The sequence below is a fragment of the Oncorhynchus keta genome, chromosome 13 (assembly GCF_023373465.1).
Source record: "Oncorhynchus keta strain PuntledgeMale-10-30-2019 chromosome 13, Oket_V2, whole genome shotgun sequence".
Classification (NCBI taxonomy): domain Eukaryota; kingdom Metazoa; phylum Chordata; class Actinopteri; order Salmoniformes; family Salmonidae; genus Oncorhynchus; species Oncorhynchus keta.
The window spans coordinates 24,413,564-24,485,383 of record NC_068433.1 but is presented as its reverse complement, the minus strand read 5'-3'; the positions used below and the strand labels follow the sequence as shown (position 1 = coordinate 24,485,383).

The window sequence follows — 71,820 nt, the reverse complement described above, 5'->3', positions numbered from 1 at the left end:
AAACGTCATCGCCGTAGACCACTGTGGAGCCTTGACAGGGAGCTCTGGGGCAGAGGAAGGAAGGGAGGAAGGAAAGTAGGAAGAACGGTAGGAATGGGTTCTTCTATCGTGTTCTTATTTTTTCTTATGTTTTTACATGTGTTTTTGTTCTACCTTGTTATTTTTAGTAATTCATTGTTCTTGATTACTGCATTGTTTGGGTTAGATCTTTCAAGAAAGGCATTTCACTGTACTTGTGCATGTGACATTAAACATTGAAACAAGGGGGGATAAGGGACAGGCGGATAGATAGAGAGGTCAACAAAACTCACATGTCCTTCTACGTAAACGCCTGGGGTGCCAAGACCCTACCCCTGTGGGGAAAGAGATAGAGACAGGGGAAATGGGGAGGGAAGAATGCATGAGACCTCCCTGGGTTTAAATCGTAATTATTTTCTTTCAAATTACTTTTGTGAGTGTTTAATTGAGCTTGTTCTGGAGTGTCAGATAGACAGGATTGATTTGCACTTTAAGGGGACTAATCGATTGGTTACATTATGCCAGGCAAGCTCAATCAAGAGCCGCTAAAGTATTTGAAGGTGTTTCATATACTGTTTGTACTGTACACAGGTCAAAGCCAGGCAGGCAAGCATTGCGATTCACAGTTCAGATCATTGCTTCTGTCAATGTCAGGCTGGATCAACAAACAAACACATTGGCATCTACAGTGGGAAGAACAAGTATTTGATACACTGCCGATTTTGAAGGTTGTCCTGCTTACAAAGCATGTAGAGGTCTGTCTTTTTTATCATAGGTACACTTCAACTGTGAGAGACGGAATCTAAAACAAAAATCCAGAAAATCACATTGTATGATTTTTAAGTAATTAATTTGCATTTTATTGCATGACATAAGTATTTGATCACCTACCAACCAGTAAGAATTCCGGCTCTCACAGACCTTCTTAGTTTTTCTTTAAGAATCCCTCCTGTTCTCCACTCATTACCTGTATTAACTGCACCTGTTTGAACTCGTTACCTGTATAAAAGACACCTGTCCACACTCAATCAAACAGACTCCAACCTCTCCACAATGGCCAAGACCAGAGAGTTGTGTAAGGACATCAGGGATAAAATTGTAGACCTGCACAAGGCTGGGATGGCCTACAGGACAATAGGCAAGCAGCTTGGTGAGAAGGCAACAACTGTTGTCGCAATTATTAGAAAATGGAAGAAGTTCAAGATGACGGTCAAGCACCCTTGGTTTGTGGCTCCATGCAAAATCTCACCTCGTGGGGCATCAATGATCATGAGGAAGGTGAGGGATCAGCCCAGAACTACACGGCAGGACCTGGTCAATGACCTGAAGAGAGCTGGAACCACAGTCTCAAAGAAAACCATTAGTAACACACTACGCCGTCATGGATTAAAATCCTGCAGCGCACGCAAGGTCCCCCTGCTCAAGCCAGCGCATGTCCAGGCCCTTCTGAAGTTTGCCAATGACCATATGGATGATCCAGGGGAGGAATGGGAGAAGGTCATGTGGTCTGATGAGACAAAAATAGAGCTTTTTGGTCTAAACTCCACTCACCGTGTTTGGAGGAAGAAGAAGGATGAGTACAACCCCAAGAACACCATCCCAACCGTAAAGCATGGAGGTGGAAACATCATTCTTTGGGGATGCTTTTCTGCAAAGGGGACAGGACGACTGCACCGTATTGAGGGGAGGATGGATGGGGCGATGTATCGCGAGATCTTGGCCAACAATCTCCTTCCCTCAGTAAGAGCATTGAAGTTGGGTCGTGGCTGGGTCTTCCAGCATGACAACGACCCGAAAAACACACAGCCAGGGCAACTAAGGAGTGGCTCCGTAAGAAGTGGCCTAGCCAGTCTCCAGACCTGAACCCAATAGAAAATCTTTGGAGGGAGCTGAAAGTCCGTATTGTCCAGCGACAGCCCCGAAACCTGAAGGATCTGGAGAAGGTCTGTATGGAGGAGTGGGCCAAAATTTCTGCTGCAGTGTGTGCAAACCTGGTCAAGAACTACAGGAAACGTATGATCTCTGTAATTGCAAACAAAGGTTTCTGTACCAAATATTAGGTTCTGCTTTTCTGATGTATCAAATACTTATGTCATGCAATAAAATGCAAATGAAATACTTAATCATACAATGTGATTTTCTGGATTTGTGTTTTAGATTCCGTCTCTCACAGTTGAAGTGTACCTATGATAAAAATTACAGACCTCTACATGCTTTGTAAGTAGGAAAACCTGCAAAATCGGCAGTGTATCAAATACTTGTTCTCCCCACTGTATAACCGTTCTCATTCCAGATGTCTGTATACAACTCTCTCTCTCATCCCTCTCTATCTCATGCCCTCTATTTCTATTTCTCTCTTCACGTTTTTAAATTATTTGTGCATAATTTATTTCCCCATTAATGTTTGTCCCTTTTAGCTGTGCATGGTTGAATGCATTAGCGCATCTTTGGTTTTAGAAGTGGGGGGGGGACATAACCTGGGCATCTTAAGCTGATTTTTTTTTTTACCAAATCCAATATGCTGTATATATTTAGAACAAAAAGTAAGCAAACATGTCCACAGTCATCAAGCTAGGTAAGAGAGTATTATTACATATGTTTAAGTAATTAATAACAACTAGATCAAATGTAATTCAAAAATTAATATTCATATATTGTGTTGCACCTTTAACCAATAGCTTAACAAATGTACAAGTCTTGAAAAAATATAAAGACTTTCGATTGTCTTTATTCTCTATATCAAATTTCAGCCAGACTGACCAGCCAGCCCGAACCGCCTGCACGCCATACCCCTACCAGCCTAGTCAATAACGAAACTCTCTCCCAACACAAGTTCCTTCCCAGTTCCCACCTTTAATTTTTTTTCACTTCCCAAGTGAAAGGTTTAAAAACAAAAAAAACACAACAACAAAAAAACCCACACAGAAACAGCAAATCCTCCATATAATTAATCTCATAGGTCTAATAGTACTATAGAGCACTTTTTACTTGCACACAATATAGCTGGGTCTCCCCGACCTGTCCCTAGGGGTCCACCACCCTGCAGCGCCCGAACCCATCACACCCCACTCTGCTTTAGGATCTTAGTAAAACATTCATTATTGGTTTTGGGTGTGTTAGGCCAGTAACAACTCACAGGATGGTAAACCCCCAAGGCCAGGACTGAGCAGCCCAGCAGCTAGGGATGGCCTAAATCTCCCATGACATGGGCATGTTTTCAATAGACTCCTTTAGTCATACTGTATTCCATTTAAGACAGACCATTTCCATTTAAGACAGACCATTTAAGACAGACCTCCAGACCTTATGAAAGTTGCCCAGTTATACCCTTAATCTGGTAATGAATCAAAGCTAGTGATACATAACTTGACATTGTGGGAAGATAACCCAACATTCCAATTCATGGCAATGCATTTCTTAGTCACTATAAATGCTTGGCCACACGGTGTCTTCAGACAACAGTCTCCAGTATTAACATTTCCAAGCAAACAAAAACAGGGAGAAGAAGGGAGAATCTGTAGACATGCTGAGATAAAAGAACATACTTGTTGACAGATTTCAGCCAGCCTTCACAAGACCATAACATATTCAAATGTGTCCCCTTTTGTATTTTATACCTCCAGCAGAGGAATGACATTTCTGAGTGCATGATGTTCAGTTTCACTGGCATATAGTAGGTTCTATGGATGGCCTTAAACTGTAGTAATGTATGTCTGAGATGATATGAACCTGACTGGGCATTCAAACACATCCGTATCCATTCATCATCATCAATAGCTTCCAGCTGGTCTTCCTCACACTTTTGTTTTACATGTTATGTGTCATCAGGAAAAGCCTCTATCAACCTTTGATGCAGTTTGGAAATCAACTTTGGAGGTTTGTCAGACTGGCTTAAAATAGCATCTGGCGTGTCCAGTGTTTGCTGCGCAGAGAGAATAAGGTGTTGTATCTGCAAAAATTCACCTCAGCTCCATCACAGACCGGTCTTCTCTGGCTGCCTCACCCTGTTGAGACCCTTGTCACCATCTGATCCTTCTAAGGTGAGGCATGACAAAGAATTACCTTGTTGTACATTTATACATTATTGCCAGATCCCAGACTGTAGCTTTAAGCTTAAGCTGCTGTCGTGTAGCTACTGTAGGTCAAGCCATCAATTTCGAGACAAAACTTTATATAATTCAATGATATTGTTAACGTACTGCAAAATTCCCCTCAGCTCCGTAGACTGGTCTTCCCTGGCTGTCTGACCCTGCTGGGACCCATGTCACAATCTGATCCTTCTAAGACATGATGAGCATAGTGTTGTGTACTGATTGTGCACTAGAGGGCTGCATTCCCGCGAGATGCCTGTGGGACCTGAAGGTTCCGACAGAGATCATTGCAGAGATCGTTGCAGCAGGTTCTGGAGGAAGACAGACGACTTTGGGATGAAAATATTGTATTTTTGTTGTCCCACAGATGATGTGGAAACGGTACTCTTTCTGCTTTGTACGCGTTAGCCTACCTACTGTATTAAAAGCGCATCTTTTTTTCGCATTATTCACACACTCAGAATTCACTGCTTCAACTTCAGTAGCCTACCTCTCCTAGGTGGATGTGAGAGTTCAAGTGTTAACTTAAATATATGATTGCACTATTGTTTACTAGTGTCTGTAAATAAATACATAGGTTAGTCTACTATGGTGAGCGAGCGCTGCACCTTTTCAGACAGTTTCTGCTCTGCTTGCTTTCTTTTACAACTCGGTGAAAAAGCGCAACACATACACACTGAACTCTCCCGTGCTGGTCCAGCCAGCCTCCCAGAAGCTTTGCCTTCACACAGCCTATCAGCCTGCTCAGTGGTGTCCGCACTCTCCTAAATCCAGCCTCCTGAACACTCCAAACAGTCTACGCTCGGAGGCGTCTACATGGTCCACAAGCATACCGTTGCCTTTTTCTGTATCACATTGTACTGATAAAACCCCCTTCCCCAATGAAAGTTGCACCCCTGGCTGAATGCATCGCAATTTGATATAGTCAGTGTTGGTGTGTGCGATTGCATTTGCCTAAAAAAGGCTTAGCTGACAGATGTCACCCGAGGCCCTAACGCTGGGGTCAAAGGTTCACCACGGTCCGGGGCCCTCTGCTGGACACATCTAAAAACAGCCTCCAACGCAACTGGATAATCTATCCGCACAGACACACACTCAGACGTGTGTATAGGTAGATAGAAAGTAAACACACGCACGCATGCAGACACAACACATTGCTGCCTTGGGCACAATTTATATTGGTGTATTTGTCTCAATCTCCTCATCTTTTCTCTCGTTCTTTCGCTGATCCCATCCTCATCTGGCCCTCTCACCCCATCTGAGACCTCCTTACATAAAGAGTTATGCAGCTTTGCATTATTTGCAAAGCAAATCCCGATGACGGACTGACAGAGAATTAGATAGATAGACACACACACATGCATGGAGGCACACACACACACACACACCCTCACACACACGCATGGACGCACACGCACGCAGCACACACACGTATGGACGCACAAGTACACACACACAGAACACACACACATACTCATAGAGAGACCACACAGTTTTACCTCAAAGCTATAAAAGATTTACTTTGCATGTAATTCTACATGTAACTGTAAAAGGGTTCTTCCAAACATTAACAAAATATGTATTGAAAATGTTACTTTTATCTGCAGGTAATGTAGGATATAGATGTAGGATATAGATGTAGGATATAGGATGTTGATTGAGGAGAATCCAAGTCAGAATCTTAGAGCTTTCGAATATTCTAGAAGGGTGACAAGAGTGTATTGCCGTAGTGTATTGCAGAGTGCTGCTTATGAATGTGTTATGTATGGGTTATGAATGTGTTATGTATGGGTTATGAATGTGTTATGTATGGGTTATGAATGTGTTATGTATGGGTTATGAATGTGTTATGTATGGGTTATGAATGTGTTATGTATGGGTTATGAATGTGTTATGTATGGGTTATGAATATGTTATGTAGGTACTCTTCAAATATCACCAGGTGTTACCGGGAAAAAAATCCTAATTCTGAAAGAGCCATCTGGCATTGTCTGATACCATATGAATGTTTTCTCTCTTTTTTTGCAGGTTATGGAAGGGAAAGTTATTCAATTTGGTTTTATCTCGATTACCGGGATGAAAATATCATGGTTGTGCAGAGAGTGCGAAGAGCAACGCCAGTTTCAGGAGAGGAGATTAAACATTGATTATGTATGCATAATGAAGTCACTCTTGTCTGGCCTGGCCAGGCCTGGGCTGGAACAACTGTTTTCCTTTACTTAGGTACTGAGTAGAGTAGAGTAGAAATAGATGGAGAGCGGGGATGCAGTGAGAGAGAGAGAGAGAGAGAGAGAGAGAGAGAGAGAGAGAGAGAGAGAGAGAGAGAAAACACAGGGAGCGAGCAGAGATTAGTTAAAAGGACCAGAGGCAAATACAAGAGGCGAGCGGAGAGGGAGGGAGAGGAATCTCATTGGCTCGGTGGCTTGGCCGTGACGGGCGGATTAGAGTGTGTCTGCTCTGGTTGTGTTTGTTTGATGTATCGGTGGCAGCAGGCCTGAGTTTGTAGCCTACTGCCTAGCCTATAGACTGGTGCAGAGTAAGACTGGGCAGAAATGGCTTTTGGCAGTGAGTGCCCCCTTAGCTCAATCCTCCACAACAGTGGATTTTCATGAGTGATTTCACAACACATGGTCCCAGTGAAAATAGACTAATTAGGCCCTATATACACAGTGTGCCGAACAGGAATGTAATGCGGAGAAGAGCAGAGCTATCGCCTAGTCAAGTCCATTAGAGATTCTACCGGGAGCTTGCTGACACAATGGTCTTTAGGTTATTTTCTCTGTAGCTTAAACACATAGGCCTATTCTATAGCTGAAGTAGTAGTAGTATTGCTATTATCCCACCATGCTTGGAAAGAGATATTGTGGAAAATGTACACAGTGACATGGTGTGCTGGGAGAATAATATAGTCCATATCCTGCTCATAAAACCATATCCATTACTGGGGATTTTTAACAGCGAGGTCAAGAGTTCACGTGGCATCAAACTGCAAGAGAGAGTGAGAGAGCCCTAGAAATATGCTGCCGATGCCATGGCAACTGCCGCCCGTGGTCTGGTCTTGAGTTTATCTGAAACTGAATCTGAGAGAGAGAACGCCGGCAACCACGGCTACATGAGGCTTTATATATCAAGCTGGTGCAGATGATGCGCTCTGACGGAAAACATGCATGGGCACGCACTGACGGTGCCTGTTCACTCGCTCTCCCTGCGCACCGCTCTTAGCGCAATCCTCTCGCGCAACATTTCGAAATAGGTTTTATTCATACGTCTGCTGGCGGAATGGGAGAGGGTGAATGTATTTCCGGTGTGCATGCTCAACAGTCTGTGCTGTTGTTGAGTTAATTATCCCTTCCCTTTTGGAATGAAATGATAAGGATGAATTCCAGTAGAAGTGGAAGGCAAAACGCCTTTGTCTGCATGATTTGATAAAAGGCTAAAATATTTTTTTTTGTCATATTATAAGTAAGAACATTTAATTGAGGATCTTTCTTGTGATTAAAAACATGTGGAGGGTAGCAACCCTTTCCACCGAGTGTGTGTGTGCTGTACAATGTGGCCTGTGTGCTGTTGCCCTCGTTATTCCATCACATAAAACCGAGGTCTGATAAAAATAGGAAATACTGACGCACGAATAGTGACTACGCCTGTCGCCATGAATGTTAATTTAGTGAACCTAACATCAAAATGTGTTTTCATCTCACCGATGTGCAAACTCACCCTCCCCTGGCCTAAATGTTTTAGAAATGTAGGCTATAAAAAAGCACTTATGAAATGTATCATTCTCCATGAACTTAGTATGACCTAATTGTGCTGTGGTGTAACAACACGTGCTAGCCTCTGTTTAACCTTTTTAGGTCAACTGCCATCGGCTGTTTAAAGGGGAAACGTGCCATGGAATTTTAGTGCCAAACATCATATATGTCTCTTGCATTCTGTCTCTCGTCTCTGTCCTCGACGCATGCCATTCTCCTCGCGTGAACCGCATGTCCAGTAGGCCTATAATATAATGGTCTAGTGTACTTGTGCGAGGAAGCTCTGTAAAGAAAAATGTAATTATAGACTATACCATCATTAAAATATATTAAATATGCCCACATTCACTCCAGATCTCAATTGGAAAATATCTCCATATTTAATCTCAATCAGAAAAAACTGGTAAAAACTGGTTAAAACAAATATTATGTGTTGCTTCAAATTTTGGGATTGCATTGTGCTTTTGCAATTATAAAAAATATCACCCTACTAAATAAACTGTTTTGTTTTCCTGTAACAGAGTAAATTGATCTAAGATGTATGCCTGTAAATATAATGTATACCAGGTGATTAATATATATTTCATTATAATAGTCTAAATAATAGTACAACGCTTGAACAACAATATATTTCTGAAAATGTTTGCGCAAATCCATGGTGGAAAGAGATAACCCATAGGTTACCGACAGATATTCTCCCTATACACAATTTGAAATAGGTAGGCCTAATATTAAAACTGTAATATAATTGTATAATTAATTTAGCTATTGTAATACTGTACAATTCAATTTCATATGCAATTAAATTCCGTTTTCATAGCCTATGAAATTAACGCAATACATGTTTATTTACCAGGTAGGCCTATTTTGCATGCTCCCTTGAAGTGAATAAAAATTCCATTATTTTTGTCATTTGAACACAGGGTTATATTTTAATAATTCATGAAAACAGAGTAAAATAGGAGAATGAAATTATCAGAACTGCGCACTCCTCAATGGTTTGCCACGAGACTCTAGCCGAAATTCTTCCTAGAATGCGCACAACCGCACGCGAGCAGGCAGGCACACTACATGCTGACCCAAACATGTTGACGGCCCATCGGACACAACAGCAGAAAAACAGGTAACTTAAATAGTAATAACAATAGAACATTATTCATTGTTATTATGTTTTTTAATTGAAAAATGTATAGGCTTTTGAAATGTCTAAAAATTAGTTTAGACTTTAATAAAAGGGATTTTAGAGTGTGCTGAGATTAATTGCCTTTTTGTCTTGTTGCATGCACGCGGATTTGTGTAGGATATGCTATGCTTTGTGACAATATATTTTAATAAACATATAATCTCACTTTAATTGCACTTTGACTAAACATTATGTTAATATTAATAAAACAAAACATAATTAAATGTTATTTGGGTTATGATTATTTTCATATTTCTATTTAATCTGGTAACTTAATAACTAAGTAATTCTTTTTTTTACATGAAACCCTACAGTTTTATAACAAGAAAGGAAAACGTTTCTAAATAGAACATGCAATCACTTGAAATCGACGGAGCCAAGGACCCAGCGTGCAAAGCAATGCAGGCACCTCTGCGCAACCCATGTCCCTGCGCACGGTGCATTCACAGTTCACGGGCTCCTCGACCTAAATGCGATGTGACGGGAGAACCTTTACTGAAACAAACGGGAAAATAGTATCAGGGAAGGCTGACCGAACTGTGAACCGAGGTCCTAACACGGATCAAATTAACAACAACGAAAATAGCACTGCGTTTTCAGATCGCTTATGCGCGAAGCAGCAAATGCAGCCAGCTGTGTCAGGTCTTCTTAGAGCTCGGATGCATAGTAAATGTAGCCTACGCTTCAAGCTCCAGGACGCAGGCGGGCACCCTCGGCGTGCGTCCCGGGGCCGTGGTTTCCGAACCTCAGACACCGAGATGTAACTAAAAGTAGTAGTTCAGGAAATAATACTTTCTCAGTCTGCGTCCCTTTGGCAAACAGGGAGCAGGCTACGATAATAGTCTACTACATTATCTCTCTTTCATCATGGTATCGGCTGAACTAAGTAGCCTAGACGATGATGGCAATTATCAGTGTCTGTCCTTGCCATCTTTGGCATATATCTTGTCATTCAAAAAAGGCTGCCCACTTACATAGGACAATACACAATACCTGTCAAAAGTTTTAGAACACCTACTCATTCAAGGGTTGTTCTTAGTTTAGACTATTTTCTACATTGTAGGATAATAGTGAAGACATCACAACTATGAAATAACACATATGGAATCATGTAGTAACCAAAAAAAGTGTTAAACAAATCTAAATATATTTTATATTAGAGATTCTTCAAATAGCCACCCTTTGCCTTGATGACAGCTTTGCACACTTTTGGCATGATCTCAACCAGCTTCATGAGGAAGTCACCTGGAATTAAGTTCAATTAACAAGTGTGCCTTCTTAAATGTTAATTTGTGGAATTTCTTTCCTTCTCAATGTGTTTGAGCCAATCAGTTGTGTTTTGACAAGGTAAGGGGGTATACATAAGATAGCCTTATATGGTAAAAGATCAACAGATCAAATAAGCAAAGAGAAATGACATTCCATCATTACTTTAAGTCATGAAGGTCAGTCAATAAGGAACATTTCAAAAACTTTGATAGTTTCTTCAAGTGCAGTCGCAAAAACCATCAAGAGCTATGATGAAACTGGCTTTCAGGAATGCCACAGGAATGGAAGACCCAGAGTTACCTCTGCTGCAGGGGATAAGTTCATTTGAGTTACCAGCCTCAGAAATTGCAGCCCAAATACATTTTTCACAGAGTTCAAGTAACAAACACATCTCAACATAAACTGTTCAGAGGAGACTGTGTGAATCAGGGCTTCATGGTTGAACTGCTGCAAAGAAACCACTACTAAAGGACACCAATAAAAAGAAGATCCTTGCTTGGGCCGAGAAACATGAGCAATGGACATTAGACCGGTTGCAATTTGTCCTTTGGTCTAGAGTCCAAATTGGAGATTTTTGGTTCCAACCGCCGTGTCTTTGTGAGACACGGTGTGGGTGAACGGATGATCTCCGCATGTGTATTTCCCAACGTAAAGCATGGAGGAGGAGGTGTTATGGTGTGGGGTGCTTTGCTGGTGACACTGTCTGATTTATTTAGAATTCAAGACACACGTAACCAGCATGGCTACCACAGCATTCTGCAGTGATACACCATCCCATCTGGATTGGGTTTAGTAGGACCGTCATTTGTTTTTCAACAGGACGATGACCCAAGACACCTCCAGGCTGTGTAAGGGCTATTTTACCAAGAAGGTGAGTGATGGAGTGCTGAATCAGATGACCTGGCCTTCACAATCCCCCGACCTCAACCAATGACTTGGGATGAGTCGGACCACAGAGTGAAAGAAAAGCAGCCAACAAGTGCTCAGCATATGTGGGAACTCCTTCAAGACTGTTGGAAAAGCATTCCAGGTGAAGCTGGTTGAGAGAATGCCAAGAGTGTGCAAAGCTGTCATCAAGGCAAAGGGTGGCTATTTGAAGAATCTCAAATATAAAATATATTTAGATTTGTTTAACAATTTTTTGGTTACTACATGATTCCATATATGTTATTTCATAGTTTTGATGTTTTCACTGTTATTCTACAATGTATAAAACAGTAAAAAGAAAGAACAACCCTGGAATGAGTAGGTGTTCTAAAACTTTTGACCGGTAGTGTGTGTATATATATAAATATATATATATATATATATATATATATATATAATATATATATATAAATATATATATATATATAAATATATATATATATATAAATATATATATATATATAAATATATATATATATAAATATATATATATTTATATATATATATATAAATAAATTTATATATATATATATAAATATAAATATATATATATAAATATAAATATATATATATAAATATATATATATATATATATATATATATATATATATATATATATATATATATAATAACCAGTTTGGGACCTATACTATCCATCATTCAATCCTGTCACTCACAGACAGTTAGTCAGTCATAATTTAGACGTAGAGATGTTACACAACTCTTTATACTGAATCTTGACATGCAGGTTCAAGTAATTGCAGGTTCAAGTAATTGAACCCAGGTCTGAGTGTTCGAGGACTGCAGCTGAATATTGTTGGCTCGACATTCATGATCATCGGAAGGAGTCACACAGCAGCCTGTTATTAAGAGAATGCCTTGAAGTGCTTTGAAGCCAATGTTATGTATGTCATCAGCTAATTAATTCCACGGCTGGCAAACCAGGCTGGGGCGGAGGGGGGAGGGGGGTGTAGGAGGAGGACAGGGAGATGAGCAATTCACTCTGTTGTTTATCGTTTTATTATTATACTTTTTCAACAACAACAAAAATTCCCCCAAAAAAAAAAGAATTATAATAATAATATAAAGATAACAAGATAACATACATTATATATAAGTAAAACTAAATCAAATAGCAAATAGCAACAGGTACCATTATCAGCAGCAAATGCAGTTAGCTAATGTACAGTTAGCATTACAACTTGGAGGCAAATTGCAGCAGATACATTTTCATCAAACAGTTATATTTTCAGAGCTTTTCCGGATCAACTAGTACAATTCTTATTATTATTACTATTTCCTTTCCCTCTCTTTCTATGAAGCAAGGATACACGCTGGGTCTCAGGATGCCCAACACATTTTAAAATATTTTTCCCAGTAAAGGAGCCCATACTTTCAAGAATGTGGGACCGCTATACTCTTAAGTCCATTGTCAATTTTTTTTGAATGGAAAAACATCTGCAACTTATTTTATCCACAAGTGAAAAGGTGGGTTTTCATTTCCCCAAATGCACAAGAATACATTTCTTTGCAAAGTATGAAATAGTTATCAGCAACCTTGTCTTATCTGAGTCAAGCGTAATATTTTGCATGTAATTAAGGAGGTAAAGGCTTGGAGATTGTACCAATTCAATATCAACAATGATCTGAGTGGCTGTATGAATAGAGCGCCTGTTGTTCATCCTTCTAATCACTTGCCCTCAGGCCTGTGTGTTTGTGTTTGTGTTTGTGTTTGTGCGGGCTCTCCTAAACTCTGCCACCTAAAGCTTGAACGGCAGGATGGGCTCCATGCATCCAAACATGTAGCCTCAGTCCATTAGCTAGAGTCCACGTCACAGACAGACTCGGTCACTCCCACAATAGAGCTGTTTACAACACATCTATGGAAAGGGTGAACTCTTTTCTCAATTAAATTGGATAGATTATATGAGAATTACCTTTGCTACACATTATTTGAATACTTAAAGCTAAATTTTACTTGAATTAAAATGAACTTGAATAAGTGTTAGTAATCAAAGGAATGAATTTGTGATAAAAGACCAAGGAGAGGGAGGGATATGGAGATTGTGAGGTGAGGAGCATATCGTTTTATCACCAGAGTCAAAAGCATAGTGAGAGAGAGAGCTCATTCATCGTCACAGAGGAAAAGTAATACATGTTTTCGGCTTTAAAGGAGAAGCTAAAGCAAGAGGGATGTGTACGAGAGAGAGTGAAAGAGAGAGGTCCCCTTCCCCGCTTTAAAGCAAACAATCCATTAAGTGGAGGGCAGAGCAGGGATCAGTGCTCTAGGGCCTGGTGTAATCCATGGTAAAACACGATGAAGGAGTAGGGTTTAAAAGCCTGCACAGGCTGCTGCGGAGAGAGGGAGATGTCACTTCCTTTAAAAGCGTAAGAGCACAATCTCACCGGTATAAATGCCACGTTTGCATCTGCCGAAGGGGACAGGGAAGGGAAGGGAGGGGCAGGGAGAAGGAAGGGGAGAGAGGGGGAAGAAGAGAGGGGGGGGTGGTCTCGTCTTCCTTTCCTTCACAGCTTTTCATTGTCATTTATTATCACTCACAAACAGGTACAGACCTCCTAGACTGGCCTCATATACTGGCGTCCTGTTGTGTTATTGATCCCTATTGATTTCTTCAACCGGCTAATGGGGGGGTCATGGAGAGTACAGCTAGAATAAACTCACAAAGCATAGACATACTGTATGTCAACAAGGTCCTTGCAATATTGTACTGTTCCTAGTATAAGGTGATAAGGGGAGGAGTGGGGTCGGGTGGAATGAGAGGATGAGGGGGTATGAGAGAGGACGAGAAAGGGGGAAAGGAGAGGGGAAAGGGTGAGTCGGGAGGAGAGGAGAGGGAAAAGAAGAGAGGATGTCGGCTTGAGAAGGGAGGAAAGAAGAGAGAAGGGGTGAGTCAGTAGGGGAAAGAAGAAGGGAGGAGAGATGAGGAGGAGCAGGAGAGAGATGAGGCACTTTAACAGTCTCCCCGCACCCTCCTTTAAAGAGCTGATCTTGTAACCCTTTCAGAACGGTTTCACACTCTGCTCGTGTTCTTCAGAATAGCACCTCTCAGAAGACTGAAGACCTATTACCTGAGTAGCACAGTATAATGTAGTGTGCATGCTTACTGTAGTGGGCCTGCTCTGATCTGTCTCATATCTCGCAAAGGCTAATGGGATAGCTCGAAAGTAGCCCGGCTACAATGGGCTGCCATGACATTCGAAAATATTACCTAGGTGACATTGTCTAATGAACCCAATTACACCTTCAAATAGTACAAATGAGTATAACCTAAAACAATACATCTGCAATTGATTGTGAATTTTTTTTTGCTGAAGAAGTCTTAGTTGCTCAATTTGACACCAAGCTAAGAAGTTTGATTCTTGACGGAGCAGTATTTCTGGAGTTTAACCTCTTGAAGCTAGGGGGCACTATTTTTATTTTTGGAAAAATAACGTTCCCAAAGTAAACTGTCTATTTCTCAGGACCAGATGCTAGAATATGCATATAATTGACAGCTTAGGATAGAAAACACTGTATATTGTCTGTGAGTATAACAGAACTGATATTGCAGGCGAAATCCTGAGAAAAATCCAATCAGGAAGTTCTCAGCGTGATTTTTGCGCTAAACAGAGAGGTAGCCATTTTTCCTCCCGGTCCTAGTGAAAAGCCAACTGTCCCGGTTGATATATTATCGAATAGATATTTGAAAAACACCTTGAGGATTGATTCTAAAAAATGTTTGCCATGTTTCTGTCAATATTATGGATATAATTTGGAATTTTTGTCTGCGTTGTCGTGACCGCTATTTCCAGTGGATTCCTAGGCATAACGCATCTAACTAACGGAGGTATTTATATATAAAAATATCTTTATGGAACAAAAGGAACATTTGCTGTTCAATAGGGAGTCTCGTGAGTGAAAACATCCGAAGCTCATCAAAGGTAAATGATTAATTTGATTGCTTTTCTGATTTTCGTGACCAATTTACCTGCCACTAGGTGTACATAATGTTTTGTTAGTATATCGATAAACTTACACAAACGCTTGTATTGTTTTCACTGTAAAGCATAATTTCAAAATCTGAGATGATGGGTGATTAACAAAAGGCTAAGCTGTGTTTCGCTATATTTCACTTATGATTTCATGAATATTAATATTTTCTAGTAAGATTATTTGACCGTTGCGCTATGCTATTTAGCGTAGTTGATGACAATTATCCCGGATCCGGGGGGAGGGGGGGGTGGTTCCAAGAGGTTAACAATGCGCACGACAACAAGCTAGCTTAAATTTGTCCATCAGTTGGCTAACTGAGCCAGTCACTGAAAGGAATAGGAAGCTAACCTCTTGCACACACTCAAGGCTGAACACCAAACATTTCGTCCATATGCTAGATACATTTAGCAACATTATTTTACCACCATGAATGAGTTATAAAGAAGCAGCTAGCGCTTCCTGTTCTGCCACGAGTCATAGCCTCCCATCAGTTCAGCTGCTGCTGCGCTCAGCTGACCCCAATGTTAGTAGCAACTGTGGAGAAACATTCTGACAACAGTCCCCCTTCATTTTGGAGCAGCATGTCTACAACTTCAGGGCAAGCTAAGCAAGCTGTTTATTTGTCAGTAAAAGGTAGAACTAGCTAGCTATGTTAGTAAGCAAGATACAACATGTTGGCTAAGCAGCTGATCAAGTCATGGCGACCGACATGGTTTCACATAATTTTAGCAGGACCTACCCGCTGGCATCGCGTAGGAGTGACCTGGATGGATAATTCTTCAGGATAACAGTGGACGATATTGCCACTCCCATTTGCCATATCTTCAATTTAAGACTACTAGAAAGTGTGTACCCTCAGGCCTGGAGGGAAGCAAAAGTCATTCCGCTACCCAAGAATAGTAAAGCCTCCTTTACAGGCTCAAATAGCCAATAAATCAGCCTGTTACCAACCCTTAGTAAACTTCTGGGAAAAATTGTGTTTGACCAGATTGAATGCAATTTTACAGTAAACAAATAATTGACAACAGACTTTCAGCATGCTTATAGGGAAGGACATTCAACAAGCCCAGCACTCACAGAAATGACTGATGATTGGATGAGAGAAATTAATGAAAAAAAGATTGTGGGGGCTGTTTTTGTTAGACTTCAGTGCGGCTTTTGACATTATCGATTATAGCCTGCTGCTGTAAAAATGTATATGTTATGGCTTTACACCCCCTGCTATATTGTGGATAAAGAGTTATCTGTCTAACAGAACACATGGGGTTCTTTAATGGAAGCCTCTCCAACATAATGAAATCAGGAATTCCCCAGGGCAGCTGTTTAGGCCCCTTACTATTTTCAAACTTTACTAACAACATGTGACTGGCTTTGAGTAAAGCCAGTGTGTCTATGTATGCAGATGACTCAGCACTATACACTTCAGCTACTATAGCGAATGAAATAACTGCATCACTTAACAAAGAGCTGCAGTTAGTTTCGGAATGGATTAAGTTACTCCTAAATATTTCTAAAACTAAAAGCATTGTATTTGAGACAAATCATTCACTAAACCCTAAACCTCAACTAACTCTTGTAATGAATAATATGGAAATTGAGCAAGTTGAGATGACTAAACTGCTTGGAGTAACCCTGGATTGTAAACTGTCATGGTCAAAACATATTGATACAACAGTAGCTAAAATGGGGAAACGTCTGTCTATAATAAAGCACTGCTCTGCCATCTTAACACTATAAACAAGGCAGGTCCTACAGGCCCTAGTTATGTCGCACCTGGACTACTGTTCAGTATTGTGGTCAGGTGCCACAAAGAGGGACTTAGGACAATTACAATTGGCGCAGAACAGGGCAGCACAGCTGGCCCTTAAAAGTACACAGGGAGCTAACATTAATGATATGCATGTCAATCTCTCATGACTCTAAGTGGAGGAGACATTGACTTCATCACTGCTTGTTTTTTAAGAAGTGTTGACAAGCTGAATGTCCTGAACTGTTTAAACTGTCTGTTTAAAGTACAAGCACACAGCTCGGCCATGCATACCCCACAAGACATGCCACCAGGGGTCTCTTCACAAGTCCAGAACAGACTATGGGAGGGGCACAGTACTACATAGAGCCATGACTACATAGAACACTATTCCACATCAGGTAACTGATACAAGCACTAGAATCTCAAAAAATACACCTTATGGAACAGCAGCTAGCCTTGGCAGCAGCTAATGGGGATCCCTCATAAATACAAATACAATATGCTGGGCACAGATGTCAATTCAACCTCTATTCCACATAATTTCATTCAAATGACAACCAGTGTGTGCCCAGTGGGTTTTTTGCAAGTTGAATTGTAAAGTATGAAATCACTGTCACGACGTGTGTGTACAAGTGCGCTGAGAGCCGGGAAGCAGGTTCAGGGAGTGAGTGTTTTAATAAATAAATGCAACTAAATACCAAACAAGAAATACAAACAACGCACAAACATGACAGTGGAACAGAAACAATAAAGCCTGGGGAAGGAACCAAAGGGAGTGACATATATAGGGAAGGTAATCAGGGAAGTGAGTCCAGGTGAGTCTGATGACGCGCAGGTGCGCGTAACGATGGTGACAGGTGCGCGCCATAAAGGGCAGCCTGGTGACCTAGAGGCCAGAGAGGGAGCACACGTGACAGTACCCCCTCCCCAATGATCGGGTCCAGCCGCAGGACGCTGACCAAAATGAGGATCCCGGGGTCAGGAGTGGACCGGACACCTCTGCAGAGGCGCGGGAAACCTGTCAATCCGGCTGAGACGCAGGAGCATGGCGACCTAGAGCGTCGGAGAGAGAGTAAACCTGACAGTACCCCCTCCCCGGCGCATTCGGCTCCAGCCACAGGACGCCAACCCAAGGGACGATCCCAAGGATCAGGAGTGGACCGGTCACCCCTGCTGATGCTAGGGAACCTGTCGCCGGCTGGGACGCGGGATCCCAACAGACCGGCTAAGGCAGGAGAGCCTGGAGATCCGGCTGAGGCATGAGAGCCTGATGAGCCGGTGGTCGCAGCGGAGCCTGGCGATCTGGCTGGGGCATGAGAGCCTGATGAGCCGGTGGTCGCAGGAGAGCCTGGAGATCCGGCTGAGGCATGAGAGCCTGATGAGCCGGTGGTCGCAGCGGAGCCTGGCGATCTGGCTGGGGCATGAGAGCCTGATGAGCCGGTGGTCGCAGCGGAGCCTGGCGATCTGGCTGGGGCATGATAGGGCTGTCGCGGCTCCCGGACACGACGTCATTCCACCTGACACAACAAAAAAAAAAACGCTCCCTGATGCTTCTCTGAGGTGAGATGTTATTCTGTAACGAGTGCGGTGAGAATCGGGAAGCAAGTTTAGGGAGCGAATGTTTTAATAAATAAATGCAACTAAATACCAAACAAGAAACACAAACAACGCACAGACATGACACTGGAACAGAAACAATAACGCCTGGGGAAGGAACCAAAGGGAGTGACAGATACAGTTGCAGTCAGAAGTTTACATACACTTAGGTTGGAGTCATTAAAACTTGTTTTTCAACCACTCCACAAACTTCTTGTTAACAAACTATAGTTTTGGCAAGTCGGTTAGGACATCTACTTTGTGCATGACACAAGTAATTTTTCCAACAATTGTTTTACAGACAGATTATTTCACTTATAATTCACTGTATCACAATTCCAGTGGGTCAGAAGATTGCATACAATAAGATGACTGTGCATTTGAACAGCTTGGAAAATTCCAGAAAATGATGTCATGGCATCCTTTAGAAGCTAATTGAAGTTAATTGACATCATTTGAGTCAATTGGAGGTGTACCTGTGGATGTATTTCAAGGCCTACCTTCAAACTCAGTGCCTCTTTGCTTGACTTTATGGGAAAATCAAAAGAAATCAGCCAAGATCTCAGAAAAAAATTGTAGACCTCCACAAGTCAATCCCCCTGAGACAACTGTCAACTGTCAATCTCCCTGAGACAGACTCTCTCTCTTTGGGGTAATCTCTCCTCTCCACCTCATCCTTCCTGTGTTTTTGAGTGTTGTATTTTAGCATGCCTGGACTGCCAAGTGGGCGGGGTTTGCACTTTGGGGAATTTCTATTGGTTCCATTGCAACAGGCAAGCTCAATGAAGCACAGCTAAAGAATTTGAAATGATTTGAACCCAGGTCTGCCATTCACAGCATCGTGATTAAAATAATGCTCTATCTTCTCACCTATATACATGTTACCAGTGACCCATAACCCCATATGAGAATACCCCTAATGTACAAAACAAGTGAAAACCTGCCTTGCTCCAGGATTTTAAAAAATTCACCTGAATTGCTCAGGTATTCGAACAGCGACAATATTTAACACAACACATTAAATGAGCACATAAGAAGGCCAAAATGGCTCCTACAGTGTCAATCCCGATATATGAATGCAATGGGGTTTTCTGCAGTCATGATATGTCCTTCTGGTGAACCCATGGTGAGGGGAAATGCTCTGTGACCTGGATATAGATGCCCTGCATCCATCCATCCACACTACTCAGCAGGGTCATGGTGTTTGTGTTCATACACGTGCACACACACACACACACTTCCACCAGTGGAGGCTGTAGAGAGGAACCATTAGGAAGGAGGAAGGGCTCATTGAAATGGATAGAATGGAATTGATGGAATGGAGTAAAGCGCGGTTGCCATATGTGGGATGTGTTTGATGCCATTCAATTGATTCCATTCCAGCCATTACAATGAGCCCATCCTCCTATAGCTCCTCCCACCGGCCTCCTCTGGAATACACATATACACACACACACTAGAACTACAGTACAGAACTACAGTACAGCTCGGGGCAGGCTGCCTTTCTGGTTATAGTGACACCCAACAGATTGACAGAACAGCCTTCCAAGCATATCAACTTCAACATCATATCACAAAAGGGAACAAGAGAGGCGAAGAGAGAGAAAGAGAGAAAGAGAGAGAGCGAACAGGAGAGAAAAAAAACATAACTCTCTTGTACAAAAGAGCACAGGACCAGCTTAAGCAACGTCATATCGGCATTACACAACAGTTAGTGAGGTAGCTGGGTTTGGAGAGAAGCCGAGCGTTGAAATGAGATAGAAGAATAGTTTACGCTACAGTTCAGACTGGATTTAATGGTTCTGTCTTTTACTCCTGACTGCACAATGAATGACTCCCCCTGCTGGGACAATAAAGTTTGAATTGGAAAATTTGGGCCTGGTTACAGGTTAACATTACTGGTGTTACTGTTCTGCTGTCTGCTACTGTACCTCACCCTCTCCTCCTTGGCACAGAGAGGCTGGAGTGTGTGTGTGTGTGTGTGTGTGTGTGTGTGTGTGTGTGTGTGTGTGTGTGTGTGTGTGTGTGTGTGTGTGTGTGTGTGTGTGTGTGTGTGTGTGTGTGTGTGTGTGTGTGTGTGTGTGTGTGTGTGTGTGTGTGTGTGTGTGTGTGTGTGTGTGTATTTGGTGCAGGTTGCCCATCGATCTGTAAGAAGATTGGCAGATGAGTTACTGGGCCATCGTCCTTCAACTATGTTACATCGTGCCTGCCACTCAGCTGGGGGGGCCAGGGACTGACATGTCATAGAGAGGCCATGGTCACCCGTCATTTCAGAGAAATGTCTCTCTTACCTTCCTGTTCACCCCCTGATCTTTGACTTCACTACCCTAGCCCCATTATTATCTCTCTCTCACACACACTCGTGTCCTTTCCCGCTCTCTGTTTTCCCCCTCTCTCTCTCTCTCTGGGGCTCACCCCTGCCTCTTTTGTCCATTATATTGCACTCTTCATTTACTCCTTCAATTCTTCATTAACCCAGCGCCATCTGCAATTCTCGGTTGCTCTTTAAATCTGTTTCGCCGCAGCTATTATCTTATTTCACTCATTATTGCCCTCTCTCTCTGTCTCTGTCTCTCTGTCGCTCACTCTTTTCCTCCCTCATGGGCACTCCAGCTAAGGCAGAGAAAAGAGGAGAAGAACGAAAGAGGAAAGGAGTGGAGAGGGAAGGACAGGAAAGTAACAGAAAGAGGAAAGGAAAAGGAAGGGGAGGAAAGAAAATGAAAGGAGAAGACTCTTCATAGGGACTTCATGGATGAGGGAGCATGACCCATCATATGATATATATAATAATAATATATGCCATTTAGCAGACGCTTTTATCCAAAGCGACTTACAGTCATGTGTGCATACATTCTACGTATGGGTGGTCCCGGGGATCGAACCCACTACCCTGGCGTTACAAGCGCCATGCTCTACCAACTGAGCTACAGAAGGACCATATGAGATGTCTATCCTGTTGAGGGAGCATGACCCATCATATGAGATGTCTATCCTGTTGAGGGAGCATGACCCATCATATGAGATGTCTATCCTGTTGAGGGAGCATGACCCATCATATGAGATGTTTATCCTGGTGAGGGAGCAGGACACAAAAGATTAGATGTTTATCCTGATGAGGGAGCAGGACACAAAAGATTAGATGTATATCTTGATGAGGGAGCAGGAACCATCATATGAGATGTCTATCCTGATGACGGAGCAGGACCCAACATATGAGATGTTTATCCTGATGAGGGAGCAGGACCCAACATATGAGATGTTTATTCTGATGAGGGAGCAGGACCCAACATATGAGATGTTTATCCTGATGAGGGAGCAGGACCCAACATATGAGATGTTTATTCTGATGAAGGAGAATGAACTAGCAGATGAGATGTATATCTTGATGAGGGAGCAGGACCCATCATATGAGATGTCTATCCTGATGAGGGAGCAGGATCCAACATATGAGATGTTTATTCTGATGAGGGAGCAGGACCCAACATATGAGATGTTTATCCTGATGAGGGAGCAGGACCCAACAGGTGAGATGTTTATCCTGATGACGGAGCAGGACCCAACAGGTGAGATGTTTATCCTGATGACGGAGCAGGACCCAACAGGTGAGATGTTTATCCTGATGAGGGAGCAGGACCCAACAGGTGAGATGTTTATCCTGATGACGGAGCAGGACCCAACAGGTGAGATGTTTATCCTGATGACGGAGCAGGACCCAACAGGTGAGATGTTTATCCTGATGAAGGAGCAGGACCCAACAGGTGAGATGTTTATCCTGCAAGGACCGAGAGAGACGACGGCGTGCATCAGAGGCATCTTATAGTAGGATCCCAGCATGGGGCCTTCGCTTTTCTTTTCTACACTCTTAGAAAAAAAGAGTTCCAAACGGTTCTTCAGCAGTCCTCATTAGACAGAACCCTTTTTTGGTTCCAGGTAGAACCCTTTTTGGTTCCAGGTAGAACCCTTTTGGATTCCATGTCGAACCCTCTATTGAACGGGTTCTGCAACCAAAAAGGGTTCTTCAAAGGGTTCTCCTATGGGGACAGCCGAAGAACCCTTTAAGGTTCTAGATAGTACTTTTTTTCTTCTTCTAAGAGTGTATAGTGACTCACACTGTATACTATACACACCACTCACTGAGACAGAGTAAAACAAATGCAGTGCACGTCATTTGGAAGAGACATTTGATCATCAACGGTCCAAAATATTTCATTTTTGACAGTTAATACATTATATTCATTGTCTTCAGCTCCTCTAACTAATGTAATGTTCAGCACTCAAGCGCGGAAAGCCTACAATGAAACAGCCAGCCCATTGCTTCGCATCACACATTCCCATATCTCAGTTCGCGGTCCTTGTCTCACTGGCACTGTGTTGGATAGTACCCACCGGGTGACATAGACAGAAACAGCGTCCACCCCTCTCTCCCCTATCTCACTGCCCCTCCCTGCCATTCTCTCCCATGTGCTCCCTCCCCCTTCACCCCCCCTTGCCCCATGTCTCACCCTCCTCGTACAGTGACAGTGCGTGCGTGGAGGCTGAGGGAGGTCGTGGTACGGTCACTGCTTAAAGCCCGGCCACATTGTGACTCCGAGCTGCAGAATGTGCCAGGATGCATTAACACACATGCTGCCTGGCTGAGCAGAGAGAGAGAGAGAGGGAGATAAAGAGAGAGATAGAGGGGGGGTGGGTAGAGAGAGAGAGAGAAGGATTAGAGATAGCGAGAGCAATAGAGAGAGAGAGAGAGAGAGAGAGAGAGAGAGAGAGAGAGAGAGAGAAAGAGAGAGAGAACAATTTAGAGAGAGAGAGAGATAGAGAGAGAGAGGAGCGAGGGCATCAGCGCACTTACACTAACATAGCTCAGAGGCCCCCAGGGCATGAGGTCCTCACGAGGTGGCTCATAAAATATGAAGGCGCTGTGAGGCCTATGAAGCGCTCTTCATCTTCTCTATCTCGCTCTCATATTCTCTCCCCTCTTTATCTCTTTCTCTCATTTTCTCCATCTCTCACTGTCAATTATCTCTCTCTCTTTTCCTCCCTGTCCTTTTTAGCTCTCACTCTCCACATCAGCACGAATACATCCTTAGGCTGGAGCCCATCTTTTCACAGCAGTCATATTTCCACACGGGCTTTGTGTCTTTCAAATGGACCAGCAGTGAGAGCATGAGTGCTTGGGGATGAGAAGGGTACTGAGTCTGTTTGTGTGTGATTAAACGTGTTTGCATGAACACGGACTGACTCAATAGTATTTGCTTTAATGTTGAGATTGAATGACTAATTGGCCGATCTTCATTCAGTGATCTCACCCAAAGCTCAGAACTCCGCCTCTTAGGGACCAGACTGGTGATCGGATGAAAAGGGGGAGCCAATGGCAAAGCACCACAGCTGGCCACTGCGGGCTTCTCAAGCTTCGAGGTCATGAGCTCATTTTCACTCCTGCCTTAAGCAGGGTTGAACAGCTCTGATGGGCCTTTTGCTAAGCTGTAACTATAGCTCAGATCAGATTTAATGGTGCGACAGTGTTGGAGAAATCAACCTGCTGGGGTTAGATAGATAGTCAGTGGAGGGAGGCTTTGAAACGTTTGTCATCCACACACATGCATACACACACACACGTATACACACACACAACACTCAAGCAAGCATCTGATCCGTGTAGCCAAACAGAAATTGACATACTGTATGAAAGGGTCTCTGTCCAGAGACTTCTGCTAGGAGCAAACATGAGTCCACAACATCGCACACATACACACGCACGAACACACACACTGCACTAAGTGCTCCACACGACCTCCACCATGTGGCCAAGGACAGGCTAGGGAAGTCACTGAGGCAGGGATGCATTTGGCGGACAGACTCCAGGGTCAAGCTGGGAGCAAAACCATCTCCGGCCTGACCTTGAACCTGTACTGAACGACAGTCAATCCCATACACAGTAACTCTTGGAACCACACAACACACAGTAACTCATACCATAGAAATAGAATTTGGATTCTACCATTTAAATTGAATTCTAAGAACTCCTAGAACAGGTATCTATCGAATTCAATTTTTGTAGATCATACAGTATGGCTTCTCCTGACCAAGTATGAGATGCAGAGGCTGTCTTTCTTCTGAGTGGCTATCACTGGACAGGGGAACATACACATGACAGGCCTACTTAAAACAAAAGTGAATTAGTACAGCAATCAGTTTTCATGTGAAGGTACAGTATTGCCATGACACATACTTTGCAAAGTATTATCAGATGTGGCTCAGTTGGTAGAGCATGGCGCTTGTAACGCCAGGGTAGTGGGTTCGATTCCCGGGACCACCCATACGTAGAATGTATGCACACATGACTGTAAGTCGCTTTGGATAAAAGCGTCAGCTAAATGGCATATATTATTATTATTTATTATTATGTAACCAAGGTCCATCTCTCCCGGGTGTAGGCAGAGTTCACTCGGTCAATAATCAATGATCAGACTAGGCAACCCTTCTGATGAGAGCATTGATCACACAGAAACATAGAGAGTATCACCCCACACATGCGTACACACCACAGGACGTTGGTGGCACTTTAATTGGGGAGAAAGGACTCTTGGTAATGACTGGAGCGCAATCAGAGGAATGGTATCAAATACATCAAACACATGGTTTACAGGTGTTTGATGCCATTCCATATGCCCCGTTCCAGACAGGCAAATTTTTAGCCACCCAAAAGTTGCGTTTTCGAATATCATCACGGATAACTTTAGTTCATTAGCAACTTTGCAACCGCTTAATACTTTTTTAGCATGTTAGCTAACCCTTCACCTAACCCTAACCCTAATCCCTAGCCTGGCTAACATTAGCCACCAAGCTAAAGTTTCCCACAACAAATTAGAATTCATAATATGAAATAGATGATGGACCATACCAAACATAACAGACCATACTCATTTGGGTGTCCCAAATTTTAGCTTACTATGTTACGTCTACCCCTGAGTCCAGGTTGTTTCAGCGCGGCAGGCCTCCAATACTGGTTCCAAACAGAATCGGCCGATTTCATACTTACTTTGCTCTGAAACCTCAGACCCATACACGGTCAATGACAACACATTCTCCAGCCAATGCATTGTCAATGCCTCTTCCCAGGGCGTTGGCTTGAACTATAGGAATCCCATTGGTTCTATGGAAGTATCAATTTCCCAGTATCATGACAGGAGACACTCCATCTTACCTCATGAAGGCAAAAGGGGGATTTTTTATTTATTACCTTTATTTAACTAGGCAAGTCAGTTAAGAACAAATTCTTATTGAAAATGATGGCCTACCCTAGACAATGCTGGGCCAATTGCGCACAGCGCTATGGGACTCTAACCACGGTCAGATGTGATTCAGCCTGGATTTGAACCAGGGACTGTAGTGATGCCTTACACTGCTGCGCCACTCAGGCCTCTGGTTAGATTGGATTGACCTGGATGTTGTTAATTGGGCTAGTAATTAGACAAATTCCATGTGGGCCAATGTGCCAGATTTGTGTATCATGTCATGTCATAGCCTACTGTAGGCTTATCATAGACATTAAAAGGATGTCGGCGGTTGGTCAAGGCAGGCAATACGCTCGACCTCATCTTTACTAGATGCTGTTCTTCCACTAACCTCATTGCAACTCCCCTCCAAGTCTCCGACCACTACCTTGTATCCTTTTCCCTCTCGCTCTCATCCAACACTTCCCACACTGCCCCTACTCGGATGGTATCGCGCCGTCCCAACCTTCGCTCTCTCTCCCCCGCTACTCTCTCCTCTTCCATCCTATCATCTCTTCCCTCTGCTCAAACCTTCTCCAACCTATCTCCTGATTCTGCCTCTTCAACCCTCCTCTCCTCCCTTTCTGCATCCTTTGACTCTCTATGTCCCCTATCTTCCAGGCCGGCTCGGTCCTCCCTCCCGCTCCGTGGCTCGACGACTCATTGCGAGCTCACAGAACAGGGCTCCGGGCAGCCGAGCGGAAATGGAGGAAAACTCGCCTCCCTGCGGACCTGGCATCCTTTCGCTCCCTCCTCTCTACATTTTCCTCCTCTGTCTCTGCTGCTAAAGCCACTTTCTACCACTCTAAATTCCAAGCGTCTGCCTCTAACCCTAGGAAGCTCTTTGCCACCTTCTCCTCCCTCCTGAATCCTCCTCCCCCCCCCCCCTCCTCCCTCTCTGCAGATGACTTCGTTAACCATTTTGAAAAAGAAGGTCGACGACATCCGATCCTCGTTTGCTAAGTCAAACGACACCGCTGGTTCTGCTCACACTGCCCTACCCTGTGCTCTGACCTCTTTCTCCCTCTCTCTCCAGATGAAATCTCGCGTCTTGTGACGGCTGGCCGCCCAACAACCTGCCCGCTCGACCCTATCCCCTCCTCTCTTCTCCAGACCATTTCCGGAGACCTTCTCCCTTACCTCACCTCGCTCATCAACTCATCCCTGACCGCTGGCTACGTCCCTTCCGTCTTCAAGAGAGCGAGAGTTGCACCCCTTCTGAAAAAACCTACACTCGATCCCTCCGATGTCAACAACTACAGACCAGTATCCCTTCTTTCTTTTCTCTCCAAAACTCTTGAACGTGCCGTCCTTGGCCAGCTCTCCCGCTATCTCTCTCAGAATGACCTTCGTGATCCAAATCAGTCAGGTTTCAAGACTAGTCATTCAACTGAGACTGCTCTTCTCTGTATCACGGAGGCGCTCCGCACTGCTAAAGCTAACTCTCTCTCCTCTGCTCTCATCCTTCTAGACCTATCGGCTGCCTTCGATACTGTGAACCATCAGATCCTCCTCTCCACCCTCTCCGAGTTGGGCATCTCCGGCGCGGCCCACGCTTGGATTGCGTCCTATCTGACAGGTCGCTCCTACCAGGTGGCGTGGCGAGAATCTGTCTCCTCACCACGTGCTCTCACCACTGGTGTCCCCCAGGGCTCTGTTCTAGGCCCTCTCCTATTCTCGCTATACACCAAGTCACTTGGCTCTGTCATAACCTCACATGGTCTCTCCTATCATTGCTATGCAGACGACACACAATTAATCTTCTCCTTTCCCCCTTCTGATGACCAGGTGGCGAATCGCATCTCTGCATGTCTGGCAGACATATCAGTGTGGATGACGGATCACCACCTCAAGCTGAACCTCGGCAAGACGGAGCTGCTCTTCCTCCCGGGGAAGGACTGCCCGTTCCATGATCTCGCCATCACGGTTGACAACTCCATTGTGTCCTCCTCCCAGAGCGCTAAGAACCTTGGCGTGATCCTGGACAACACCCTGTCGTTCTCAACTAACATCAAGGCGGTGGCCCGTTCCTGTAGGTTCATGCTCTACAACATCCGCAGAGTACGACCCTGCCTCACACAGGAAGCGGCGCAGATCCTAATCCAGGCACTTGTCATCTCCCGTCTGGATTACTGCAACTCGCTGTTGGCTGGGCTCCCTGCCTGTGCCATTAAACCCTTACAACTCATCCAGCCCGTCTGGTGTTCAACCTTCCCAAGTTCTCTCACGTCACCCCGCTCCTCCGCTCTCTCCACTGGCTTCCAGTTGAAGCTCGCATCCGCTACAAGACCATGGTGCTTGCCTACGGAGCTGTGAGGGGAACGGCACCTCAGTACCTCCAGGCTCTGATCAGGCCCTACACCCAAACAAGGGCACTGCGTTCATCCACCTCTGGCCTGCTCGCCTCCCTACCACTGAGGAAGTACAGTTCCCGCTCAGCCCAGTCAAAACTGTTCGCTGCTCTGGCTCCCCAATGGTGGAACACACTCCCTCACGACGCCAGGACAGCGGAGTCAATCACCACCTTTCGGAGACACCTGAAACCCCACCTCTTTAAGGAATACCTAGGATAGGATAAAGTAATCCTTCTCACCCCCCCCCCCTTAAAAGATTTAGATGCACTATTGTAAAGTGGCTGTTCCACTGGATGTCATAAGGTGAATGCACCAATTTGTAAGTCGCTCTGGATAAGAGCGTCTGCTAAATGACTTAAATGTAAATGTAAATGAAAAAACAGAGGCCTCTATTGAAACGATTTACCACATTGATAGGAAGGTCTGTGTTGAAATGATGACCACTTTAACGGGGAAAATTCTTTATGATGTAAGACTATGTATGTTACTGATAATATACAGTGTATATATATATATATATATATATATATATATATATATATATATATATATATATATTTATATTTATATATATATACATATATATTAAGTATGCTAGAACTGCCTTTGCTGTGAACTGGGCTATTTGTTTAATTCAACACATTTCATAGCCGTTACAAAACAAAGCCCAGTCGTCTGTAGGCTACGTGAGTGAGGAACAAAAACAGAAGCAATGGGATCAGGCCCGGATTCCTTCTACCGGAGGGGTTCTTGGCCACGCCTCTACACACACACACACACACACACACACACAAATTGACATAATTTATTTGCCTTCCACACTAGACTGCGATCATGAGCCATGGGCTATAACTCAAAATTATTTCTATATTCTTGGATTGGAACATTAACAATGCGCATGTTTTCAATGAATTCTCTTTTACAAGGACAACTTCTGAATTCTGGAAAGATAAAGTAAGTGTTCGAATCAAATGGATTCTAAATAGGAAAGTTTCTGTCTGTCATGCATCGTTCTGTTGCAATGTTCTGTTTTGTGTTGTTGAGTAATATAAATACAATTAATTGTATTTTTGTTGAGTTGGGCTTAAAAACAGTGGAACAATGTGAAGAATAACCATAGCAACCATGGAACATATAAACAACCGCGGAAAGTTATCGACCTAAAGATGGCTACTATGTGGTCAAATTGTATCCGGATTTGCTAGACTACTTTGTAGCTATACATTTAACCCATTGAAACACTGTAACATTGTAGCCAAGCCTTCGTGCCTGTAATTTATCAGAAGTTATAGCGCAACTTGAAGTAGCCTTGCCTAGTGGAACTGCGCACCGCCCAAGAGCAAGGAGTCGCCTTAATGCTGGCAGACGTTTAGCCTAACCAGAGCCTGGGTTTACTAGTTTATTTCCAACTATCGAACTATAATTTGAAAAACTAAAGACGAACTTTTTTTATTCCTATTCTCAACCTGTTCCTGGACTGATTGTTGTTATTGAGTGACTGGATAATGTGCTCCTCCAGTAAGCCCAGGGTAGGTGGTGGGGTGGTGCTGGTGCGGCGGTTGGTGAAGGCTCCGCCGGACAGCGACATGTTCCAGGCGGCCACCTCGGGGGACCGTGACTGGCTGCGACTCAGCCTGAAGCGGGCGCTGTCCCCAACGCAGCTCGACAAACAGGTGAATCAAGCACTGTGTTGGCGGCTTGACTCGATGTCAATTCAATAACCCCATCTCTTGAAGTGCTGGTCATTTGTTTATATGTATGCATTCCAACATGTTATCTGTGGCTGCTGAGTGTCTGTGTCTGTCTGAGCGTGTGTCCATCCGTCTGCCCTTTTGTGCCTGTCTGAGTGCACAGTGCTCGCCTGCATAACTATATGTACACACACACTAGGGTCTGACGGTGCTCCACGTGGCCAGCCTACACGGGCAGTTGGAGTGTATGAAGCTGCTGTTGGCATCCCAAGCGGTGGACATAAACGCCAGCTGCCCCCTGGGCCGCAGACCCATCCACATGGTCCTCACTGCCAAGAGCAGACCCCACTCCCATGCCTGCCTCACCTACCTACTGGAGCACGGAGCCCTGCCAAACGTGTACGACATCATCTCTTGCTCTGACAACATTATCCCAATGTCTATAATGAGCGTTACCTTTATAATGACGATGATGGTGATAATGACAGTGAAGATGAAGAAGGTGGTAATGATGTACTTTAAGAGAGTCGTGTATTGGTTCATTTCCAGAGCCACTGACACAGGGTTGACGCCCCTCCACCTGGCTGCCACCGAGGGCCTGTGGGAGTGTACCAAGACTCTAGTGCAGGCGGGGGCAGACACTGGTGCACGAGACAACCGAGGACACACACCTCTGGAACTGGCACGCATCTGGTGCCACAGAAGGATCGCCAGGTGTGTGTATGTGTGTGTGTGAGAGAGAGAGAGAGCGAGAGAGAAAGAAAGACAGAAATAGAGGTATAGAGAAAGAGATGTGTGTGTGTGTGTGTGTGTTTGTTTGACAGGTTTGGTGTAGTAGTAGGGGTAACAAGTTGTGTACTTACCAGTTAATACAGCCATGTCAGAGAGATATTCATAGATCAGCTAAGGGGCGAGTGGAGCCTAGGAGTGGCGCCACCTATCAGATGACAATGAGTTTACTCCGCTTATTTCTTAACAGAAGTGACACTTTACTTGACTGTATGTGTGACTGACTGTGGCCAGGTTTCTGAAGGACTCTATGTGGCAGAACGAGAAGAAAAGAGAGATGGAGAGGCGCAAGGCGCTGCAGAACCTTCGGCAGGACCTGTTCAACATGCACAGGAGGGCCGAGAACATAGAGAAGGTTTGTCTACTCTACTGTGTGGAAAAACACAACGCAGTTATTATTACTGTTAACATTTTACTGATAGGAAGTTACTCATGAGTTACATAGATCTAACACTGTCATCAATGTTAAAATGTCCAAACGCTTGAATTTAATCAAAAGGGAATCATTAATTTTTTCCTAACGATTGTTACCTGGTTCTCCTCCGTGTCCATTTTTCTATGGTGACCTCCCTCAGGTGGGGAGACAGAAGTTGATGGAAGAGAAGGTCACGGCGTGGGCCGATAAGAAAGGCCTTCCCCTCCTCTGGGCCCAGCCTATGGCCACATGGAACCAGGCTCACGCCCACTGCCTCTCCCCAGACCAGAGGCCACAAAGCCAGAGGACCAAGGTCTGCCACAGGCAGCATCCAGGGGCCCCTCCTCGGGAGGCCTGGAACATCTCCCCCAACCCCTCCAAACCCCCGCCAGCCTCTGTCTCCCGGCCCCAGGGGGTGCGTCTGAGCAGCCAGCCTGAGAGGTCCCCTCCAGAGCCCGACCTGAGGCGCAGCATAACTCTCTGCAGGGCCCGTGGGGATGGACGTCCCCAGTACACTGCCAAGTGGGACGGGTCCCCCCAGTCGGTCCCCAACCTGCCCTGGGATGTCCTTCAGAGGGGGCTGTTCTCTGCAGCCTTCCCATCAAGGATTGCCTCACCCAACCACTTCCAGCCCAACCATGTGCTGGATCTGCCGCGCCTCGGCTGCTCCCCAGGACCCAACACCTCTCCCTGGACAGAGGTGGCCATGCACCTGGCTGAGGAGCTGGAGCCTGGCCACTACTGACTGGATGGAGAGGTAAAGTTGCCCCTAACCAATGATCCAGAGTCAGATTTATTTCATCCCTCTATGTGTTAAGGTTAGAATGGCAGGTAGGGCAATCTGATCCTAGATCTGTGGTTGGGGGCAACTTCTACTTTAAGGAGTGGTGGAGATCCACTTTCTCCCAGTCTTCTCCCAGTACTGTAATGGAGAGACACTGTACTGACTCTACTGTCACCAAGCATCACAGGTGATTGGACAGTGGTGTTCTGCAAAACATATATTTTGCATATCAGGAGTATTTTTATTATTAAAAGGTGTGATATTTGAAACATTACTGGTGTCATTAATACTGTATATTCTTGTCCCAAAAAAATGGTCAGAGATTATGAAAGGCGTACAAGGATCATTTGGCAATGTCAGAGCTAACTCCCGAAAATGGTTACAAATGGGTATTGTAATTAGTATATGACTATCTATGTATGTTGTTGAATACAGGAGAAATAAGGACTACCCTGTAACTTTCCACCCTGGGCTTGCTGTCCCAATTAAGTGCTTTCGTGTCATTATAGGGCTCCCCCATCCCAATGTCAAACTGGCTATGCATACATAAGTGGAACAACAGCTGAGTTCACCAGTCTCCAGCTACTTCTCTGTGGTTGGAGCTCCTCGGTCTCCTGCGCGAAGGTAAGGGAGGGGTGACACAGGGCTGAGACCACAGTAACCTGGGTCACTTGTCACAAACGGGGGCCTGCTGTCTTGATGACACTCCCTCAGGGTCTAGTCTGGGTCTGCAGGTGAGAGCTTGTCAAAATAAGGTAGGGGGTGGAGGTGGGAGTTGTGGTTTTGTCCGCTTACTTTGTCATCATAACGCTCACACTTACTGAGAATCACTTCACACCCCAGCAATGACCTCTGCTCAACCTTTCGCCCCCCCCCCCCAAATGCTGCTAGCCCCAGAACATACACGTATAGTGAAAGCACACAATCAATATAGAGTACTTTGCAAAAGCAGGGTCATGTTCAGTTCAGTAGTGGGAGATCAATTTTTTGGAATGGAGAAATTCCTAAACACAAGTCCAATAACAACGCTTATTTTCTATTAGAAGTGTTTAAACAATTCATACCCAGTGAACACAACCCAGGAAAGTAATTCTACATAACCGTTCACAAATTGAGTCTCACACCAGGTTAACAGAAAGGTTGCTTGTTCAAATCCCGGAGCTGACTAGGTGAAAAATCTGTCGATGTGCCCTTGAGCAAGGCCCTTTACCCTCGTTGCTCCCTAGTAATTCGCTCTGGATAAGAGAGTCTGATAAATTACTTAAATGTAAAATGTTAACAGCCTCATCGCCAATCATTGATTAAGTCTGACAGTGGGGTCCGGAATTATTGGATCCCTTTACGGCTGGTTGTGATACAGGATCGAACCAGGGTCTGTAGTGACGCCTCTACAGTAGCACTGAGATGCAGTGCCTTAGACCGCTGCGCCACTCGGGAGGCTATTACGACTAATACAATTGCTCAGAGAAAGATTTTGTTTAACAAGTTAAATCAACACCACAAATATAGGGGTCAAATATGATTGGATCCTGTTTCCAATACCCTAGCACGCTCCCCTTGCGAGGATAACGACGCCTTTTTCTAAAATGTTTTATCGGAAGGGATCTTAGACCATTCTTCCATACATAATCTTTCCAGATCCTCCCCCATAGGGATGATTGTTCTTTCGAAGGACAAACCTACCACTGGTGGGCGTGTCCAAAGAGCTCTATTTTTATGTCATATGCCCATAGCACAGGTTCAAATTCAAGTGCCAACGCCGTTTAGTAAACTCCAATCGTTGCTATGGTCAAATGACATGAAAATACATACTCAGAAAACACCTCATCCCTACTGTAAAATATGGTGGTGGATCTTTGATGTTATGGGGCTATTTCCACTGGTCTTGGGGCCCTAGTTAAGGACATCATAATCTTGACCAAGTATCATGGGAGATATTAGCTAAAAACCTGTTTGCCTCTGCCAGGAGGCTAAAACTTGGCAGCAAGTTAATCTTCTGTCCTTCTGTAGCACAGTTGGTAGAGCATGTCGCTTGTAACGCCAGGGTAGTGGGTTCGATTCCCGGGACCACCCATACATAGAATGTATGCACACATGACTGTAAGTCGCTTTGGATAAAAGCGTCTGCTAAATGGCATATATTATTATTATTATCTTCCAGCAACACAATAACCCAAGCACACATCAAAATCCACAAAGAAATTGTTAATTGACCACAAAAAAAATCTATATTTTTCAATGTACCCTATACTTGTACTCCATTGAAAACCTGTGGTTTGAATTGAAGAGGGTAGTCCTTAAGCGCAGACGAAAGAGGTCCAAGGATCTGGAAAGATTCTATATAGAGTAATGGTCTAAGATCCCTCCCAATGCGTTCTCCAATTTCATAAAACATTTAGAAAAAGTCAGTGCCATTATCCTCGCAAAGGGCGAGGGTGCTGGAGTATTGAATGCAAGGCGTGCAATAATTGTGATTATTTTTGTTGTGTTACTTGTCAAACAATGAAACCACATCATCTAGTTTAAACACATTATTTTAGCTCACTATTAGTATTTTTTACTTTAGTTTTTGTTGCTCATCTTTATCAAGGGATCCAATAATTCCATACCCCAGCGAAAATACCATTTATCTTCCACACAGACAGTGATGAGTCTCACACCATATAACTGCCTCTTTAATAGCAATGCTACACATCCCTTTCGCAGTTTCTCTCGCCAAACTTACCCGATTCACCCATAACAAGCGTACAAAAATGATTGCGCGTCAACTACCTTATCACAGATTCATAAGTATTCGTGGGCATGTTTTTTTTTTTAATCAATTGACATACAAAAGAAAAATCACTTGTATTATTTAAGCTTTCTTTTTCTTCTTTTGAATGGCTCAAGAGAATGAGCAGTTTGAGAGCCATGGAGTCATTGATGATTGTTGAACGGTACAAAAGAAAAACTCATTTGTTCCTATGCGGCCACGTACAAACATTGGCTTAGTAGGCGACCCCATACTAGTAGGGAGTTAGCGACCCAGCACACAACACAAGGGCTGCTTCCCAAAATGGTACGCTATTCCCTTCATAGGGCACTAGTTTTTTTACCAGGGCCCATGGGACTCTGCACCATGTAATAGGGTGACCTTTGGGACGCAAACAAGTGATCCGGTCTAGGCCTCGTTTCACGCCAACCCTGTTCCCCTCTTTAACCTGCCCTCCACCTCCAACTGACTAAAACCGAGAGGGGACAACATTAACTTTTTTTTAAAAACAGAACAGAATAGTCTGATGCAGAAGAGAGCCTATTTGAGACACCTCCTGTAGCTGGAGAACAGGAGCCAGGGAGGCATTCAGTTCTTTGTTTGCAGTCACCATCATCACAGACAACCATGGATACCCTATTCACTATATGGTGCACTATATAGGCAACAGAGTGCCGATTCAGATGCAGACATCGCTAGAGGGAGAAAGAGAGCGACTATGAGAGATGTACAAGTTCTGTAAACACACTGCTGCTAGTCCGTCGCAATAACGGGAAGCTCTCGTCTGCTCTGCTACGAGGAGCTCTTCTTCCACCTCTCCATTCGTCCCTTCCCAAATATACCCTTGTACCCCCCCCGAGTAGAGCCTCAGTACATCTTCTGTCGACTAGGCAACACTGCCTCCTTGAGGAAAGAGAAGATGAGCAGGATGCCAGACCTCTTGCCCCTCTTGCCCTTGGTGAAGTAATTTGAGACCACGTCATCTAGAGAAGGAAAGAGAGGAGAAAAATACATTTGAAATGTGTTGAATTTATCTAACCAGATAAGTTGTTGAGAAAGAGAGTTAAATCATTTTTAGTAAAATAACCTGGTTGGCTAAGAGGTGAACAACTTGGGGGGAATGGTACCTGAACGTGCTATATCTGGGTGGGGTCCAGCAGGGAGAAAACAACATTTAACGGAACTAGTTATATAGGGGAAAACGTACTTTCCTGGTAAACGTTTTCCATTGTAATTAAGTGTGTGCCCTACTGAACAGGACTAAGTATCCGTATCATAAGGCTCTGGTCAAAAGCAGTGCACTACACAGGAAATTGGGTGTCATTTCAGACTTCGCCTTAAGAGCTCACCTCCTTGCTGCACGGTGGACGGAAGCACGTTCTCCCCCGCCGATAGCGACACAAAGAAGGAGAAGGGGATGATCCACAGGCAGATGGTGAAGTACGCCAGGACCTTCAGGGAGAAGAAGATATGGAATTGAGAAGGAAAAGAGGTGAAAAGAGGAGCTACAGGGCCAGGAGTGATTCCTGACAAGGAAATACTCTGCCTTTAGAGTTTACGACTAGGGCTCAGAGTTTCCTGATCATAGCAAAACATATAGCCTATGACTACTAGGTCCTAATCAGCAGACGGCTGTTCTGTAAACACCGGCCTGAGAGGCTTTGTATGAAGGGCAAAAGAAAGAGCAGTGACTTTGTCACGTACAACAGAATCAGTGTTGAGAGAAAACAATGATAAATCAGTGATTCCTCGGTCTTTGAATATTAACTTAATTCAGTTTAAATATTACCATTACACATAGCAACTGTCTTTGCCCTAGGTGAGGTATTTGCAGGGTTGGGGAGTAACTGATTACAAAAAAAGAAAAACTCTTCTTATGAAGGGGAAAGTAATCCAAAAGTACCTGCAAGTAATCTGATTACGCTACTGAGTTGGTGTAATCCATAAATGATGTTACTGATCACAATTTTGGACAGGTAACTAGTAACTGTAATGATTACATTTGGAACGTAACCTACCCAACCCTGAGTGTTTGAGCCATCACTCATATAGTTCCATTATGTCATTTGCTAAGTAAATAAAAGATTATGTTCCCTGCAATACTTTGCTCATAAGAGCTCAGGAGTAATCAACACAGATTAGGCTTACCTCAGAGGTGTGTGTGTGTGTGTACGTCCTAGGCTTACCTCTGAGAAGGGGTAATACTCTTCAGCAAAGTACTGGAAAGCCATGTAGTGATTCAACACCACCAATACTGAGAGAAAGAGGGAGAGCGGGGGGGGACAAAGATGTAGGAGGGATGAATAGTGTATTTTAAACAGTTCAATTAGGCCACACATGACCAGGGAAGAAACTCCAAGCCCTGCATATTATCGATTGGCGTTTACATCTAGAAAGCTATCGCCACTGTACACTTGTTCCCGCCTCAGCTGCTGCCTGCCTCTGATGCTCACCACAGGAGAGAATGAAGTTGGGTGAGCTCAGCAGTATGTAAGGGAAGGTCTGCAGGAGGCCAAAGTACACCAGGTTGGTGAAGAGACCACAGCCCATCATCAGCCATGGGAAGCCCTCAAACAGGTACAGGCCCGTCAGCACACCTGTAGAGAACTAGAGTACAGTACACAGAGGAGGGGTGTTAGTAGTACTCCTCCCCTCTGCGGTATAGGACACATCTGAAATGCCTATTCACCATATAGTGCAACATTTTTGTTTATAGGCCTCTGGACCAAAGTAGTGCAACATTTTGAATGCGGCCTAGGACATATGGGAATACTGGGTCACCTAACAAGTAAAAAGGGGGAGAAGGGGAGAGTTGTTCAGAAGAGATGAATGTACAAGTTGGTGACCAAGGTATTTAGGCTGTAAGATTGATCGGTTACTGTAGAGAGGTAGTTTGAATGTGTACACTGTAGGCCGAAGTGTTCTGGGAAATGATCGGTCAAATTCACTGTGTTTAGATATCATCCAAGAGAAACTACTCACCAGTATCATGTACTTTATTATTCGACTAGTGGCAACTGTGTACTCTTCTATTAGTTCTGCCAAATAATACAGGCCAGCAGCTGGGGGGAGGAGAGACGTACTAATAAATAAAATAAAAACAACCAACAAAATGCATTTACCAGCTTGTCCATAGACAGCACTGTGACATACATGGGATGAGATCGATTGATGAATAAGTAAACAACATGCACGGCAGTAAACACACACAAACAAACACATACACAAGACCCAAAATAACCCCTGAAAAACTGAAGGTAACCTAGACAGAATCAGACATTTACTAACATGCTTCCAGAAAAGGCTACTTGAGGCAAAAGCACTAAAACGAGTCAGAACAATTACGTCAAAGAGAAGGGGGTGACAGCACACACATATACACACACACACACACACACACACACGAAAGATCTGCATCTCGTCACGTAAGGCAAAGTACTCCATGCCCACCCGGCCTTCTAAACACACAGAGTGGACTTTTGAACCCTATGCCCAAGTGCCGGTGAAACTCAGGCATGACAGGCAGACATTTTTATTTATTTATTATCCCGCATCGGACAGCTCTCTCTCTCTCTCTTCGTTCTACCACCTCACTGCAAACTCACTCACTGTTTGAACAAGAGATTCAAGAGCTGTTTTGACGCACATTCGCATTAAATCCACATGGACTATGTTAATTTACTGGTTATTGGTGATTACTACATCATTGCTGATGACATTAGTTGCTAAAATAGACATGCCGGGCAATAAGTGACAGCTGTCCAATCAGATTGGATTTTAGGATAAAACTAAACAGCCTGTGACAAAAGTTCACTCACTCGACTTTCAAACTAGTATTATCTTCTAAGTTTACAGATGCGCATGCATTTAACACGTCAAAAATGTGTAGAATTTGTCAGCCCATCGGCACAGCTAAACCTACTAGCCCAGTAGACTGGTTTTAAACAAGGGCATAAGCCAGATGACTTCTACCCCATTCAGTCATACACACTAACTGCTTTAGCGCCTATTGACTAGGATTTGCCAGGGTGCTCAAGATTACTATGATACATAGGTGCCGATGCGATATGTATTGCAATTCTCACTATTCTAAAAAGGTATTGCGATCATCAAAAATAATATCCCGATATCTAACTATCGACTTTTTTCCCATATCACTAATATTGACAATAGTATCTTCCCGAAAGTTAAACACGCATCGGTTGCGGTACGGTTTTGGAAGCATAAGGAGTGTATCTTCAGATCAGCGCGAAATACTTTTCTATTTAAATTAGTACACACCTTTATATGGTTAGGGTTCCCACACAGAGGGGAGTATTTGGCTGTTTTGGCTTCCAGAGCCAATTCGCCTTTAAACAAAACATCGGTCCTTGGAATCAGAGTATGTGAGCGGAGCAGAAGCAATCTGTCAGGTTGGATGGGGAGGGTCACTGCACAGCTATTTTCAGGTTTCTCCAGAGATGTTCAAACAGGTTCAAGTCTGGGCTCTGGCTGGGCCACTCAAGGACATTCAGAGACTTGTCCCGAAGCCATTCCTGCGTTGTCTTGGCTGTGTGCTTAGGGTCGTTGTCCTGTTGGACCTTCACCCCAATCGGGGGTCCTGAGTGCTCTGGGGCAGGTTTTCATCAAGAAGCTCTCCGTACTTTGCTCCATTCAGCTTTTCCTCGATCCTGACTAGTCTCCCAGTTGCTGCCGCTGAAGAACATCCCCATAGCATGATGCCGCCACCACCATGCTTCACCGTAGAGATGGTGCCAGGTTTCCTCAAGACATGACGCTTGGCATTCAGACAAAATAGTTCAATCTTGGTTTCATCAGACCAGAGAATCTTGTTTCTCATGATCTGAGAGTCCTTTAGGTGCCTTTTGGCCAACTCCAAGCAGGCTTTCATGTGCCTTTTTACTGATGAGTGGCTTCCGTCTGGCCACTCTACCTTAAAGGCCTGATAGATGGAGTGCTGCAGAAATGCTTGTCCTTCTGGAAGGTTCTTCCATCTCCAAAGAGGAACTCTGGAGCTCTGTCAGAGTGGCCATCGGGTTCTTGGTCACCTCCCTGACCAAGGCCCTTCTCCACAATTGCTCAATTTGGCCGGGCGGCCAGCTCTAGGAAGTCTTAATATAATAATAATATATGCCATTTATCAGACGCTTTTATCCAAAGCGACTTACAGTCATGTGTGCATACATTCTACGTATGGGTGGTCCCGGGGATCGAACCCACTACCCTGGCGTTACAAGCGCCATGCTCTACCAACTGAGCTACAGAAGGACCACACCAAGTCTTGGTGGTTCCAAACTTCTTCCATCTAAGAATGATGGTGGCCACTGTGTTATTGCAGGCCTTCAATTCTGAAGAAATGTTTTGGTACCCTTCCCCAGATCTGTGCCTCAACACAATCCTGTGTCGGAACTCTACGGACAATTCCTTCGACCTCATGGCTTGGTTTTTGCTCTGACATGCACTGTCAATTGTGGCACCTTATATAGTGTGTGCCTTTCCAAATCATGTCCAATCAATTGAATTTACAACAAGTGGACTCAAATCAAGGACGATCAATGGAAACAGGATGTACCTGAGCTCAATTTCGAGTCTCATAGCAAAGGGGCTGATTACTTACGTAAATAATCATGGTTTTTTAAATTAATTTGTAAACATTTCTAAAACCCTGTTTTCGCTTTGTCATTGTGGTGTATTGTGTGTAGATTGATGCGGATTTCCCCCCCCATCCATTTTAGAATAAACCTGTAATGTAACAAAATGTGGAAATGAACTGTATATGCTCTTTAATACGACATGTAGCCTATTTGAAATCACATGGTTTGGTTTCAATACTTAAAAACGAAATGGTAGGTCCAGGTACTCACAAAAATAGACGAGTGTTGGCTAAATTGCGATTTCGATGAATGGAGCGGTGTGCAAGCGGGATTTAGGACCACTCAACTCCGCTGCTTGGAATATAGGAGTAACATTAGGGCAACCGTCGAACAGTTACGTGCCAGACATTTCTATTCAACTATTGCGTTATACGATTGGCTTTCCAATAACGTTAGTTTGCGATTTTGTAAATAGCAGTGTTGTGGTAAAGATACTCGCTAACTAGTTAGTTACTAGTAGCCCCTTGCACAACAACCAACAATAGGTATGGACCAGCAATAGGTAGTTAACATTGGGTAAGGTTTGTCACCAGTTGCAAGCTGGATGAAACGCCGCAGGTGAGCCAATATATTACTGTAGTGATTACAGTTAACTTTGCACATGAAAACAAGTAGATTTGCTTAACTCTCTTGGTTGGATTGTGAATCACAACTAACGTTAGCTACCCAGTTGGCTGTTAGCTCACACACTAGCTGTAGCTAGCTATGGGAATTTGCCACGCTACGTTATGTGCCTAGCATTGTTAACTACATTTCTACTATTATCCCAACTGGCAAGTTAGTAAAGTTTATTCTGCCACATATTGCTGATTGTCACTTTGCTTGCACCCCTGAGCCCAGGCCGAATTGGCATGCATCGATAGGCTGGGTGTGAAAGAAGGTAATGTGGCGATGCTAGCTACTGTAGCTAACAACTTCAAAAAGTAAACTCACCAATTGCTAGTGTGATGAAAGATATCTGTATCACCAACGACAGCCAACTTAGTAAACAAATAAACCACATCTCGTTTCATGTAAAACAACACACAAATATATATATATAAATATATTTTAAAAACAAAAGTGACAGTAAGTGCTACGAAATAATTTAGCTAACGAGTGGTTGGTCAAAGTTCGCCCCACTGGCAGTCGGACATTGAGGAAAGCGCTGCAGTCTCCAGGATCCAGTGTGGCTACAGCGCCAGTTATGGTCGGAGGAACTCCAGCACAGTGCACTCCAGGGGAGCTGCCTGCGCTCTGTAGTTTACAGCTAGATCTGGAATAAACGACCAGAAATGAATGTGCTGCTATTACCTGCTGGTCTTCCAGGTATGCTTTAAATGGTTAAATAACAGTAGAATCTTAATAGTGAGACAGTGGTAGAAATATAGTAGAATTAATAAGCTACTTTATTTCTGTTGATTTCATCACACACACACACACACACACAGAGAGAGAGACACACCTACACAGAAGGGAGTAGCAACATTATTTAAAAATCCTCCACCTTTGAGATTGAGTGGCAAAAAAACAATGAAAAATGTATGCTGAAAGTAAAAAGCAGACCTTTCTAGTAAAGGAGCCAAATTAAATAAATATATAATGACAGAACAGCGTGCAGCCGAAACTAAAATGGTGTCAAAGTGTGAAAGTAATCCCATCCTTTTCAAATGCTTTTACCAAAGAGCAGGGGTGTGTGGAAGTGTGAACTCAAAAAGCTGCCATCCATCCAGCCTTCATTTTAGACACTTTCAGAAGCTGGAGGACCTTTAAGATCACCTGAGTGCTCTTAGCTCGACAACACCTTGGCAACCCAAGTATATGAAGTGCCTAAATGGCAGCCGACACAATTCCTCTGTTGTGTGAGCTAATTAAGGCGCTAGGTCTCTAGCTACAAGGAGGTCCAGAGTGCAGAATGAGAGGAAAGGTAGCTGTCCACTCTTCAAAAGAAACAGTAGAAATGATTTGCTGGTGGTATGTGTATTTTTCATTCATTGGTACTGCATGTGTGCTTTCCATTTACAAATGGCAACTGAGGCATGATGTGAATAAAATATTGTATTATTTCTACTTTGAAGTATTTTTTTTACACAGCTGAAGCATAGCAGGTATTAGAGTGAAGTGACCCCCACACAAAAAGAGACAAGTATTCAGAGCATCGGGACAATAATGCACCAAGAATTCCACGATAAGAGCATCAATGCAGAACCACATTCTTCTCACTCTTTGCTTTTCTTGTTGCAACATTGAATGTGAATTGAGAGAAATTCATGGATGGGTTTTTTCTCACATCCAGCACAAGTAGAATATCCGTGTACATTCTTACTGCCACAGAAAGGTCTTTGCCATTGGCTTTACTACCCTTAACCTAGTGTTTCTTGATCCTGGCCTTGGTGATCCAAATGTAATTGTTTTCCCTAGCACTGCACAGCAGTTTCAAGTCATAAACTCATCACCAAGCTTGGATTATTTCAATCAGGAGTGTGCTGCTATGGCAAAAACAGAAATGCACACCCCTTTGGGTCTCCAAAACCCAACGATTAAGGTCAAGCCTTAACCCAAGCCACTCACATTTTAGTTACTATTATTATTAAAGGCAAAGGTTCCACATATACATCAAATATGTGGACTAGCTGGGGGTACACAAGGAGAGGTTTGGGAAACACTGTGGTACAGTATCCCAAAACTAGTCATCCGTTTTCCCAACTTTCAGATGTTCTCCTGGCAGATGATCAGTTTTGATTCTCTGATATGGGAGTTCCTCTTCTCTCTGTTTTGCTGGAGCCTCCGGAGTACAGGGGTGCTGCCACTCTCTCCTGCCCAGGGAAGTGCTCCTGCTGCTGGACTGCCCGGCTGGGGGTCTGGGGGAAAGACATGGTATATCAGCAATTTTTTTATCTAAAAAATAAAGTAAAATCTAAAATATTGTAGGTAAGTGAAAAACATCACTAAGGCTGCGTTTAGAAAGGCAGCCCAATTTATTTATTTTTTCTTTTGATCGATCACATCTTTTTTAACATCAGATCTTTTTCAGATTTGATCCGATTGGTCAAATGACCAAGTAGTGAAAATAAAAATCTGAATTGGACTGCTTGTCTAAACGTAGCCTGGGTAGGCTAATGATGTGTCCTCCTGGTCCCTTGTTTGTTATCATCTACATCAATCTTTCTCTTTAACGAACTTTGACCTAAAACCATTTCAAGCCATCCACGACCAGGCAAGTCCATCTTATAATGTAGCAAGATGGCGTAGCAGTCAGACGTCTTGTCGTGTCGTGTCCCTTGTATATATCGTTTTATATATATATATATATATATATATATATATATATTGTTGTTTTTTTAAACATATTTTCCTTCGCATATCTTTTAAAACATTTTGCTAAACCTCAACATCTAAATACTCTCCTGCAACCAGCCTCACCCAATGTAGCGTGGATCTGCTTTTTTTCCTAAAGTATTTATATTTACTTCGGATCCGGAACCCCTCAACTGAAGCTAGCCAGCTAACTACCAGCTATCAGTCAGCAAACCATTGCTGGCGGTCATCAGCTAACCGGTCATCAGCTAACCTTTAGCTCGGAAAGCTCTCGCCAGTTCGAACAACGTGACTCTAACCAGAGCATAACGGACCTATTATTTTTATTTTTTTATCCCCGGATTCCCACCGCAAACGGAACATTCTCATCTGGATCTTCACAACTAGCTAACTAGCTAACCGCAACCCCGGATGATTACTCCTGGCTAGCGTTTCCATCCACTTAGCTTGAAGCTAGCCCGGCCAGAGCTCCTGTGCTACCACCGAAGCATACTCCTGGGCTACAATATCCGGACCCACGACCGGTCTATCGATGTCACCACATGAAGAGGCATAAACAGACTTAACCCCATCGCGACGTCCCCCAAAGCCTTTCTAGCCCTTGCTATCTGCTTGCTTGCTAATTCGGCCTGCTAACTGCTAGCTTGTTTAGCCCTGGTCTGCTAACTGCTAGCTTGTTTAGCCCCGGCCTACTAACTGTTAGCTTGTTAGCACAGGCCTGCTAACTGTCTGAATCGCCGCGTCCCCAGCCAGCCCAACCACTCACTGGACCCATATTTACTTTCAATCTCTTTTCGATTTTTAATTCGATTATACCTCCCGGTAACCTGCCTCACCCAATGTGATACGGAATCGCTATTATTTTTAATTTTTAGAACACATTCAAGAACCTCCAGAAGCTAACCAGCTAACTAGCTACAAGCTATTTAGTCACTGCTAGCGGCTTTTACCTTCTGCACAGCCAGCCAGTTTTTTTTTACCTGGATAATACTCGCCAGTCCAGCTTCCCTGCCACATCCACCGCTGCCCCCTGGACACTGATCACTCGGCTACATAGCTGATGCATGCTGGACTGTCCATTAATCACGGTACTCCATTCTGCTTGTTTATGTTTTATCTGTCAGCCCCAGCCGCACTCAGGCTCTGTGTGTAGTTAATCCGACCCTCCCTGCCTAGTCAACGCCATTTTACCTGCTGTTGTTGTGCTAGCTGATTAGCTGTTGTTGTCTCACCTACTGTTTTAGCTAGCTCTCCCAATTCAACACCTGTGATAACTGTATGCCTCGCTGTATGTCTCTCTCAAATGTCAATATGCCTTGTATACTGTTGTTCAGGTTAGTTATCATTCTTTTAGTTTACAATGGAGCCCCTAGTTCCACTCTTCATACCCCCTTTGTCCCACCTCCCACACATGCGGTGACCTCACCCATTACAACCAGCATGTCTCATCATCACCCAGTGCCTGGGCTTACCTCCGCTGTACCCGGACCCCACCATACCCGTCTGCGCATTATGCCCTGAATATATTCTACCATGCCCAGAAATCTGCTCCTTTTGTTCTTTGTCCCCAACGCTCTAGGCGACCAGTTTTGATAGCCTTTAGCCGCACCCTCATACTACTCCTCCTCTGTTCCGCGGGTGATGTGGAGGTAAACCCAGGCCCTGCATGTCCCCAGGCACCCTCATTTGTTGACTTCTGTGATCGAAAAAGCCTTGGTTTCATGCATGTCAACATCAGAAGCCTCCTCCCTAAGTTTGTTTTACTCACTGCTTTAGCACACTCTGCTAATCCTGATGTCCTTGCCGTGTCTGAATCCTGGCTCAGGAAAGCCACCAAAAATTCTGAGATTTCCATACCCAACTATAACATTTTCCGTCAAGATAGAACTGCCAAAGGGGGAGGAGTTGCAGTCTACTGCAGAGATAGCCTGCAAAGTAATGTTATACTTTCCAGGTCCATACCCAAACAGTTCGAACTACTAATCTTAAAAATTACTCTCTCCAGAAATAAGTCTCTCACTGTTGCCGCCTGCTTACCGACCCCCCTCAGCTCCCAGCTGTGCCCTGGACACCATTTGTGAATTGATCGCCCCCCATCTAGCTTCAGAGTTTGTTCTGTTAGGTGACCTAAACTGGGATATGCTTAACACCCCGGCAGTCTACAATCTTAAGTTAGATGCCCTCAATCTCACACAAATCATCAAGGAACCCACCAGGTACAACCCTAAATCTGTAAACAAATACACCTCCCTCCAGCCGTCTTCAACCAGGATCTCAGCGATCACTGCCTCATTGCCTGTATCCGCCACGGAGCCGCAGTCAAACGACCACCCCTAAAACACTTCTGTGAGCAGGCCTTTCTAATCGACCTGGCCCGGGTATCCTGGAAGGACATTGACCTCATCCCGTCAGTTGAGGATGCCTGGTAATTCTTTAAAAGTAACTTCCTCGCCATTTTAGATAAGCATGCTCCGTTCAAAAATGCAGAACTAAGAACAGATATAGCCCTTGGTTCACTCCAGACCTGACTGCCCTCGACCAGCACAAAAACATTATGTGGCGGACTGCAATAGCATCGAATAGTCCCCGCGATATGCAACTGTTCAGGGAAGTCAGGAACCAATACACGCAGTCAGTCAGGAAAGCCAAGGCCAGCTTCTTCAGGCAGAAATTTGCATCCTGTAGCTCCAACTCCAAAAAGTTCTGGGACACTGTGAAGTCCATGGAGAACAAGAGCACCTCCTCCCAGCTGCCCACTGCACTGAGGCTAGGTAACACGGTCACCACCGATAAATCCATGATTATCGAAAACTTCAACAAGCATTTCTCAACGGCTGGCCATGCCTCCGCCTGGCTACTCCAACCTCGGCCAACAGCTCCACCCCCCCCGTAGCTACTCGCCCAAGCCTCTCAGGTTCTCCTTTACCCAAATCCAGATAGCAGATGTTCTGAAAGAGCTGCAAAACCTGGACCCGTACAAATCAGCTGGGCTTGACAATCTGGACCCTCTATTTCTGAAACTATCCGCCGCCATTGTCGCAACCCCTATTACCAGCCTGTTCAACCTCCCTTTCATATCGTCTGAGATCCCCAAGTATTGGAAAGCTGCCGCAGTCATCCCCCTCTTCAAAGGGGGAGACACCCTGGACCCAAACTATTACAGACCTATATCCATCCTGCCCTGCCTATCTAAGGTCTTCGAAAGCCAAGTCAACAAACAGGTCACTGACCATCTCGAATCACACCGTACCTTCTCCGCTGTGCAATCTGGTTTCCGAGCCGGTCACGGATGCACCTCAGCCACGCTCAAGGTACTAAACGATATCATAACGGCCATCGATAAAAGACAGTACTGTGCAGCCGTCTTCATCGACCTTGCCAAGGCTTTCGACTCTGTCAATCACCATATTCTTATCGGCAGACTCAGTAGCCTCGGTTTTTCTGATGACTGCCTTGCCTGGTTCACCAACTACTTTGCAGACAGATTTCAGTGTGTCAAATCGGAGGGCATGCTGTCCGGTCCTCTGGCAGTCTCTATGGGGGTGCCACTGGGTTCAATTCTCGGGCCGACTATTTTCTCTGTATATATCAATGATGTTGCTCTTGCTGCGGGCGATTCCCTGATCCACCTCTATGCAGACGACACCATTCTATATACTTCCGGCCCGTCCTTGGACACTGTGCTATCTAACCTCCAAACGAGCTTCAATGCCATACAACACTCCTTCCGTGGCCTCCAACTGCTCTTAAACGCTAGGAAAACCAAATGCATGCTTTTCAACCGTTCGCTGCCTGCACCCGCACGCCTGACTAGTATCACCACCATGGATGGTTCCAACCTTGAATATGTGGACATCTATAAGTACCTTGGTGTCTGGCTAGACTGTAAACTCTCCTTCCAGACTCATATCAAACATCTCCAATCGAAAATTAAATCTAGAGTCGGCTTTCTATTCCGCAACAAAGCCTCCTTCACTCACGCCGCCAAACTTACCCTAGTAAAACTGACTATCCTACCGATCCTCGACTTCGGCGACGTCATCTACAAAATAGCTTCCAACACTCTACTCAGCAAACTGGATGCAGTTTATCACAGTGCCATCCGTTTTGTCACTAAAGCACCTTATACCACCCACCACTGCGACCTGTATGCTCTAGTCGGCTCCAGGTCATCTACAAGTCCATGCTAGGTAAAGCTCCGCCTTATCTCAGTTCACTGGTCACGATGGCAACACCCACCCGTAGCACGCGCTCCAGCAGGTGTATCTCACTGATCATCCCTAAAGCCAACACCTCATTTGGCCACCTTTCGTTCCAGTTCTCTGCTGCCTGTGACTGGAACGAATTGCAAAAATCGCTGAAGTTGGAGACTTTTATCTCCCTCACCAACATCAAACATCTGTTATCTGAGCAGCTAACCGATCGCTGCAGCTGTACATAGTCTATCGGTAAATAGCCCACCCAATTTTACCTACCTCATCCCCATACTGTTTTTATTTATTTATTATTCTGCTCTTTTGCACACCAATATCTCTACCTGTACATGACCATCTGATCATTTATCACTCCAGTGTTAATCTGCAAAATTGTAATTATTTGCCTACCTCATGCCTTTTGCACACAATGTATATAGACTCTCTTTTTTTCTACTGTGTTATTGACTTGTTAATTGTTTACTACATGTGTAACTCTGTGTTGTCTGTTCACACTGCTATGCTTTATCTTGGCCAGGTCGCAGTTGCAAATGAGAACTTGTTCTCAACTAGCCTACCTGGTTAAATAAAGGTGAAATAAAATAAAATAAATAAATAAAATGTTGTACCATCAATTTAATGCCCGTGGACAAAACAATAACCAGAAAGGACACTGCAACCCTTAAAAACCCAAACTGACTGACTGTCCCCCAATTCCTAAAACAAAGGATGGAGATGCTACTGCACCTTGTATTTTGGTAGGGGTTATGGCAGTGGAGGGGGTGGAGCTGAGGGTGTCCTGTCCATCCGCCATGGCCCGTCTCCTTCTCTGTAGCACCATCTGTAGCTCTGCCTCCCCCACGTTTCGGCTTAACCTATTCCGTGACCATGTCCTCCTGTGGCCTTGGTGCTTTATGGTATCCTAGTAGAGGTAGTACAGTAGACAATCAGGATAGGTGAAGAGGAGGTTAAACCAATCAGGTCAAAGAAAATAAGAATTCAAAAGTACAGTAAACCAATTAGGGTACATTATTAATCCCGTCAACCTATTAGACTCACTTCTCTTGTAGAATTGAAAATCCTTAATTTTTTTCTTTTTTTCTTGTTGTTGTTGACATTCTTATTAAACCTTTATTTAACTAGGCAAGTCAGTTAAGAACAAATTCTTATTTACAATGACGGCCTACACCGGCCAAGCCTGGAAGACACTGGGCCAATTGTGCGCTGCCCTATGGGACTCCCAATTCTTAACTGATCCCATCTTACCAGCATTCCTTTCAGCTCCAGCGCGGCTGACTTTCTCTTCTCAATCCTCTGGTCCTGTGATTGAAAGATTCATTTATTAAAAGCATTTTAATATTAAATAAATCAATAGTCTTTTATAACAATTATTATAATGAGAAAGGTATCAAAAGTGCTCACCCTCCAGGCACAGTCATCTTCTGATCCGACCTGAAATAGGAGACAAAATGTCATATGTCTCACCACTGCAATTGTAGATAGCATGATTGATTGACTGATTGGTTGATTGATGATTGATTGATTGATTTATACATGCACTATCTAGCCCTACCTGTGGTCTCTGAGTGGGTCTCAGGACAATGCCTTTCTTTATCCTCTCCATCATCGCATCCACCGCTCGGGTCTTCATGTCCAAAGTAGGATCTGGCTCTGTTGGAGAAAGGGACACAACACAATGAATAGGCTACTTGAGCTGTGCTGTGTTGAACAATAGAACCAGGGTCTTAATTTCCCTCCTAAACCTGCCTTGAGTATCAAATCAAAATCAAATCAAATGTTATTGGTCACATGTGCCGAATACAACAGGTGTAGACTTTACAGTGAATTGCTTACACAGCAATGCAGAGTTAAAAAGTAAGACAAATATTTGCTAAATAAAAAAGGAAATGGTAACACAATAAAAACAATAAGGAGGCTGTATGCAAGTAGTACCAGCACTGAGTGAATATGCAGGGGTACGAGGTAGTTGAGGTAATACAGTATGTACATGTGGGGAGAGGTAAAAGTGACTTGGCAATCAGGATATATTATAAACAGAGTAGCAGCCAAGTATGTGAAGTGTGAAAGTTTGTCTATATGTGAGTGTGTGTGTGTGTGTGTGTGTGTGTGGCGTCAATATGCATGTGGGTGTTCTGTGTGTTTGAGCATATGTAGTGTGTGTTGGAGTGTCAGTGTAGTATGTGTGAGTGGGTGCGTAGAGTCAGCGCAAGAGTCAGTGCAAAACAATTAAGATAAAGAAATATCTGTGGCGCAGTGTTGTGGTGTCCCAACAGCCTTGGGTTCGATCCCAGGCTGTGTCACAACTGGCCGTGACCGGGAGTCCCATAGGGTGGGGCACAATTGGCCCACCGTAGTCCGAGTTAGAGGAGGGTTTAGCCGGGGGGGACTTTACTTCACTTAACTCGTCGAGCTCTAGCAACTCCTTGTGGCGGGCCGGGTGCCTGCAGGCTGACTGCGGTCGTCAGATGAACGGTGTATCCTCTGACACATTGGTGCAGCTGGCTTCCGGGTTAAGTGAGCGGGTGTTAAGAAGCGCGGCTTTGCAGGTCATGTTTCGGAGGACGCATGACTCGAGCTTCGCCTCTCCCAAGCCTGTTTTTGGAGTTGGAGCGATGAGACAAGACTGTAATCACGAAATTGGGGAGAAAAAAAGGGGGTAAAAATGAAAACATTACAGAGGGGGTCAATCAATGTAAATTGTGCGGGTAGCAATTTGATTAACTGTTCAGCATTCTTATGGCTTGGGTGTAGAATCTGTTCTGGTGCCTTTTGGTCACAGACTTGGCACTCCGGTACCGCTTGCTGTGTGGTAGCAGAAAGAACTCTCTATGACATTGATAGCTGGAGTCCTTGACCATTTGTTTTACCATCCTTTGGTATAGAGGTCCTGGAAGGCAGAGAGTTTGGCCCCAGTAATGTACTGGGCCGACGCACTACCCTCTGTAGCGCCTTGCAGTCGGGTGCCGAGCAGTTGCCATACCAAGCAGTGATGCAACCAGTCAAGATGCTCTCAATGGTGCAGCAGAATAACTTTTTGAGGATCTGAGGGCCCATGACACATATTTTCAGCCTCCTGAGGAAGAAGAGGCGTTATTGTGCCCTCATCACAAATGTGTTGGTGTGTTTGGTCCATGATAGCTCCTTAGTGATGTGGACACCGAGGAACTTGAAGCTCTCGACCCACTCTACAGCCCCATCGATGTGAATGGGGCGTGTTCGGCCCTCCGTTTCCTGCAGTCCACGATAAGCTCCTTTGTCTTGCCCACATTGATAGAGAGGTTGTTGCCCTGGCACCACACTGCCAGGTCTCTGACCTCCTCCTTATAGGCTGTCTTATTGTCGTCAGTGATCAGGCCTACCACTGCTGTGTTGTCGGCAAACGTAATGATGGTGTTGGAGTCGTGCACGGCCACGCAGACGTGGGTGAACAAAGAGTACAGGAGGGGACTGAGCACGCACCCCTGTGGGGTCCCCGTGTTGAGGGTCAGCATGGCGAATGTGTTGTTGCCTACCTTCACCACCTGGGGTCGGCCTGTCAGGAAGGATCCAGTTGCAAAGGGAGGTGTTCAGTGCCAGGGTTCTTAGCTTAGTGATGAGCTTGGTGTGTACTATGGTGTTGAATGCTGCACTGTAGTCAATTAACAGCATTCTCACGTAGGTGTTCCTTTTGTTCAGGTGGGAAAAGGCAGTGTGGAGTACAATAGAGATTGCGTCATCTGTGGATCTGTTGGGACATTATGCAAATTGGAGTGGGTCCAGAGTTTCTGGGATGATGGTGTTGATGTGAGTCATGTCCAGCCTTTCAAAGCATTTCGTGGCTACAGATGTGAGTGCTATGGGGCAGTAGTTATTTAGACAGTTTATCTTGGTGGTCTTAGGCACAGGAACAATGGTGGTTTGCTTGAAACATGTAGTTATTACAGACTGGATCAGAGAGAGGTTGAAAATATCAGTGAAGACACTAGCTGGTCAGCACATTCTCTGTGTATGGGTCTTGGTTATATATCTGGCCCTGCGACCTTGTGAATGTGATCCCTGCACAGCCGCATAGAGGTTCTAGATAATGTTTCTAACCTCTCTGGATTACAACCAAACAATGATCAGTGTACCATATTACGTATTGGATCGCATAAAAATACAACTTTTACATTATTGTGTCGTTTTTTACCAGTAAAATGGTCTGACGGTGAAGTGGACAGACTCGGTATTCTGATCCCTAAAAAAATAAAGGAACTTACTACAACCAATTTTAACAGAAAGTTGGCAAAAAATAGATAAGATCTTGCAACCATGGAAAGGTAAATACCTGTCTATTTGTGGGGAAATTACCCTGATTAATTCTTTAGGCATATCCCAGTTTACCTATTTACTTATGGCCCTGCCATTTAAGCAAAACGTATTTCACTTTATTTGGAACAGACAATAGTTATTTATATAGTGAATATGAGTTTGGGGGGAGCTACATTTATTAATTATGAAAGCACGAAACCTCTCACGAAATACACCAGTCATACATATCCAAGCTGTATCACAACTGGCTGTAATTGGGAGTCCCATAGGGCGGCGCACAATTGGCCCAGCGTTGTCCTGGTTCGGCCGGTGTTGGCCGTCATTGTAAATAAGAATTTGTTCTTAACTGACTTGCCAAGTTAAATAAATGTTAAAAATAAATAAATAATTAAAAATACAAAAATTACTATACAAAAAAATACAAAAATTACTATATTATACTTAAACCTGAACTGGTTCTCCAGTAGAGTAAGCATTGCTCACCCCTTGTTAAAAAATGTCCTACTTTACATTCATCCAGAAAATATCTTTGTAATGATATTATGAATAGGAAAGGTAGAGTTATGTCACATGTGCAGTTAACAAACATATATGAAAATGTTGCTTTATCCAAAATTACAACCAACTGATTGCAGCATTACCGCAAAAATTAGGAGGCAAGTGGACGGGGGAGAAGGTAGGGAACTTGTTTGTCTACCCTTTATTAAAGACCCAAATTTGCCTCAATTTTTTTATGTATCTAAAAACATATGCCAGTTTTACTTGCAGACCAAAATGTTGACGGCGGTGCCATACAGGTTGAAAAATAGTTGGGAAAAGATTTTCAACCATGCACATGGTTTATGAACTAATACGCAAAACAACGCTTGATTGAAAATGTAGTTTTTTATTTTAAATGATTATACAAAATTCTTGCCACAAACAGAATGTTATGGGGCATACAACCAACTTAGCTCTGCAAATGTTGCTATGAAGAGACAGAATCAGTAGATATCTGGTCACAGTTTCAGGAATGGCTGAAAAATCGAATCATTTACCTAAAATCACCCAACAAAAAGCACTCGACAATATAATCATATTTTTAGTAAAAACATGTATCTTTAACTTACAATCTGTCGATACTATGTGTTTACACGGGTTTGAAATTGATGTGAAACAGAAAAATATGGAAATCTAAAGAGGCCGGTTTACAGAGATAGGTGGGATGGACTGTGAGTAGCTGAGTGGTGCGTTTTAAAAGCTCATGTTCTATAATAGTTAGGACTGAAAAAATGAATAAGTACTATCTATCTAGATGCAATGTACAGTATATAGAAATATCAAATTACTTTATCCTTGCTATGTAATGTCATGACTGTCCTGTGAGGATCAGAATGGGTCAGGTCAGACTGACGAGATTGTGACAGTAACCAGGCCTCTCTCTCTCCCACAGAGGGGAAATGGGGAGCTGCTGGATCGTCAACCGTTCACACTCGGTCGTAAATTACAAGAGAGGGAGACTCTCGCTTGTTCTTTAGTATTAACCAAAGGAATGTCTTTGTTCACAGACAGTTTTGCCCGCCCAAAACTCTAACATCCAAAAAGTGATAATGGAACAATATTGCTAACATAACAATGTGGGAAATGGTCAGTGGGGAACTATGGAAAACAGATGTCATATTGTTTTACATTTTGTAATGTTATTACATTTTCATCCAATATGTTGTGAACACATATGAAAGTGATGAAGGTATTTGTGTTAATAAGATAGGAATGTGATTTTAGTTTTCTAATGAGATAATAGTTTTTGATATTCTTTGCACATTAAGTAGCCACGCCCCGAGTGCGGTCAGAGAGCTTGTCAGAATGACGGAACGCCCCTTTTTACTAAGAGTGCATAAAGGCTTGAAAGAGAATCAACCTTTAGACCAGGAAACTTGAGGTGGAGAGCTACACGTTTGGAATGGTTGACTCTTTGAACCTCAACACGAGGTGAAGAAATGAACTCACCTTCCTTTGGACCAGAGAGACAAAGAGTTGCAGCTCATGTCCATCGTGGTCCGAATCCTGAATACCAACACGAGGAGGAAGAGTCGAGAAGCTCACCTCAGACAATCACTGGTACAGCTGATTAGCTGTCTTAAGGCAAATATTGAGAAAAGCTCATCTAAGTGAGACTATCCTACTACGTTCATCACCAATGGGAACCGTCGACATGGCTGGTTATCGTCCAGAGTGAACAACAGTAGAAAACGGGAAAGGGGAGGGGAGATCCCTATTGGACAATCAGAGCCATATAGCTGGAACAACTTTCAGAGAAGGTTTGGTTCCGATCGAGATAAACGACAAACAAAGGCATTTCACACGTAAATACATTAATGATTTCTTATTCCAAACGGGCGGTGGTTCGTGTGTAAGATATATGATTAATGTACTTGACTGTACAATAAGTGTCCTTTTTCTCTCTCTCCCCCTCTCCATCTATGTTGTAACAAGCTGTCATATCTTGTCAGTCCACTAGGGACCTTTGTCTCATGTAAGTGTGTGTGTGTATTCTGTGTTATTATTTAGTTAGCTAGTAAATAAATGATTAAACCAATTTGTGTAGTACTGAATAATGCGCAAGTCTGGGGTTTTTGCAGATCCAAGAAGGTGACGATCGTTCAGAATGAGTATTTGATAAGAGGTAATGATTAATAAGATGGCTGTTTATTAACATTATAGGTAAAGACCTTATAGAGTTTAATTTGGAAGATGGTAACTCTCTAAACAACTTATTCTATGGTGCCCCAAATCTTCCTTACTTAATTGTTACATGGTTCATTTAATGGGGTAACAATTAAACATAGTTAGTGGATTAAATAACAGTCATCAGATTAATGAATGTAAAGTCACGACAGTAACTACTGCAACTACAAAAAACAAGTGCCATGTATGTAAAATGTGTGTAGAATGTACATGTAACAACAAAAGAAAAAGCTATATTAACTAAGTTTATTTTTGTCCTCCGAAGAGGGTGGAAATGCGTAATAATAACTTGGTAAGAACACTCACTATTCTTATCAATGTTGTTGGCTGACTCCTTCCTCTTGTTGCGAAGGACGACTAAGGGACTGAAGAGGGGAAGAAGAGAAAGTGTTGCAGAAGTTGTTTATTTAATCAAATTAACTAAATTATTTAATCAAACGTACCTATGGGTATTACCATCACCTTGCTTTGTAACAAAGGTCAACAAGTTTTCATTTTCAATGTAAGTTCCAGTTGTTTGAAATAGGATACCTCTACCAGCTAATATCGTGGTTATGTATTTATAGTATATAGAATACCTACTCAACAGCAGTACTGGAGGACGGTGGGGGCAGGGGTGGTGGAGGAGGAGGAGGAGGTAGTGGAGGAGGAAGTGCAGGGGTTGAGTTGTCCTTCTCTGAAACCAGGTCTTTCTCTGCGTCTGTCAGCCTATCCTCAAGCTGTTTCACTAAAACGAAGAGAAAGTACCACCAACCACAAGTGTGTCATATTTGAATACCGTAAAATAGCATTTGTTTGAATATTGAAAATGGGGCAACTTCAGATGGTTATAGTGTTGTTTTTTTGTAATTAAATATTTGAATTGTGCATCAGTGTCCTATGCTCACTGTGACCAAACTTCATCTGTAAATGTACCTTCCCCCTGAAGCTGGGTGACAGTGTTCTGAGCCTCCCTGAGCTGGGTGTCCATGGTCCTCCTCTCCTCCTCACTGCTCTCCAGTTGGCCTCTGACACATTGCAGCTCAGACATAACACTGCTCTCTTCCAGAGCACACTCGGTCGGTTCCACCTTTGATAGTCATGTACAGCAACATGTATTAGACTTACTGACTATTTTTTAGGTTTTGTTGTACTTTTACCCCTTTTTCTCCGCAATTGGTAGTTACAGTTTTGTCCCATCGCTGCAACTCCCCTACGGACTCGGGAGAGGTGAAAGTATGGTGGAAATGACAAGATTATGTTATTATGGTTGTTTTATGCAACAGAATAAGCGGTTGTTAGAACGCTCATCTATGCGTGTTCTACTGAGGATGGGCCTCTGGAAGATTTACAATGTCTTTGGGGATACCGCATTCCAGAGCATGAGTTAATGTTTCTGTTCAATACGGTACCAGGGAGAGAATCAAATCAAATCAAATCACATTTTATTTGTCACATACACATGGTTAGCAGATGTTAATGCGAGTGTAGCGAAATGCTTGTGCTTCTAGTTCCGACAATGCAGTAATAACCAACAAGTAATCTAACTAACAATTCCTAAACTACTGTCTTATACACAGTGTAAGGGGATAAAGAATATTTACATAAGGATATATGAATGAGTGATGGTACAGAGCAGCATAGGCAAGATACAGTAGATGGTATCGAGTACAGTATATACGTATGCATATGAGATGAATAATGTAGGGTATGTAACATTATATAAGGTAGCATTGTTTAAAGTGGCTAGTGATATATTTACATCATTCCCATCAATTCCCATTATTAAAGTGGCTGGAGTTGAGTCAGTGTCAGTGTGTTGGCAGAGGCCACTCAATGTTAGTGGTGGCTGTTTAACAGTCTGATGGCCTTGAGATAGAAGCTGTTTTTCAGTCTCTCGGTCCCAGCTTTGATGCACCTGTACTGACCTCGCCTTCTGGATGATAGAGAGGGGTGAACAGGCAGTGGCTCGGGTGGTTGATGTCCTTGATGATCTTTATGGCCTTCCTGTAACATCGGGTGGTGTAGGTGTCCTGGAGGGCAGGTAGTTTGCCCCCGGTGATGCGTTGTGCAGACCTCACTACCCTCTGGAGAGCCTTACGGTTGAGGGCGGAGCAGTTGCCGTACCAGGTGGTGATACAGCCCGCCAGGATGCTCTCGATTGTGCATCTGTAGAAGTTTGTGAGTGCTTTTGGTGACAAGCCGAATTTCTTCAGCCTCCTGAGGTTGAAGAGGTGCTGCTGCGCCTTCTTCACGATGCTGTCTGTGTGAGTGGACCAATTCAGTTTGTCTGTGATGTGTATGCCGAGGAACTTAAAACTTGCTACCCTTTCCACTACTGTTCCATCGATGTGGATAGGGGGGTGTTCCCTCTGCTGTTTCCTGAAGTCCACAATCACCTCCTTAGTTTTGTTGACGTTGAGTGTGAGGTTATTTTCCTGACACCACACTCCGAGGGCCCTCACCTCCTCCCTGTAGGCCGTCTCGTCGTTGTTGGTAATCAAGCCTGTTGTGTCGTCCGCAAACTTGATGATTGAGTTGGAGGCGTGCGTGGCCACGCAGTCGTGGGTGAACAGGGAGTACAGGAGAGGGCTCAGAACGCACCCTTGTGGGGCCCCAGTGTTGAGGATCAGAGGGGAGGAGATGTTGTTACGTACCCTCACCACCTGGGGGCGGCCCGTCAGGAAGTCCAGTACCCAGTTGCACAGGGCAGGGTCGAGACCCAGGGTCTCGAGCTTGATGACGAGCTTGGAGGGTACTATGGTGTTGAATGCCGAGCTGTAGTCGATGAACGGCATTCTCACATAGGTATTCCTCTTGTCCAGATGTGTTAGGGCAGTGTGCAGTGTGGTTGAGATTGCATCGTCTGTGGACCTATTTGGGCGGTAAGCAAATTGGAGTGGGTCTAGGGTGTCAGGTAGGGTGGAGGTGATATGGTCCTTGACTAGTCTCTCAAAGCACTTCATGATGACGGAAGTGAGTGCTACGGGGCGGTAGTCGTTTAGCTCAGTTACCTTAGCTTTCTTGGGAACAGGAACAATGGTGGCCCTCTTGAAGCATGTGGGAACAGCAGACTGGTATAGGGATTGATTGAATATGTCCGTAAACACACCGGCCAGCTGGTCTGTGCATGCTCTGAGGGTGCGGCTGGGGATGCCGTCTGGGCCTGCAGCCTTGCGAGGGTTTACACGTTTAAATGTCTTACTCACCTCGGCTGCAGTGAAGGAGAGACAGCATGTTTTCGTTGCAGGCCGTGTCAGTGGCACTGTATTGTCCTCAAAGTGGGCAAAAAAGTTATTTAGTCTGCCTGGGAGCAAGACATCCTGGTCCGTGACTGGGCTGGATTTCTTCCTGTAGTCCGTGATTGACTGTAGACCCTGCCACATACCTCTTGTGTCTGAGCCGTTGAATTGAGATTCTACTTTGTCTCTGTACTGACGCTTAGCTTGTTTGATAGCCTTGCGGAGGGAATAGCTGCACTGTTTGTATTCGGTCATGTTACCAGACACCTTGCCCTGATTAAAAGCAGTGGTTCGCGCTTTCAGTTTCACGCGAATGCTGTCATCAATCCACGGTTTCTGGTTAGGGAATGTTTTAATCGTTGCTATGGGAACGACATCTTCAACGCACGTTCTAATGAACTCGCACACCGAATCAGCGTATTCGTCAATGTTGTTATCTGACGCAATACGAAACATATCCCAGTCCACGTGATGGAAGCAGTCTTGGAGTGTGGAGTCAGCTTGGTCGGACCAGCGTTGGACAGACCTCAGCGTGGGAGCCTCTAGTTTTAGTTTCTGTCTGTAGGCAGGGATCAGCAAAATGGAGTCGTGATCAGCTTTTCCAAAAGGGGGGCGGGGCAGGGCCTTATATGCGTCGCGGAAGTTAGAGTAACAATGATCCAAGGTTTTTCCACCCCTGGTTGCGCAATCGATATGCTGATAAAATTTAGGGAGTCTTGTTTTCAGATTAGCCTTGTTAAAATCCCCAGCTACAATGAATGCAGCCTCCGGATAAATTGTTTCCAGTTTGCAAAGAGTTAAATAAAGTTCGTTCAGAGCCATCGATGTGTCTGCTTGGGGGGGGGGATATATACGGCTGTGATTATAATCGAAGATAATTCTCTTGGTAGATAATACGGTCTACATTTGATTGTGAGGAATTCTAAATCAGGTGAACAGAAGGATTTGAGTTCCTGTATGTTTCTTTCATCACACCATGTCTCGTCAGCCATAAGGCATACGCCCCCGCCCCTCTTCTTACCAGAAAGGTGTTTGTTTCTGTCGGCGCGATGCGTGGAGAAACCCGTTGGCTGCACCGCTTCGGATAGCGTCTCTCCAGTGAGCCATGTTTCCGTGAAGCACAGAACGTTACAGTCTCTGATGTCCCTCCGGAATGCTACCCTTGCTCGGATTTCATCAACCTTGTTGTCTAGAGACTGGACATTGGCAAGAAGAATGCTAGGGAGTGGTGCACGGTGTGCCCGTCTCCGGAGTCTGACCAGAAGACCGCCGCGTTTCCCTCTTTTTCGGAGTCGTTTTTTTGGGTCGCTGCATGCGATCCATTCTGTTGTCCTGTTTGTAAGGCAGAACACAGGATCCGCATCGCGAAAAACATATTCTCGGTCATACTGATGGTGAGTTGACGCTGATCTTATATTCAGTAGTTCTTCTCGACTGTATGTAATGAAACCTAAGATGACCTGGGGTACTAATGTAAGAAATAACACGTAAAAAAAACAAAAAACTGCATAGTTTCCTAGGAACGCGAAGCGAGGCAGCCATCTCTGTCGGCGCCGGAAGTAACAGATGGCTCCAGTATGGAGTTGGGGGACCAAACACTGGTCTCTACACAATGAGTTCTTGTGTTTTTACAGCATAGACTGTCTGCTGTGAATTATAATTATCTTTCATACAAATCTAAACCTTGTGACCCATTCCATACATCTGTTGCGTGTCATATAGACTGAAGGAGGATGGACTTTGCTATAAAATGCTGTGGCTCAAACCATCTCTTTGAGTTCTCATTGATCACCTCCAGGGGTGATTACCAACCAGCTTCATTACTGCAGTAATTAAATAATGAAGTTTGATTGTTTTGAAGAAATCTTAAAAGTTGCTTATTTTGATTACAATAATTCCACCACAAAGGTCAAGAGTCATGCGTCCTCTGAAACACGACTCTGCCAAGCTGCACTGCTCGATTAACTTGGAAGCCAGCCGCACCAATTTGTCAGAGGAAACACTGTTTAGCTGGCAACTGAAGTCAGCTTGTAGGCGCCTGGCCCACCATAAGGAGTCGCTAGAGCGCAATGGCACAAGGAAATCCCACCCCTAACCCAGACAATGCTGGGCCAATAGTGCCCCACATCATGGGTCTCCCAGTCACAGCCGGCTAGGATCGAACCCGAGTCTGTAGTGACGCCTCAAGCACTTTGATGCAGTGCCTTAGACCGCTGTGCCACTCGGGAGACCTAGACCTATACATTTAAATGTAACCTATTCAGATCCATTGCTCAGGTATTATACGCCAACAAATACACTGTAGTTTCTTTTTTTTACCCCCTTTTTGTGATTACAATCTTGTCTCATCGCTGCAACCTCTCAACAGGCTTGGGAGATGCAAAGGTCGAGTCATGCGTCCCCCGAAACATGGCTTAACCCGGAAGCCAGCCTGCGGACTGAAGTCAGCCTGCGGGCGCAAGGAGTCGCTAGAGCGCAATGAGCCAAGTAAAGCCCCCCCCCCCGGCCAAACCCAGATGACGCTGGGCCAATTGTGCGCCGCCTTATGGGACTCACGGTCACGCCCGGTTGTGATCGAACCCTAGGCTGTAGTGACACTGCAACACTGCATGGCAGTGCCTTAGACCACTGTGCCACTCAGGAGGCCTAATATACTGTAGTTTCAAAGAGACTCGAACATTGCCTCTCACTCACTCACTCACTCACTCACTCACTCACACATACACTCTCACTCACACACACACTCTCACTCACACACACACACACACACACACACACACACAATCTACCTGGTTTCGGTAGTAGCGTTTTATCTCCTGTAGGGTACTGCTGATGTGGGCCACCTGTTCCAGAGCATGTTGGAGCTGGAGACTGGTCTCTGAACTCTGCTGCAGCACCATGCTCTGTCTCTGGGTCTCCTTCTGCTTCACCAACGCCTGCCAGTCAGTCAATCAATCCATCAATCATGAATCAATCAATTGTCAATCACTCATTTGCTTTTTCATATTTTGTTTTGGATGTGCAAGAGTTATGACCAGCATACAGTCATCAGAGGTATGACTAGTGGAAAGGGGTGGTAATGAAGTCAAATTAAATGAATATGGAATCCCATACAGAATGATGCCAAATTCCCTTCCAGTGGCATAGATAAAGCTGTAATGTGAAGCTGTAAATGGTCAAATGATAGTGAAACTAGGTTTAACAAAACCGTTACAGTCAGAGACAGTGAGTTTAGGAATTGAAGTGAGTCACTTTCACTTTTGGCTCCCACGAGGTCGAACACAGTGAAGGTGTCGCGACAGCAGTCATCTGTGTGTTTGACTACACATCATCATCACAGTTAACAAAACAACCAGTCCCATATTTACTCCCAATTACCCTGGTGTAAGCACTCTAAAGTCCTATAGCACAAGGCTACTTTCACACAGCTAGGGACCAAGTAGGGAGTGCTGTTTGACAAGGGAAAGGGGCTGCTGGTTTCCACACAATATCCACGCACGCATGCACAGACACACACACACACACACATGCTTAGCTAAGTTATTTCCTATTTGAGGCCCACATCATTATTATGCAGCACGACACATGCGGAGAGAGAAGACCTATGAATGGGGAGTGTGTTTTCAAAACATGTGAAAGTAGACAAATAGAGGCTTCATACACACACACACACACACACACACACACCATCAAACAAATAATGCTTCGCATTGCATTAAGAGTAAAGGAGGCTGAGTTGTGTGGTTGTCTCAGAACAGTAGGGGTCCTTTTCACAGGTAAGGATCCCTGCGAGGCGTCCCATTATGTGCCTGTCTGGCAAATAGCGAACAGCGTGCACAAAGGCGACAATTGCCAGCATTCAATGTAAAGTGTCAAGCTAAAGGCGGGGTTGTGTTTAAAGCTATAGTCCCCGTTCTCAAACTGCCGCCGTGATGGATGCTCATTATAAAGCGAGGGGGGCTCTAAGAGGGGAGACTACTTTTGTTGTCCTCCTAGACGCCCGTAAAAAAAATAGAAGGAAAAGATAGCCACCTTTGTTTACAAAAGGGCCAGCTGGGGAAACGTGAGGTGTGTGTGTGTGTGTGTGTGTGTGTGTGTGTGTGTGTGTGTGTGTGTGTGTGTGTGTGTGTGTGTGTGTGTGTGTGTGTGTGTGTGTGTGTGTGTGTGTGTGTGTGTGTGTGTGTGTGTGTGTTTACAAAGTGACCAGCCTGCCTGTGTCCCTCCCTTCTCACACCTCTTTGTATTTGTTTGGCTAATTTGTCCTCTTTAATGAATACAGAATGAATGTGTGTATCTACCCCACCCCTCTCCCCGTGCGCCCCACAATATGCCCCCTGTCTGAATGAGGAAGTGAGTGTCTGAATGAGGAAGTGAGGAAGTAGCCCTGCCCTCCCTCTGTCCAATGATCCTCCATTCACTAGGACTGCCCCCGGGGCCCTGGTTGAGGCCACTGCTGCTCCTTGTCTTCCTATGGCATGCCACCTATAGGAGTGTGAGATGGGTGCACACTCGCACGCACACACACACACACACACACGCTGAGAAAACAGAAACGCATACGCATGTACACAAAACGCACAGAAATTAAATACACAAACGGAAACACATACGCATGTACACAAAACGCACAGAAATTAAATACACAAACGGAAACACATACGCATGTACACAAAACGCACAGAAATTAAATACACAAACGGAAACACATACGCATGTACACAAAGCGCACAGAAATTAAATACACAAACCGAAACACAGGGTTGTGTACCTGGTGAGCAAAGACCTCAGCGTGCTGTCTGAGACTCTGTTCCAGGTCCAGTTTCTGACTGATCTCTGTGAACTCCTCTGTCACTAGCTGGGATACTATGGACCCACATACACATAAAACATTGCATGTGACTTTGGTATGAGGTGAATGGAGAGTATATCATGAGGAACACCGGTATGTGTCTGAGTGGGGTCTCACCTCTCTTCATCTTATTCATGTTCTTGTTCTGCTTGGACAGTTTCTTCAGTATGGCCTCTTTCTCCCCAATCTCTAGGGCCAACTGAGTGGCACATGTAGAAGAGTGGGAAACAATAAATACTTATAAAGTTTTACTTAGTACACACACACACACTGCTATCTACCTGTTCTTCGAGCTGGCTCTGCTCTCTCTTCAGTGAATCGACCTGCTCACACAACTGCATCTTCTCCCCCAGCAGCTGTTCCACTGAGGCCTGCAGCTCTGACCATGATGGAGTGAGAGAGAGGGTGGGTGGGGGAGAGAGAGCGAGAAAGGGGGAGAGAGAGGAGGAGAAGGAGAGAGAAAGTGAAATGTGAGAGAGGAAGATAAGCAGGTATCTTATATCTCTTTACATTTTCTTGGTCCGTCGGGTAAAAGTACAAAAAACAATCCTCTCAAATCTCAATTCTAATGCCTTGTCATACTGGTATCTCTCACTCATGTTCATACATTATACAGTATGTGTTCGGGATGGTAGTTGTTGTGTATGGTGGATCTCAGAATGTCTCTATACCTCTGATCTGTGCCTGTCCTTGCAGCACAGCCTCCTCACCGCTGTCCCCATCGGGGTTGGGGTCGACCCCCTGGTCAGACTCCAGGTCAAAGGTCATGGTGGCCATGTATTCAGGAAGCTTAGGGAGGAGTGGCAGCAGAGCTTGGCTCCTCCTCTTCAGAACCTTGTTCTCTTTTGTCACCTTTGTGTTCAAGGAGAAAGATATCTGTTAAGAGCAGTGTTATTTATTCCACAGGGCGTGCAGGCTTTTGTTCCCGCCTAGTAGTGATTCAACTTATGAACTAATCATTGAGCCCTTAATCATTAGCTGACTTGTCTGTGTTAGTACTGGGCTGGCACAAAACGTGCACACCCAAGTGGGACACTGATTGGTTCAGTGGATGACATCACTGAGACATTCTTTGGAGTTCCAAAGCTGTCGCATGACGAACTACAATACACCCCACCTTGACAGCGAGGGCCTCTGCACTCTCCCTGCAGGAGCGTTCAATCTGGAACTGCATCTCTAGAACATCCATCTCCTTCAACAGCTGAGAGGATACTGAGGAGAGAGGGGGAGAGAGACAATGGGAGTGTGGAGAGAGAGAATGGGAGAGAGAGAGAGAGAGAGAGAGAGAGAGAGAGAGAGAGAGAGAGAGAGAGAGAGAGAGAGAGAGAGAGAGAGAGAAAGCTGGTATTAGGCTGCTGGATGAATGGACTCCTACAATTGGTGCGCATTTATTCTCATTACGGAAGCTTCATTGGAAAGCTGAGCTCCCACCATGTAATCAAGGATGTTGACTGGTGCAGCTCACCTTCCTCCATCTCAGACAGCTTCTGACTGGCCTCATCCCTCTGCTTTTCCAGAATCTCACACTACAGGACAGATCAAACAAACAGACACATGAACAGAGAAATCAGTCACATCTTACTTACTTTTTATTGCATAAGAAAGTAAATAAACAACGTGCTTGGAGTTATTAGTATAAGATCTTGGGGGGTGGGGGGGGGGGGGTTCAATAGAGGAACACTGGGGCATCACAGATGCTATTGAAGATACCTGAATATCTCCTTCATCTTCAGAGGAGCAACTGCTTTCTCCACTCGAAGCTGAGAAAATGGAGAAAAAGTTATTCCAGAACAGAAACAAAATGTTCAGTTATTACAGCTCTGAATCATGAATAAGTGGTCAATAAATGAGGAAGAACGACATTCGAAACCAAATGAGTCAGGTTTTCACTACAGATGTTGGATCTTAATTTGAGCCAGTTTGCTACAGCAGTAAACATAATTCTGCAGCAACAGGAAATGTGAATTATTATGTGGATTAAAATGAATGGACATTTTAGTATGGCATGATGCAGTTTTCATATGGGAAAATCAAGTCTGAAATTTCAAAGTGGGAAATTACAAACGTCAGAAGCCTCTTTAAACCTCAAATACACTACAAGTTTAACATCTCCTGCATTGCAGGACAGTTCTCCTGCAAAGGGTGATCAAATTAAGATTTTTTTTACTTCTGCAGTACTTTACAGGCCCTAAAAGAGGAAGCTCCACCTTCTGTGAGAATTACAGGAAGAGATTCCGGAAGTCTCACTTGAACAGGGATCTGAACCATGCCTTTCCCATAACCACCCAGGATTATTATTAATGGAAGCATTATTAACACATATCCTACCAAAAAGGTTAACATTGAAATGGAACATAGGCTATACAGTCGTTTATGGGACTGGCATGCGCATTAGCCATATACAGTACCTGCAATAATGGGTAGGCTTTGTCGTCATCAAGCAAAGCTTTACACAAGGTTAGGGATATCAGAAATATTTCCATAATTCACATGAAATATCAGATAGTCACTTAAGTATTTGTCTAAATAAGTCCATGACACCTTTCTCACTTCCACATTCATTTACCCTCAAATGCATACCTAATTTCAAACAACAAACGCTGTTAGTAAGGTATGGAATTTGGACCAGTTGATATACCAGTTTAATAATACCCCTGAATCGTTGACAGTCTCACCTGCAGCAGTGCTGTTTTCCCCTTGGAACGACATGATTACCCAGCTAGCCTCCGGTTCTTTCGCCTCTGGTTCTATTGCCTGTGGTTCTATAGGCTTTGGTTCTATAGCATATGGCTCTATAGCCTCTGGTTTTAGCCTAAGGTTCTATAGTCTCTGGTTCTATAGCCTCTGGTTCTGTAGCCTCTGGTTCTATAGCCTCTGGTTCTATAGCCTCTGGTTCTATAGCTTATGGCTCTATAGCCACTGGTTCTCGCCTCGGGTTCTCTGACTCCCTGACAACAGTCTCCTTGTTCTGTTCTGACTCAGGCCTTTGACCAGCACACACATTCCCACAAACACACACACACCCAGTGTGTAGGAAAGGGAACCGAAAGTCTTGACTTGAAGTGATACAAGACAGGGAGTTGTTCACACATACTCATACCAGTAGTGAAAAAACTATAATTGTGCATATTTTAGTAATTTAGCACAGGGTTTCCCAAACTCCGTCCAGGGGCCCCCCTCCTGAATGTAAGTTTTTGTTTTTTTCCCTAGCGCTACGCAACTGATTCAAATAACCAACTCATCATCAAGTTTTGATTATTTGAATCACCTTTGTAGTGTTAGGGCAAAAACCAGACCAAGAGACCCTTATTTAGCAGACACTTTTATCCAAAGCGACTTAAAGTGGTGAGTGCATCCATTTCCCCCCCTCTTCTGGGTCCCCATGAGGGTCAACCCCACAACCTCGGTGTTGCACAACCAACTGAGCCACACAGGTCCACATTTTAAGGTTAGGACCACTACATTGAATTCTTCCATCCTAACATTGTCATCGATGACATCTCTGCATGTCCTTAAAAGATCACCTTCTTCCACTAAACACCTGAAGTATCCCCAGCCTCAGTAAGAAATTGTGCACTCCAGTTGACATCTCTAATGGGGACACTGTCTTTGTAAATCTACAGTAAAATCAAAGTGTGTCTGTCAGGAGAAACCATTCCTGGTATCTTCATATTACAGTAGAGGAACATATTGTATGCGAACCAAATGGCACCTTATTCCCTATGTAGTGCACTACTTTTGAACTTGACCCATTGGGCTTAGGTCAAAAGTAGTCCACTAGATATGGGATAGGGTGCTATTTGGGACACAACCCTTGACCTCTGTTTGCAGTCTTAACAGAGATCTGCCATTAAAAACTTTTAAAAATCATCCTGGAAATGACATGACATAGATTGGGAAGAAGAACCCTCAATTATTCACACACACACACACACACACACACACACACACACACACACACACACACACACACACACACACACACACACACACACACACACACACACACACACACACACACACACACACAACCAATTGCTCAGACTATTCTCCCCCATGTTATTTATTCATAATCCCTAGAGTGGATATTGTTGTTTTTAGCAGCACACAACTTCACAGGGACCAGGCCTATGTCTGGTAAGGGCAGAGACCTCAGTTCCAGCCCTGATGTTCGGATTAATAATAAAACAACGTGTAATAAATACCAGCATTGTGAAGGGAAAGACTGAATTGAGCAACAATCAACCCAAAAAGAACAGTACTTACTGACTGTCATACTTTTCAGCAGTAGAATGATTTTCCAGTACTGATAGACTGACCCATGGTGCTACTTTAAAACTGGTTGGATGGTCTCATTTGTCATCCTGAGAGATTGGGTGTGGTGGGACGCTGCAGCACTTAGCCTATGTTCTCTCCGGGAGAGTTTTTATTGTGAGGTTTTTGTGAGAACGGATTGCAGCGGCTTGGGTAGCGTAGCTACATTGCAACCAAACGTCATTGTGAACGTCATTACTTTGCAAACAGACCCACAATAACCATGGCACAAATATAACACAAAACTAGAGGGAGTGGGACACACCAATACAAATAGGCTACTGTTGAAAAAAACTATCTATGAAACAACTCGTGCTTTTGATTTATCAAACATGCGTTTACCTCATCTCTTACACTATAAACCATTGTGAATGTGCCAAAATGTTTTTTTTTTAACACATAGGTTTCTAGATCAATAACAAACATTTATGGTTTTGATAAATGTGATTTTGATCACGATGCGCCCCATCAGACCAGTCAATTTGCAGGCTTGTCTGTCACCGTGGATAGGCTTGTAGATCTGTCTGTCACCGTGGATATGTGGCCCCCAGGCTTGTAGATCTGTCTGTCACCGTGGATACGTGGCCCCCAGGCTTGTAGATCTGTCTGTCACCGTGGATACGTGGCCCCCAGGCTTGTAGATCTGTCTGTCACCGTGGATACGTGGCCCCCAGGCTTGTAGATCTGTCTGTCACCGTGGATACGTGGCCCCCAGGCTTGTAGATCTGTCTGTCACCGTGGATACGTGGCCCCCAGGCTTGTGGATCTGTCTGTCACCGTGGATACGTGACACTTTGTTACATCAATTACAGAAGGGTGATGAAGGTGAAATTGTCACATAATATCATGGCTGTCTGTTGGCATTAGCAGGGGACATTATCCCAGGGAAAGACTTGTGGAGCACTACTGGGCACATAAACAAATAGGTGGAACAAATTGGTGGAGAGAGCGTAGTGAGGTGTAGGCCTGACCTTAGTTGACCTGGTAGTGATTAAAAACTGTTATATGATGTTTTTCCTGAGTCACTAATGAGTTGGTAACATTTAACACAAAGGCTAGCACAGTTGAATATAGTCACAAAGTCACTATTAGCCTACCCCCCCATACACATTGTCAATCGAAAGAATCTGACCCTTCCACCGTTCTTTTTCGCTCCTATTTGTACGTTTTGTAATCGTTGTAAAGACTGATTCCATGCATTAGAGCATTACCTATCTTTTATCAAAGCAAACCAATGTGACACATTCGATTCATTCTTTTAAAGCCATAACCATCATGGAATTCATTGAATAAAATGTTGTCGCTTTGGATGGATCACAAGGTATCCACATCGGGGGAAATTGTGAGGAAAATATTTAGATAAAATATGTTCAGAATTATTTCAGAACTATTCATGGTTCTACACCTTTGTGGTTGATAAAAGGCATGCCATTATAACAATTGTTAGAGGTTGTCCATGGCCAATTTCTAGAAGTTCCATAAAATTGTTTAGTTTTACAATTAGGCTGTTCGACCAACTCATCTAATATTTTTGCATACGAAATAAGACTATTTACATTGATTGCTGCAAAATAAATCTACATGTTGTTGCTGTTTTCAGATGTTTTTTGTTAGTTGTATAACTATTTATTTATACATCTTTGTTTATTGAAACATGAAGAATATATATTAAAATACTGTTTTACATCAATATGTTCAAATAAACGATTTATGAGATTAATAACTATACAAACATTTATTCAGACAGTGCAACGATCGTCTTCGTGAGAAAGAGAGGAGGTCCAAAGCGCAGAGTGGTAATTGTTCATGATGATTTTTTTTAATAGAAACGAACTGAACACTGAAATACAAAACAGTAAACGATGTGAACAGAACGAAAACGAAATCCGAAACAGTACCGTGTGGCCAACACACTCACGCGGAAACAAACACCCGCCAACCAAAAGTGAAACCCAGGCTAACGACATCTGCCTCTGATTGAGAACCATACTAGGCCGAACACAAAAACCAACATAGAAAAACAAACATAGACTGCCCACCCCAACTCACGCCCTGACCATACTAAAACAAAGAATAAAATAACAGAACTATGGTCAGAACGTGACAGACAGCCTGGTGAAGATATTGGCCTACACCAATTATTGCAATAGTTATTGCACAAGACAAAATATGAATTAATTATAATTCTGAACTTGATTGATTTCTCATCTTTATGTTGATTATGTAACACGAATAAATGTTGCGCAATGAAACGAATAGATGTTAAGAAATACGAGAAATCAGCTTCATCATTCTATCTCTTTTCTCTGAATTTGCGCAAAAGTAATTGTCAGAAGTGGGATTCGAACCCACGCCTCCAGGGGAGACTGCGACCTGAACGCAGCGCCTTAGACCGCTCGGCCATCCTGACACACGGAGCTTATGATCAGCACGTGTTTTAACACACTGGGTTTGTTCATCCTTTTGAGAGTCTGAACATTGGCATTATATCATCAAAACATATATTAGAGACTGTCTCTGCTAGAAATGTTTACGTTGGGAGTCAACACTGGCGATTTCAGAACCGACTTCAATGGAATGAGATATGTTACTACTGGACTAGACTAAAAACGTGCTACTATGGATAATTCGTTAGTTAATAATATAAATGAACCCATTTTCACGTTCTATTTTTATTATAGGCCAACATTTTCTATTTTTAATAACAGGCGTACCATGTCTTGTTTTTGACTTCACCATTTGGATGCCATATGGACTCAACATCAGGGGTGAGAAGTTGCATCGTTGGAGAAATGAACTTGTGAACTGTTTGTTTATTATCTCCATCATGTCTTGTCTGGGCCAGCTAGCCTTAAAGGGATAGTTCAGCGATTTTACATCCATCCTCACTTGATGTATTCAGACTGCTCACAACAAAACAACTTATTTGTTATCCTCAAATCTCTCCATTACTCAATCATCTGGGATCCTAACCCGGCCCTGCCCATAGATTTACCCCTAATATCAACGGGGTGTTATACATGTCTATTTACAAGCACAGATGTAATGCATCTTATGCCCAAGAGTGAGAGAGACAGAGAGAGAGAGTACGAGATATATAGATGGAGGGATGAACAGGGGGTGGGAGATGGCAGAAGGAAAGAGGGAGAGAGAGGGATATAGATGAAGAGAAAGAAAGAGAGAGAGAGAGGGGATTGAAGGTTAGAGAGAGTGAGAGAGAGAGATATAGAGAAATAAAAATAGAGAGAGAGAGAGAGAGAGAGAGGAAGAGTGAGAGAGAGAGAGAGAGAGATATAGATGGAGGGATGAAAGGGTTAGATGGCAGAGGCAAGAGGAGAGAGAGAGGGATATAGAGAAATAAAAATAGAGAGAGAGAGGAGAAATAGAGGAAGAGAGAGAGAGAGAGAGAGAGAGAGAGAGAGAGAGAGAGAGAGAGAGAGAGAGAGAGAGAGAGAAATAGAGGAAGAGTGAGAGAGAGACAGAGAGACAGGGGGATGGGGATGGAGGGATGACGGTGCAGCCACAGAGGCAGCAGAATCTGTGTGTTGATAGTCTGTGGTGATAATACAGAACTCACTGGGTGTAGGGGATAACGATCTGATACCTTGTGCCGATTGAGGACACACACACTCCACCCAGCATCTGGCGTGTGTGTGTGTGCCACAGTGTGTGTGTGTGTGTGTGTGTGTGTGTGTGTGTGTGTGTGTGTGTGTGTGTGTGTGTGTGTGTGTGTGTGTGTGTGTGTGTGTGTGTGTGTGTGTGATTACAAGTTGTTGTTTATTGCTTTGTATGGAGGCAGCAGGCTATGGATGGACTAGGGCACAAGGCGAGCGAGCATCTGGTGGTGCCAACTGCAGCTGGCTGGCTTATCATAGTCATGATACTAGGACTAATACCCCAGATAGCTTCGGGTTCGTTTGGGAAGAGTACATCAATGTACAGTATACAATGCATTCGGAAAGTATTCAGACCCCTTCCACTTTCTCACATTTTGTTACGTTATGTTTTTTCATCAATCTTTTTGCAAAAGATAAAAACAGAAATACCTTATTTACATAAATATTCAGACCCTTTGCTATGAGACTCAAAATTGAGCTCAGGTGCAACCTGCTTCTATTGATCATCCTTGAGATGTTTCTATAACATGATTGGAGTTCACCTGTGGTAAATTCAATTAATTGGACATGATTTGGAAAGGCACACACCTATCTATTTAAGGTCCCACAGTTGACAGTGCATGTCAGCGCAAAAACCTAGCCATGAGGTTGAAGGAATTGTCCATAGAGCTCCGAGACAGGATTGTGCCGAGGCACAGATCTGGGGAAGGGTACCAAAACATTTCTGCATCAATAAAGATCCCCAAGAACACAGTGGCTTTCATCATTCTTAAATGGAAGAAGTTTTGAACCACCAAGACACTTCCTAGAGCTGGCCAACCGGCCAAACTGAGTAATCAGGGGAGAAGAACCTTGGTCAGGGAAGTGACCAAGAACCCGATGTTCACTCTGACAGACCTCCAGAGTTCCTCTGTGGAGATGAGAGAACCTTCTAAAAGGACAACCATTTCTGCAGCATTCCAAAAGGCACATCACAACCCGCTTGGAGTTTGCCAAAAGGC

The 71,820-nt window shown here is 44.0% G+C and overlaps 3 protein-coding genes and 1 non-coding gene across 6 annotated transcripts; 1 reads left to right on the top strand and 3 right to left on the bottom strand.

Moving 5' to 3' along the window:
* The first annotated feature begins 28,981 nt into the window (after nt 1–28,981).
* Nucleotides 28,982–32,151, top strand: ankrd53 (ankyrin repeat domain 53). The gene is made up of 6 exons (XM_035783758.2): nt 28,982–29,159; nt 29,725–29,878; nt 30,096–30,295; nt 30,446–30,610; nt 30,920–31,040; nt 31,261–32,151. Exons 1-6 carry the CDS (start codon nt 29,047–29,049, stop codon nt 31,843–31,845), a joined length of 1,338 nt encoding a protein of 445 aa, XP_035639651.1. The 5' UTR covers nt 28,982–29,046; the 3' UTR covers nt 31,846–32,151.
* Nucleotides 32,152–34,543: 2,392 nt separating this feature from the next.
* LOC118392116 (protein TEX261-like) lies at nt 34,544–41,626 on the bottom strand. Of its 2 annotated transcripts, none has more exons than XM_035783761.2 (6): nt 41,224–41,626; nt 37,619–37,698; nt 37,090–37,243; nt 36,823–36,890; nt 35,986–36,088; nt 34,544–35,619 (listed from the first exon to the last, which is right to left on the bottom strand). In XM_035783761.2, the coding sequence occupies exons 1-6, from the start codon at nt 41,291–41,293 to the stop codon at nt 35,504–35,506; spliced, it is 591 nt and encodes a 196-aa protein (XP_035639654.1). In that variant the 5' UTR covers nt 41,294–41,626; the 3' UTR covers nt 34,544–35,503. The 2 variants fall into 2 exon arrangements, with proteins under 2 accessions (XP_035639654.1, XP_035639653.2); XM_035783760.2 differs by having other exon boundaries at nt 37,619–37,718; nt 41,224–41,625.
* Nucleotides 41,627–42,312: 686 nt separating this feature from the next.
* On the bottom strand, nt 42,313–69,077 carry LOC118392114 (shootin-1). 2 transcript variants are annotated; one of them, XM_052459811.1, is made up of 18 exons: nt 68,936–69,077; nt 67,734–67,972; nt 64,599–64,648; nt 64,354–64,414; nt 64,006–64,100; nt 63,560–63,740; nt 63,170–63,267; nt 63,006–63,087; nt 62,808–62,902; nt 60,829–60,975; nt 55,734–55,887; nt 55,401–55,545; nt 55,125–55,183; nt 49,354–49,451; nt 49,203–49,232; nt 49,047–49,100; nt 48,528–48,702; nt 42,313–43,130 (listed from the first exon to the last, which is right to left on the bottom strand). In XM_052459811.1, exons 4-18 carry the CDS (start codon nt 64,361–64,363, stop codon nt 42,979–42,981), a joined length of 1,575 nt encoding a protein of 524 aa, XP_052315771.1. In that variant the 5' UTR covers nt 64,364–64,414; nt 64,599–64,648; nt 67,734–67,972; nt 68,936–69,077; the 3' UTR covers nt 42,313–42,978. The 2 variants fall into 2 exon arrangements, with proteins under 2 accessions (XP_052315771.1, XP_035639650.1); XM_035783757.2 differs by lacking the exons at nt 67,734–67,972; nt 68,936–69,077 and adding an exon at nt 65,564–65,888.
* A 452-nt stretch (nt 69,078–69,529) lies between these two features.
* On the bottom strand, nt 69,530–69,612 carry trnal-cag (transfer RNA leucine (anticodon CAG)). The gene has a single exon. It is a non-coding gene; the product is annotated as a tRNA-Leu (tRNA).
* Between the last annotated feature and the right edge of the window lie 2,208 nt (nt 69,613–71,820).

Bases quoted from the DNA above. Each gene is read 5' to 3' on its own strand.
- ankrd53 (XM_035783758.2), top strand. From the start codon at position 29,047: ATGGGCTATAACTCAAAATTATTTCTATATTCTTGGATTGGAACATTA. The intron at 30,296-30,445 runs GTACGACATCAT...GTTCATTTCCAG, and splicing joins CACGGAGCCCTGCCAAACGT to AGCCACTGACACAGGGTTGA. The intron at 30,611-30,919 runs GTGTGTGTATGT...GACTGTGGCCAG, and splicing joins TGCCACAGAAGGATCGCCAG to GTTTCTGAAGGACTCTATGT.
- LOC118392116 (XM_035783760.2), bottom strand. From the start codon at position 41,303: ATGAAACGAGATGTGGTTTATTTGTTTACTAAGTTGGCTGTCGTTGGT. The intron at 37,719-41,223 runs GTGAGTTTACTT...TTTATTTATTAG, and splicing joins TTTCATCACACTAGCAATTG to TACGTCTCTCCTCCCCCCAG. The intron at 35,620-35,985 runs GTGAGCTCTTAA...TTCCTTCTCTAG, and splicing joins GTCCACCGTGCAGCAAGGAG to ATGACGTGGTCTCAAATTAC.
- LOC118392114 (XM_035783757.2), bottom strand. From the start codon at position 65,597: ATGTCGTTCCAAGGGGAAAACAGCACTGCTGCAG. The intron at 49,233-49,353 runs GTAGGGCTAGAT...CTCCTATTTCAG, and splicing joins GACCCACTCAGAGACCACAG to GTCGGATCAGAAGATGACTG. The intron at 49,101-49,202 runs GTGAGCACTTTT...TTTCAATCACAG, and splicing joins AAGATGACTGTGCCTGGAGG to GACCAGAGGATTGAGAAGAG.